General features: G+C 32.2%; 3 protein-coding genes, 1 long non-coding RNA gene and 1 pseudogene across 4 annotated transcripts; all 5 read right to left on the bottom strand.

Moving 5' to 3' along the window:
• Positions 1 to 12,558: 12,558 nt before the first annotated feature.
• On the bottom strand, positions 12,559 to 13,927 carry LOC129284449 (metalloendoproteinase 2-MMP-like). The gene has a single exon (XM_054919936.1). It carries the CDS (start codon positions 13,362 to 13,364, stop codon positions 12,822 to 12,824), a length of 543 nt encoding a protein of 180 aa, XP_054775911.1. The 5' UTR covers positions 13,365 to 13,927; the 3' UTR covers positions 12,559 to 12,821.
• Positions 13,928 to 16,351: 2,424 nt separating this feature from the next.
• LOC129284636 (uncharacterized) lies at positions 16,352 to 19,372 on the bottom strand. Its single transcript, XR_008586897.1, has 3 exons — positions 19,135 to 19,372; positions 18,853 to 19,034; positions 16,352 to 16,634 (listed from the first exon to the last, which is right to left on the bottom strand). It is a non-coding gene; the product is annotated as an uncharacterized LOC129284636 (long non-coding RNA).
• Positions 19,373 to 34,711: 15,339 nt separating this feature from the next.
• Positions 34,712 to 35,806, bottom strand: LOC129322430 (metalloendoproteinase 2-MMP-like). The gene has a single exon (XM_054968757.1). It carries the CDS (start codon positions 35,804 to 35,806, stop codon positions 34,712 to 34,714), a length of 1,095 nt encoding a protein of 364 aa, XP_054824732.1.
• Positions 35,807 to 45,640: 9,834 nt separating this feature from the next.
• LOC129322429 (metalloendoproteinase 2-MMP-like) lies at positions 45,641 to 46,737 on the bottom strand. Its single transcript, XM_054968756.1, has 2 exons — positions 46,042 to 46,737; positions 45,641 to 45,958 (listed from the first exon to the last, which is right to left on the bottom strand). The coding sequence occupies exons 1-2, from the start codon at positions 46,735 to 46,737 to the stop codon at positions 45,641 to 45,643; spliced, it is 1,014 nt and encodes a 337-aa protein (XP_054824731.1).
• Positions 46,738 to 47,630: 893 nt separating this feature from the next.
• On the bottom strand, positions 47,631 to 65,000 carry LOC129322428 (purine permease 1-like; annotated as a pseudogene).
• Between the last annotated feature and the right edge of the window lie 7,089 nt (positions 65,001 to 72,089).

Raw genomic sequence — 72,089 nt, 5'->3', positions numbered from 1 at the left:
CTATAGTTTTTTTAATATAATTGTGAGATCACAATCTTATTTTTATATTATTTTTTCCCCATCTCTCTCTCCCTCTCATGTTGCTCCATCCAAGGGTGTTATTTTCTTTTTCTTTAGGTATGTTCTAACTTTCCTTTTTAGATTAGCATTCAAAAAATTATTTAATTAAAAAATTAATTTTATAGTTATTTCCTAAATAATATCAGCTTTCTAATAATATGATTATTTTATAGAGTAGAGCAAATATTTTAATTAAGATTTTTCTATAGGATAGTTAATTTGATGATATGATGGATTAAAAATATATGTTGAAATTGTTGGGGATATAATAAATATTATAAAATATTTTCTTGAGGTTAAAACTCATATTTAAGAATTTTTAAGTTAGACTCTAGATCTATATAGTTGAATTTATGTTGAATCTGAGATGTAGGGATAAATTTCTAATTATTAAATATTTATTTAAGTATGAATAGATATTTTTAAGGCTATAGAATGGTGATTTGAGGCTTCAAGGTAATTCTTGAATTTTTAATTTATTTTTGGATGAATTTTTTAGAATATAGATTGATGAAATTGTGATAATAGAAGTGATTTAAGGCTTAAATATAGTTTATTAGGGTATGAAAATTTTAGAAAAGAATTTGAAAAGTTAAATGAGGCATAAACCTTAAATTAGTGTTAATATGGATCTTAAGCCTAAAACTTTCAAACTCTTTAAATTAGAGTTATTTATTAATTTTAATGTAAAATTAATATATAGTATTATGGAATAATTATGTAGATTGTATTGATAAAGAGAGTGGTAAAAGAGTTGTGAAGGGAAACTTGTTATTCAAGACACAAGGTAACCATTATCAATGTGTTGTGATGGGTGTGTATGTGATTGGTTATGTGTTGTTTTGTTGTTTAGAAAAATTATAAATTATAAATTATTAGAAATAAATGCTGTTATGTACTTGTTTGAAATTATTGCCAAGTGGGTTAAATTTTTTTTATTATTATGAGATATTATTATTCAATTATATTCTTATTTAGATATTTAAATGATGTATGACTTCTCAGGTATTTTAATATATGGTATTATTGAAAATTTTTGTTTGGTTAATTATTACCATATGGTAAACCCTCATTGGACCCAATGAGTGGCATGTAGCTTAGTTTAACTCACCTTTGACCGAGTGATTTGGCATCCAAGCATGGCAAAAGAAGGATATAAGGTATAGTCATATAATTAAATATTTATTTGGTTTTTTTGAAAATATCATTTGGTTAAATATTTTTGTGTGCCTACTTAGCAATTGCATGATCAGTTACATCTACATGCATCATTACATATTAATTTTTGGTTACTAAAACTTTTAAGTCTCATTCTTCGTGGTTAATATTTTTACAAGAGTGAGTCTGGCCGAGAAAACACCAGAGGTGTAACTTTGATGTATGAGATACCATTTTTTATGTTGCCTCTTATTTTGAATTATGTAATGTATCTAGTGACAACTTGGAACATACCTTATTTTGTAGAGCATAAAACCTCTAATCCTTTTTATTAAATGCATTTATATGATCAAGAGGATCATGTATGTCCCTCTTGGTCCTTGACCTAATTTAAATATTATGCCATGAGGATCTTGTTTGTTTCTCATGGTTCTAATTACTTTTTGTGATATTAATAACATAACAAAATTTATTTGGAAGCATTGAGTATTGAGTGAACAAGTATTTATAATATAAATAAGTGTACATTCTATAATTATATTTTGTGATGGATAAGTGTTAATTTATGGTGAATGTTATGTAGACCCATTTTGGATATTATTAAACTAGTATTCTTTAATAAGTGTTAGTACTCAGTACTTAAACAAGACTTATGGTATATTATTTTGGATGTACACTTGGGTCACATAATAATATAAAAAAATTATATTTAGGAATTGTTTGGGATTCTGCTACCTTGGGATAGGCTTTTGCATCAAATGCTGATTTAAAAAAATTGTTATTTTCTTTGATATGAAGTTTTTTTTACATTGTTTTTCACTAGGTAAAATTTTATTATAAATATATTTTTAATTATTATGGTAAGGCTTATTCATTATCTTAAATTCTTTCTTCTATGGTAAGCTATTTGTAAAATATTTTATTTATATGATAAACTCTTTTCTATCATAGTAGAGTTTTAAAAAAAAGTTTTGTTATTTATTCTACCATGATAAGGGTTCAATGGTGTAAAAATAATTTATTAAATTAATAATTTATAAAAAATTAGTTTGAAAATTTTAGTGCGTTATATCAATTATTTTCAAAAGAACATCGACTACCAATATAAAAGGTAAGGGGAGAGGGGATCCCCTTGATGTAAACCGCAATTAGAGGCAAGAGTATCAATCTTTCTTCCTTCAATCTTCAAGGTAATACAAACTGAAGTAACACATTTCATGATGTTATTCACCCAAGTAGCGTTAAAATTCATCTTTAACAAGATAGCTTTAAGAAAATCTCATTCAACTCTATCATATGCCTCATTCATATCCAATTTCATAGCAAACTCACTTTTTCCCCTGTCTACTTTTCAGAAAATGAAAGGCTTCATGAATACCAAAGATATTATCCTGAATTTGATGTTTAGAGATAAATGCCGTTTTGCTGCTCGGTGACTATTTTTTAAAAAAGATGCCTCAATCTATTGCTTAAAATCTTTGAGAAGACTTTATAGCTAAAATTACATAGGTTGATAGGTCTAAAATGCCCCATTGTTTTTAAGGAGTCAATTTTTGGGATAAGAATCATTAGTTTCATTTAGCACCTGAATATTAGAGTCAGCTTCAAACAAATGTTTGACTAACTGACATACCTGTGGGCCTACCATTTCCCATGAGTGATGATAGAAAATTCCTGGAAATCCATTAGGGCCGGTGTTTTTAAGTCCCCAAGTTCAAAAGCTTCTTTTTTAATCTCTTCATTAGTAAGTGGAGCAAGAAGATTTTAGTTGTCAAGATTAGTAATAATAGGATCCACGTAGGACACAACAGAAAAAAAAGTCCAGAGGGCCACAACTAGCAAAAAGAGAATTATAAAATTCAACAAAATTAGATTCAATAACATTATGATCCTCTGTCCATATATTTTCCCCAATTTTTAATCTCATTATTTTGTTTCTTCACCTTTGCTAATTAGTGATAATATGAAAGAATCTACAGTTTTCATCCCCCCAAGTCATCCAATTAATTCTAGAACATTGGTACGAATATTTTTCTTCTTTAATCCATATCTCTTCAAGGAAATCTATAGAATTAGCCTTCTCAGCATTCTCTTTATTCCATACACCCTCATAAGAAACTTTAAATTGAGAGAGAAGGCTTTCTAACAATTTCAAATTATTAAGAAATTCTTTTCTACGCTAAGCCTCTAAAATTTTTCGAACCTTATGAAGGTTGTTATTGAAGGACATAATAATCCTATTATCAAGAGCAACACTTTACGACCAATTTTGATTGATTAAATGATCATAGTCCTTGTGGTCGAAATGAAAATCTTTGCAACCATGAATACCTGAATAAATAGGGGTAATCAAGAGGGGAGAGTGGTTAGAGACTAAAGGTTCCAAATTACATACCTGAAACTTAGGAACAACTCCTACTATGTACCATTACTCATAGCCCTATCAAGTTGCTCCTTTACATGATCATCATCCAGTTTTCCCTTAGTCCACTTGAAGCCCAGACCCTTCACACCCAAGTTTACCATGTTGCAACAAAGCATAAAATTCTCAAAGTTAGCAAAATAGCCTAGATGCCTTATTCACCCCCTTCCTTTTCAGACTCATAAAGCAACTCGTTAAAATCACCAAAGCACAACCAGGGTGACTACGACCTAGATTCAAACCATACAATTTTGGCTACCACCTACCTCTATCTTGGACTTTTGGTAGGCTATAAACTAAAGTCATAAAACCTTTCAAAGGGTCTAGACCAGTGAGAATCTCTAAGTGAATAAAGTTTTTGTCAGCTACTAAAATTTTTATCTATACACCATCTTTCCACCAAACAACTAGGCCCCCACTCAAACTACTAGATTGACATAATGAAAGTTTTGGAATTGAAGTCACCTACGTGCCTGCTCAACCTTCATTCTCTTAAATCTAGTCTCTATAAGAAAAACTAAAAGGGGTTTATACTTATGACACAAGAATTTCAAATTCTTGCTTGTTAAGGGAGACCCCAATCCTTGACAGTTCTAGCTTAGAAGACTCATGGCGACTTGGTGGCCCTTTGAGGTTGGCCACCAAGCCTAATAGCAGCAAAAACACCATCCTACTCCTTCACTTCACTCTTTTGATCACACAACTTTTAGGACAGAACTTTTGCCCTATTTGTTAAAAACACCCTCCGTGTCTCTCAACATTGCACCAAGAGCCATATCTTTGTTAATCGTAACATCCCTCTCAGGTCCGCCCATGAATGAGTTTCATTCACACTCTATCGGGATGATAAGCCATCACGCATCGATGCCATTTGGATGGAGTCATACTCACCCTCTCTAATCATAATGACAGTCAAGATTGGCCTCAATGGATTCACCTATAGGTCCACCGTGTACATTAGTTGAGAAGAGTCAAATTCAACCATTATTCTCTTCGATGTACACTTTTTATAATCATGTATGTCCTACCCTTCTACAATGATAGCTAGAGTTTTGGAGTTTCTCATATCAAACAGGAGCCTAAATCTTTAGCATTTTTAGGCAGTTCACCCATATTCCTGGGACTAACGGCTTGCTCATATCTACTTTAACACAAACATGGATGAAGGTTTGAAAATTTAGATAATCCATTCTGGGATCTTTAAAGTAGACCACCTCCCCTACTATTTCCCCTATACACACGATATTCTTCTTAGTCATCACAGCTCTATGGAGTTCATGAATCTAAATCCAATACAGGCACCAATTCAAAATTACTTCCTCAACAGTCAACAAGGGAGCCCATGAACTGAGATTCAATAGAGCCCCCTCCACCGCCCATGAACTATCTCATAAAATTCACTCATACTCACTTTGAACCTCAAAGTGAAAAGAAAAGATGTTACCACTAGGGACACCAACTTCAAGTTTACCATTCACTTTCCAAATGTGTTCAATAGCCTTGTGAAGAAAGGTACAGTTCATTGGCTTCACTGTAACTAATTTCCCAATTAAAGAGAAGCCTCTGGATTTTTCCTCTTCATCTTCCCAGTCCAGTTCACACTCTATATTTTCTCACATTGCAATATCCATAACCCAAATCCCTAATAATGCCAAATTAAGTGACAAAGAAAGGAAAAACTAGCAAAGCGAAGTCACGAAAATGGTAAAGGGAGAATTGGTGGATGTATGGAGGGGAATTGTAAGATGGAAGGTTTTTGAACACCCATAGTCAGGGGTAGGGGTGAGCAGACAACCCGCAACCCGTGGGACCTGCTTGAACTCGTTAAAAACGGGCTGGTTTGAACTTATTTGTAAAGAAAAAAATGGGCAGGTTGAAAAAATGGGCTAGCCCTTTTTTTTTGTAAATGGGCGGGACAAGCTATGGGTTAGCCACCGGGCTACACGTCCCATCCCATTTTAAATTTAAAAAAATCGGTCTAGAGAGTCAGAGACAGAGGCACAGAGCAGATTAGCAGAGAGTGCACAGCAGACCTAACCTAAGGCTAAACCTGTGTGATTTTCCCTCTCAAATCAGAAGAAAAAAGGCAAAAAAGAAACCTTTATCCCTGTCGCCGTTGATCGCATCTCACTGTCTCAGGCTCTCAGCTTCTCTTTCTCCCTCACATTGCAATCTTCGAATCTCATCTTGCAGAGATGCAGACTCACTTACTCTGACTTGCACCTAAAGTCTCTGAACTCTAAAGCCTCCTTACCTCGGCTCTTTTCTTACTCACATCTGAAAATAGCCTCTACACCTGTTACTCGCTGCTACTGTTAGTCACTCGCAGCTTTCTCTTTGCTCGCTCCCTCGCAAGTTGCAATTTGAGATTCTTATTTCTCAGTGACAGTATGACAACTAGCAGTGCCTCACATAGTCACTGACTCACACTCAGTCATAGAGCCACAGGCTCCTGCTCAAGCAGTTCACACTGTTCATTCACACTCACACCGACAATGCTCACTCAGGCTCACGACTCATAGCTACTCATGCTCAGCTCTGACTCCTGCTCATACCCACTCCCACTTGAAGTTAATCCTATCTCTCCTAGCACCACCCTCGTCTCTGCTTCATCAGTTCATCGTGCTCGTCCATCTTTGCTTGACAAGCCGAGGAAGACCAGGTAAGTTAAGCATTAACTTTATAATTGTAGTGATAATTCTTTGATTCTGCCTCTAATCTGGATTTTGGTGACTGTATCAGTATTAGTATAGTTATTTTTGAGCCAAATTATCTCTAATTGCTGTGATTGTGACTCGTGTAATGTGCATGAAAGATAATTGAGTATGATAAATTGATAATATAAATTGATTTTTTGTTTTCTCTGATTAAATTATCTAATATTCTAATTAAATGATGCCCTAATTAAATTTTTGGTTTATACACATAAGTACATTGCCTGACCGATATTATGCCTAAATGAAATTATGTGATTTTTTTTGTATTATAACATTGAGGGATTTCCTGATTGATTGGAATAATTATGCCTTCCTAACTTTTTCTATTGATGTTATAATTGTTTTTAGAATTTAGAAAGATGAGCAACATCCAAACCCTTATTAAAGCAAATGTGGAAGAAGGTGATGTTGAAACCAAAGCTACTGCAACATCACCCAGTCCTACTACTCGAGTAAAGAATATCATAAATAATGAGGGACAAAAACAAGAATTGGTGAGGAAAAGGAAGAAGAAAAGATCTGAAGCTTGGAAGCATTTTACAAGGATGCCATTTGAGCAAACAAAAGGAAAGCATCGGGCTAAATGCAATTATTGTGGTATGGGTTATGCAAGTCATCCTTCTTACCATGGGACTAAAGCATTTTAACGACATTTTAAAAAGTTCCCAAAGAATCCAAACAAAGCCAACAAGACAACACAGTCTTTATTCTCTGTTACTTCTAGCCAAACAATGTCAACACAATTGTTTAATCAAGAGCGGTACAGGAAGGATCTTGCAAAATTTATCATAAAAGATGAGATGCTGTTTAGAGTTGTGGAAGGGGAGGGTTTTAAAGATCTATTGCATGGACTTGAGCCTAGATTTCAAATCCCTTCATGATGGACAGTTGCTAGGGATTGTTACAAGCTGTATCTTGAAGAAGCAAGACATTTGAAGAAATATTTTAAGAAATCTAAAGTCCGTGTGTCCCTTACCACAGACTGTTGGACTTCAATCCAAAATGCCAACTATGTGTGCTTGATTGCTCACTGGGTTGATGAGAATTGGACATTACAAAAATAAATTTTGAATTTTTCTGTGATTGAAAATCACAAAGAAGATACAATTAGGAAGGAAATTGAGGGATGCTTATTTAGTTGAGGTGTTGACAAAGTATTTACCATTACAGTTGACAATATTTCTTCCAACGATACTACAATTGCATATTTAAAAAAATGCTTAAGAGAATGGAATGGCCTTATGTGTGATGGAGAGTATATGCATATGTAGTATGCTGCTCACATTTTAAATTTAATTGTTTCTGAAGGATTGAAGGAAATGAATAAGTCTATTGAACTCATTCAGCATGTGATAAAGTTTGTTAGATCTTCTCCAGCAAGGCTGTGTAGATTCAAGGAGCTTATGGGAAAGCAAAGAATTGATTTAAAAAGTTTGCTTAGTATGAATTGTCCCACTAGGTAATTCTAATTATTGTTATGAATTGTTAATTAATGTTTATTTTTAAAATATTAATCAAGCTTTGTTTATGTTGTTAGGTAGAATTCAACATACATAATGTTGGAAAATGCTGTAAAGTTCATTAAGGTTTTTAATCAAATGGAGGAAGAGGATGAAGATTACAATGAATACTTCAAAAAGAAAGTTGAAGAAGAACCTCCTAGTCCATATGATTGGGGTGTTGCAAAGAAGTTTATAGTCTTCTTGAAGCTGTTTTACTCCATGACTTTGAAATTTTTTGCATCAAATTTTACGACATCCAACACATGTTTTCAGCAAATAGTTGCAATGCATACCAAGCTTAAGACAAGTACAACTAATTCTAATGCTTTATTGGGTGACATGGTGAGACAGATGCAAAGTAAGTTGGATAAGTATTGGGGTAAGGTGGATAACATGAATCCATTGTTGGTGATAGCAGTGATATTAGACCCTAGATACAAATTTAAGTATGTCCAAGTTGCTTTAGAAAATATGTATTCTGAGCCCATGCAACGTGAGTTAGTCACAAAAAATGTCATGGATGTCTTGCATAGCTTATATGAGGAATATTCAAAGGATTCCTCTGACGGTGAAGCTTCTCAAACTCAAGTAAGAGCAAAGCACAGAGATGACAATGTTGGGGGGAATCAAGAGTCAATTCCCGATGATAATGTCTTGGCAGTCATGGATGATGAAACAATGAGATAGTTCTATACAATTGCAAGCACTGAACGCCAAGAGGAAAAAAAATTCAAAGGTGGATGAATATCTTTGGGCTGAGTTAGTTGCTTCTCATGATCCAAAATTTGATGTTTTAGCTTAATGGAAAGTAAACGCTTTCAAGTATAAAATCTTGAGTTTGATTGCGCGTGATGTTTTGGCTTTACCTGTCTCTACTGTGTCCTCAGAATTTGCCTTTAGTACGGGAGGTCGAGTATTGGATACTTTTAAGAGCTCCTTATCTGCAAAGACGATTGAGGCACTCATTTGTGGTCAAAGTTGGATTTCTCAACCTACTTTTAAATTGAAAGAGCTTGATGTTGATAATTTTGATGAGTCTGACAATCTTGTTATTGGTAATTTCATTAACATTTTTACTTTATATTACTTTATATTGTTCAAATATTAACGAATATCATTTTCTTAACTTGTTTTGTAGAGGAAGAATCAGGGGCTCAACGTTCAACCATTTCTAGTGATTCTGAAGATGATGATGATGATGACGACCCAATACAAGATTAAACATGTGGTTGATTGTTTGAAGAACTTTTTTCCCTTGTTGTTTAGTTATGTTGTTGCCTTGTGACAAGGCGACTTGTTTTGGATTTTTGCTTGTGACTTGTGGTAAGACTATTTGTAAACTTGTGTGGTTGTTTTGATTTGATTAATGTTATGATTTGAAGATTAATGATGCTTGGATGACTGTAATATGTAATTACTAATATGGGAGCTTGTTTCCTTTGATGATGGTGATATTTAAGTTGTTTTTAGATAGAATTAAAAAAATTTGAAGTGTAGAATATATTTATATATATTTTTAGGCAAAAGGGGACTGCTTGTCCAAAACGGGCTGGTAAGCCCACCCAGCCCGTTTTCAAACAGGTTGAAACGGGCTGTAAACGGGTACGGGCTGGCCTAGCCCGTTTTGGATAAAACGGGACGGGCCACAGGCAATCCTACGAGTTAGCCCATGCCGCCTATTGCTCAGCCCTAGTCAAGGGTATTTGCCCTTTCACAGAGGAGATAATTTTATTGCTTACCGAGGAGAGAAGAGGATTGTATTATCTCTCCATCTTTGATAAATTCATTTGCTATGTCTTCTTCTCTGTACTCTCATTCTTTCTTTTCTCTTTGAAAAGTTAATTAAAGAGGTCTAGTAAGTTACCAACATGCTTGCTATTGAGATAATCAAGATCACCAATTAAACTCATCACATCTCTAGATGAATGAATTTCTCACATGTGCTTCTCAAACTCTACTTCCTTTATTTTGACTAATTACTTGAGATACTTTCAGCAATTCATGCTAAAAAAATGAGCGTACTCACGGTTTGCCATGACTATTTATTAACTCTAAGCATCAATGGTTATTATTAATTAATTAATTAATACTAAGCAAGACATGGACTCGGTCAAATTGATTTAAGTTAATTTTATTATTATTTAATTATATCACTTTTCTCACATTTCAATATTTAATTGAGATCTTTAATTGTCATTAATATTTTTATAAGGTTCTTAATTGTCACTTTCCCTTCTTTTTTTCTTTCTTGTAATCCTTGACATATACATTTTAAGGGAATAAACTCTAGCTTAAATGTCTTCTTTATTTTTTTTAATGCTAACCATGGTTTTCTTTAAAAATCATATTTTTGGGTTCATAATTGATTTTGATATATGTAGAGATGTTTGGATATTTTTAAGAAAATCATAGTTTAGATTCATAATTAATTTTAGCATGTATAATAAGTGTTAAAAAAATCATGATTTCTTTCGTTTTGATTTATCATGTTGTTAAGTATAAATCGATTTCATTAGAGCCAATGATTCCCATTAGGCTTAGATGTATAATGTTTTGACATAGTGATGTTGAGGGGGTTGAGTTTCCCTACTTATCCTAAGGAAGAGCACCACGTGCTCATCCTTAAGATAAAATCTGGATCATCCAAATTTTTTATTTGGATAGTCCAAATTTAAAATATTATTATATTATTATATATTATATTTATTAAAATAAAAATTTATAAAAATTATAAAATAATTTTAATAATTTTTTATATTTAATCTGATTTAGATTTAATTTAAAGTGTTTAATTTAATATTAAAATTTTTATAATTGATGTATATTGATTATCCAAATTTATTCTGCACAGTTTAGGACTATGTAGAGTGCATTTGAATAATCAATATACATCAATTATAAAAATTTTAATATAATTAGACCTACTAAATTAAATTAGACCAAACTAAAAATAAATTATTTTAATAAATATAACATATAATAATATATTAAATCTGAACCATCTAAATTGAAATCTAAACGGTCCATATCTCATTTTAAGAATGCCTTGAGATAAGCTTAGAGACCCGCCTTGATGTTGAGGTGACCACGTGGAGCTCTTGGCTGGTAGAAAAATGATTGAAATGGTTTGGCGCCAAGTGGCATTTTTTTTTTTGGAGCATATTACTTTTTTTTTTCACCTGAAGTTCAGAGATTTTTGGGGCATATTAGAACAGACTTTTCGTCATCGAGAGACCAGATGTGACTCTGTGGCCAAGGAATGGTTAACGTGGATAGGCTTTTTCTGGTCCCGTTTATTTCTTATTTTTCTCAATAATGTATCTCGCCAACGTTTGTTTATTTCCACATAAATTTCATAACATTCACTTCTATCTGTAGTGTGTTTCCACTTTGTGCCTTTCCTCCGACTAGCGCTGTGCCCTTATCTTAAAAGGAGAATACCAATAAAAAACTCTTAAAAAATTAATATCTAACAAAAATTATTTGAGATATGCTCCTCAAACTCTACTTCCCATATTTTGACAAATTATTTGAGATACTTTCAGCAATTTATGCTAAAAAAAGTGAGCGTTCGCACGGTTTGCCATTACTATTTAATAACACTAATCATCAATGGCTATTATTAATTACTTAATTGATTTATACTAAGTAAGACATGGACTCGGTCAAATTGATTTTTAAGTTAATTTTATTATTATTTAATTATATCTTTTTCTCACATTTCAATATTTAATTGAGATCTTTAATTGTAATTAATATCTTTACAAGATTCTTAATTGTCGCTTTCCCTTCTTCTTCTTCTTCTTTTTTTTTTTTATTTCTGTAATCCTTGACATATACATTTTAAGGGAATCGACTCTCTAGCTTAAATGTTTTCTTTATTTTTTTCAATGCTAACCATGGTTTTTTTTAAAAATCATGTTTTTGAGTTAATAATTGATTTTGACATATGTAAAGGTGTTTGGACATTTTTAAGAAAATCATGATTTTAAATTTATAAGTAATTTTGACATGTATGATAGGTGTTTAGATAATTTTAAAAAAACATGATTTTAAATTTATAATTGATTTTTATATGTAACAGGGGTGTTTGTATATATTTTCATAAAACCATAGTTTTGGCCTTTAGAATTGATTATGGATGAAATCCAAACAGGCACAAAGTATTTTGAAAAACACGAATAAATAAGTATATGTTGCCAATTGTGTTTCTACCCTTCCTTAATTAATTTGAGTCGATGAGATAAAATTGTAAAAAAGTAATCCATTCATCCCAAAAATAATAAGATGAGATATTTTATGGTCTCAAATTATAAGATAATTTAACTAAAGTAAGACTTTATTAATTCAATACTGCTTTTAAAATGGAGAAGAAATTAAAATGAGCATAAATTTAAAGTTATATTAAATGAAAGATATTCTTGAAAGTTTATACATTTGTGTTTAAAAAATAACCTTGTAAAATGTTATTATTAAGTTTTATTTAGTATGCATAATCTTATCTTAAATTATAAGTCTTATAATTTGGGATGGATGGAGTATTAATTAAGAATTATTTAGAAATTTAAAAAATAATAATTTCAATTTGTGACAAATTTTAAAAAATCAACTATTTTAAGCCGTTTTTTTTTTTATATGTAAAGGTGTATAGTCATTACATACAGTGTGCGTATTAAATCTCTGGTAAAATAACAAAATCTTTCGCCCTTCAAAATGTTGATTATTGATTGAACAGCGTCCATCGTAACAAGCAACACCAAATAGTTTTACAAACATTAAAATTCTCAATAACTGTATAAATATCACAGTGGAAACCCATAGTACCCCAAGCGAGAAGAAATTAAACCATGATACGTTTAAGAAAGAAAAAGATTCATGAAATGTAAAAGTAACAATTAACAACAGCACACTTTCGACTGCTCAGAGTTCTGGTGACTCGGGCTTCGAATTTAACCATGTCCATCACAACCAGAAAAGCAAGGTAACTCCGAGCCATAAAGTTGAAACCAGGCCCCATCTCAGCCCTACACCTCCGCCTCCTCCGCCGTCCGATGACTGAGTCTGAATTAAAGGGTTCATATTATCCTGCTTTATCGCTGAGTGATTCAGTCCAAGCACGTGCCCAATCTGATGGATGACTTCCGGCTCCAGGTAAAGATCGTCACTCTTCTTCATGTCCTCGGTCTGAACCACCCACTTCTCGTCGGAGTCCAAAACAACGTTCCACTTCTTTGTCTTATTATCGAACCAGGCGCCGCCTACCACTCCTAGATTCCCATCCAATGGCAAGAACATGATCTGAATGTCAGCTTCGTTGAACGACGTCATCTCTGTAAAGTTCAACGTCGTCTTGTTCGACCACCATTGGAAGGCGTCGGCGAACGCATCCTTAAACGACGTCGACGTTTTAACTTCAGGTGAAAACGCGTAACTAATCTTTCTTCCCGTCCTCCCACCACTGGGCAAACGACGTCGTGCGATTGTCCAGCACAGTGGAGGTGCCATTTATGAAGTCAGGCAGGCTGCATCGCGGCAGAAAGATGAGCGACAAAGTTGCGTTGTCGGGCTGGCCGGTGACGTTGAGGTTGAAAGTCTTCTGGAAGCGTTCGATGGCTGATTCAACGTCGGCGGAGAATACATCGGTGAAGTTTGAATTCAAAGTGGAATTAAGGTGACCGAACAACTCAAAATAGTCTTGAAGCTGGGATATGCCCTCGACGACGTCTCCTATTTGGAGACGGTCACGCTTGTCGCGCATGGGTTTTCTCAAATCATTCCGTGCTTGGGAATTGAACCTGGAATATTTAGGGCTTTCGACAGTTCTGAGTATTTTGCTCCATAACGATTTATTGAACAATGCAGTAGCTCCTCGGAGAAGAGGCAACAGGGAAGCTGATTCAACTGCAATTAGAAGGGATAAAAGCAAGACCAGAACAAAAGGTTTTCTGATCCTCATTTGTTATAGTAAGTTTATGTGCTTGCTCCTTGCGAGGAGAGAAACTTTGAGTTGCTATCTATACCCAGAAAATAAATAGACTCTACTCCCCCACCCCCGCCCCCCAAAGAAAACTCATTATTTAGTTGCTTTGCTTTTTATCATCGTTAAGACTGAAGCTTTCAACGATTCCAATTTAATCTTTGACAAAATTATTATTATTATTTTATAATTTAATATAAACATATATAAATAAATTTAAACTATTAAAGTTTGACGTAGACAATTTAAAACTACAATATTTTTTTTTGATAAATATAAGAATTAAGTTCTCCTAACAATAGAGAATACCTCCTTCAAAATAGTGAAAATATAGCAATAATTTGACGCACTTCTTTTAACACTATTCCAAGGGATTTAATTGTATGGGTATGTTAAACACAAGATTTTCAATCCAAGCAATAAAAGGAAGGAAATAAACTACTAAAAATTATAATAAAAATTAAAAAGAAAATATAAATTTAAATTCTTACACTTTATTCGAGTTTTGCTATAGATTTTTATATTTTTTTTTGTATTCTAAGTTTCTATAATACTGCTCATGAAGGGACTTAAAACATTGAATAACAAAAGTTTATAGATCTAGATGATAAAAAAAATATAAGAATCTATAATAAAACTCGAGCAAAATGCAATGATTAAAAATTATGTTTTTTGAAAATTAAATCAAAACCATTGAAAAGCATTGATCATACAGTAATTAAAACATAGGAACAAGGGAGAGGCAAGGCCCTAGTCGCGGATTTAGATTTAATGAATGACTTAAGTCCACTTATTTAATAAGTAACTCAATTACAGTCATTGAATTCTATTAATACTTAAAAATTATAAAATGCATTTCCTTCTAAAAGTTCAAGACAATTTTCATAATCAAAATACCATTCACATATGTTGTCTCTTCAAAAAATTTGAGATTTATACCTTCTTAGTATTATATAACAAAATTTCATATAACTGTTTGATTTATTGAGTGAAATTTATTGAATGAATAGACTTAAACTAATTACTTATAAAATTCAAATCCTTGTCACACTTTCTGAATCGCTTCCTCGTTATGTCTTGGATTGACATTCTGAAGCCTGTGCATAAAATGAATTCCTTAGGTAATACTATACTGTTAGTGTCATGTTTATTTGCTGCACTAGAAGGTAATAATTGTCCTTTTAATAGTATCTGTCATCGTGTTATATCAGCCTTATTTAATTAATAACGAATGGGAAATGTCCTATATAACTGACAATAAGTACTTTTCCATGCTAAGTTGTCAACATAAAATAGGTAAGTTTCCGAGGCTATGCATAATTTTTCTTATTTATTTATGTTATTATAATATTATCATATATATAAATGCAGTGTGTGTATGTTTATATATGGTATTAGAAAGCCTAGCCATTCAAGTCAATGATAAAATCATAAAGATGCTAAGCTTGGCTTGTAAAACTAATTTAAGGAGCATAGTGGATAAACATTGATCAGATTTATTCATTTAATAGGTAACTAACTACTCCACCAGTTGAGTACTATAAAATATTTTTAACTAATTTAGACCTATTAGTTAAAAGCCTTTAAAATTATACATTCATTTCATGTTTACACTTATTTAGTGTTTTAGTTTAAAAAATTTATCAATTGTATTTTGACAAATCTCAAAATATAACTGAACGGACGGAGTAAATAAATTGATTTGAACTAGTAAAACTTTTTATTAGGGGAATTAATTAAACCAAGATGGTTGACAATATTAAGTTCACAGTTGATTTACCCAAAAAAAAAATTTGTTTTTCCACTTTTGTATAATAATAATAATGATAATGATAATGTCATTTTAATCATATCTATAATTTTATTATCAATTAGTCTTATATTGACATGCTATTCCATGGGCACCCATATTACATTTGCATGCCAAGTTGCCAACAGGAAAAATGGGAAGTTTCCGAGGCATTGCAATGGTGAATCGTGACAGCGATATGCATAAATTTTATTTATTCATAAATATTATCATATATTTCTTCCTGTCTTTAATTTAAGATAAATTTTTAAAATTTTTTATCCTTAATATAACACAAAACTAGAGTAATTAATAGGTTAAATGATAATTTCACCGTTAAAGTATAAGCTTGAAACATTTGGATTAACTCATTTTTTATGTAATGTTTTCCTTTAACTTTAAAAAATGATACAATATTATTTGTTTATTTATAATTTAAATTTTTAGATAATAATTTATTACAGCTATTTTTTAAAACAATTTTTAGGATATTATTATAATTTCTTAATAGACACAAAGTTAATTAGCTGTCACGCCCCAAAAATAAGGGTTGACCGGCAAGGTGTGAACTACATCGCACATTCTCATAAACCTTAAAATAAAAATTTATTTTAATTTTTTTAAAAAAATTTAATCAAATTATATGAAAATTTTAAAACTTTTGTTATTAATTGTCATAACAAAGTTTCAAACATTTTTGTAGAAATTTCGACAAAACTCCTTTATAATTAGGATCTCCCAAAAATTTTACAAAACAAAAATTTTCCTAAACATTGTATCAATTAAGAGCTCAGCTCCTTCCAGCCAACAGACAACATATATATATATATATATATTAAAATAAAACTCTAACTATAGCTTATGTGGAGCAACTAATTTTACTTCTAAGCTAAAATACATGAATCTTAAATATTTACATTAAGAGGTAACAATACCAAATAAAATTTCCATCCAATATAGCCATATGCCCTCCAAAGGTCGGCAGGAGATTCAGCATCAACTAATGAATCTGAGGCCAAAATAATTTTCTAGTGAATAACGTCCCAATAATAAATAATTAAACATGAATAAAAATAAAATAAAGTTGAAATAATTTTTTTTAAAGAGGCAACAATCTTCATAACAATTTAATAAACTTTTGAAATAAAAGAATTCGATAAAATTTTAAGTAAAAATCTCAAACCATTAAAATATCATATCAAATAATATTATCACTTGATTGCAAGGAAGCAAATGAAAAATTAAATAACTATAAATAATTTATTACTTAAAACCAATGGGATGTGAAATTTCCAAACAATCAAATACATATCATAGGGACTTATCAGAACAATAAACAAACGTGGACACACAATTCACGAGGATAAATAACCAAACGCGGCTTATGCCACGAAAACAAACGTGACACACAATCCACCAGGATAAGTAACCAAACGCGGCTGAAACCACGAAACAAATGTGGACACACAATTCACAAGGGTAATGATAACCAAACGTGGCTCAAAGTCACGAAATCAAACGTGAGTACGATGCTCATGAGTAACCATCCCTCCGTTCCACATGCGTTGGCCATCGCATGGGACTAGCACCTCCTATAAACACCCTGCTAGCTAGGTGTACCATGGCGCGCCAAGGGCTAACGGAACTGCCATTAGCAACCAGTGTTCCGTATAAAGTCCCTTCTTTTTTTAAAAAAATCATTTTCAAACATGCGAGAAAATCATCACTTTCAAGATACAGTTCTCCTTCTCAATTCAAACTCACATGAATACTTTTAAGTATTAAAATTTTCCAGAATAACATTTCATATCCAATGCTTATGCTTACATTTATCAAATAATCAAAAATTTTTAAAGTCGAACTCACAAGAACTATTCTCTGTATCAATCCAATATTTGATAGAACAAAAATTTCATAATCAAAGTCCAAACTTGATTTAATTGATCAAATAACCTTTCAAACTTGATAAAGCTAATTTCTCAAAATAAAGCAATATTAATCAACAAATATCTAATAATCACATTAATGCTATTAAAATGATTTCCAAAAAACGTAATAGTTTAATAAAGAAAATTTTAATAAAAAAATTAGTTGGGACGCTATCCACTTACCTGCAGTACCTTCAAAGTTCGAAACTCATTTATTACCACTCCAATCGAGCTACCCTTCTCACAATCACCCTATACTAAATAATAAGATCTTAATGAACTTTACTTTTGAACCAACAAGTCTCTCTTTAGGAGAATTCACTCAACCAGAATTAGTAATAAACTTTAAGTTTTAGTAACAAAATCTACATATAGAGGTTTCTTCTTAGACTTTCTAATCTTCCAACCTTTACTCAACAATTCATCAATAACCATACTATCCTAGGAATATAACTAGTTACATATGGATTCATAATCAATATATAAAATTTAAGTTTTCCCGAACACCATCATTTATATTGCAAATTTCCTCTAAATTACTTTAGTCATAGTAAAACATTTGACTGAAGTATGATCCTCTCTCAGACCTTTCAACAAACACCTATTGTGCATCAATTCCTAATTTAATCAATTGAGATTCCTAACCCTTGCCCAAAAATTTTCAATATCAACATTTAAATTTATCATATTTTCTCATCAAGAATTAATTTAAAATCATAAAATCCAAACCCACAACCATCCTCCTCAAACAATAGCCAACACAATAATGGAATTATTTTTCAAAAATTATCCTCTTTAATCTTGAATTTCATTTTGCCCGAATCCGATTTGCTCTCCCATTTACACGTCAAGTAAGAACAATGAGAGTACATCAGTTTTCTTTCCCCCCTTATCTAGGTAACCAATTCATCACACTTAGTTGTTACCATTAACCAACATCCATTCATCACATTTCATTAAACACTTAGTTAAATTTTCTATGCTTCCAAAGTTCATGTCTTTATCCAAACTAAATTTAGATCTATAATATTAGTCCTTAGTATACTGAATATGGTTAATAACTCCACTCCAACTCTTTTAAATATTTTATCAAACATTTGGAGTGCATTAAAAATTCAATGCATATCATCAAGCTTCCTACTCTAAAAATTTCAAACCACTTACAGCTTCCAAGCAACTTCATAAATTTAAATCCACTAAGATCAATACCCAAATCCTTCTTTCATCACAATAGATCATGGTTGAGTAGTCAAACGTGCTACAAAACACAGCAGAAAAGGAAGGTTTCTTTGAGCTTACCCCACACGCAAACAGCAAAAAGAAGGAAGAAGCAAAACAGAGACAGCACAGAACAGCACGAACATGGAAATACATGGAAGAATCTGGCAACCTCTGCTAGTAAAAGGTCTTTCGCTTCACACACACAGACGACGTACGGATGAAGAGCCCAGAATCCAGCAATACTGACACCCACAGCAAGACTGAACAAAAGAGGAATATTATTATTATTTTTTTAACGCAAAACAGAGAGAGAAGAGGAATCCGGTGACCTCTGATGACGCTGGCCAGAAGATCACTTACCCACTTGCTCTTGTCAGCGATGAAGGGGAGGAGAACAAAAATGAAGGTCTGGATGATTGAAGTTCTCCTCTCTCCCTCTCGGTTGTCACTCACACACACCACCGACGTTGAAGACGACGAAGGAATCAAAGAATCGGTGACTCCCAATTGAAGGAGGCCAGCAATGGTGACTGCCGATACAGCTGCTCTCTGACTCTCTCTCCCTCTCTCTGTCGGTCTCCAGAAGAATCGAAGGAGGGGAAAAATTTTTATCAGATTGAAGAAGGGTAATTTGGTAATTTTTGAAGGCCAAAAAGAACAAAATAAAATCTTATTTTCCTTCAGCCAGACTCGAACTTCAGACCTATTGGGAGAATACTTATTTAACTGCCACTACAACCACTTTCCTTCTGATTATAATAATTTCAAAAACTCTTATAATTACTATTAAAACATAAACTTATACACTTAATTATTTTATTTTATTATTATTATTTTTGAGTTATTACATTAACTTTATCTTATGTTAAAAATAATAGAAATATGTAAATACAGAGAGGGGGAAAGGGAGAGAAAGGGGGGTAGTACTAAAGTATCAGAAAACCTAACCAATCCAAGTAAATGATAATTAAAAATGCTAACCTTGGCTGGCAAAACTAATTTAAGGAACAAAGTGGTAACGTTGATCAAGTTTATTTATTTAATAGGTAATTAAACACATATAAACTGAATTGAATTCAAACATTTGGTTAGTCGAATTAATTAGACTAGATGGTTGAAATATTAAATTCATGGTACAATGTTACTTTACTCTACTACAAAATGATTATTTTTGCTAATATTAAACAGTATGAACTGTTGAATAATGTGGTACTGAATATTTCATGAGCCTCAATTCAACAATTATTAACCATTTAATATCCTTCATTTATTAAATAGTTTTTATCCCAATACCGTTTAATATTTGTTTGAGGTTTAGAGAGATGTAATTGGGAATCCATTTATTAAATAGTTCTACGTCCAAAACCATTTAATGTTTGGACAATAGTAAAAAGTTTTCTACTCAGAACCATTTAATATTTTGAAATATAAAACGGTTATGATGAGACAACCATTTTATATTATTGTACTGTTGTTTTGGTCATAAATTTAAATGATTTTTCCTCATAACCATTTAATATCATGACCAATTATTTTAAAACAAGGGGCTACAAGTATAGTTGCTAATTTCGGCCAACCTTGACGGCTATCCTAAATCCACCCAAAAAATGTTATGACCGAGTTTGATTATATAGGCTTTTTTTTTAAGGTAAGATACTTTAAGCCCAATCCACATAAGCCAGCCCGAATTGAGCCATGCCCAAATAAGCCTGATTGCTGAACCAACTCTATATGTATGTAGAGTGTGTAATTCAAGCCAAACCTAACGGGCCAGCCCAAACCCACTAAAAAAAGTTAGGGCTAGGCTAGCTTGGCTATATAGATTTTTTTAAAAGGCATGATACTTTAAGCCCGATCCGAATAAGCATGGCCTACCCAAATAACTGACTTTAGTTGCTGGATATTGTACATTACAAATCAAATTCTAGTACCCAAAAATAGAATTTCAGAAGCCAGTAATACTCATATAGATGAAATATATATTATGAATTCCTACATAAAAGTTATACACATTAATTTGAAGTTACTCAAGTTAAACTAATTCATGGCAAAAATAAGGCACCAAATCCCAAAAATTGGCCAAGTATACCTATATTATCTATATAAGTCAACTTTAAATATATACATATATAATCTACTTTCTCACTATTACTATTGCTAGTTGTTATATCTAAACCACGCTAGGAAAATACTATGTGTAAGCTTTTCAAGGACTTCTTTCATTTAGACATTAGTAAATGTGTCATGGTAAGCGTCCTCATAGTACCATATGCAAAAAGAAAAACAAAAAATTAAAGTCTTGTTAATTAGTAAAAATAATATAATAACGAGAAGGTTGACAACATAATTACATTGTCAGGAAGAGTCCTAATAGGAGTATGTTGGATTATGACCTTCATGTATTTCATGATAGCATATCTACAATTCCTGCCTTTGTCCAGTTGCTCTGGGAACTATGAGCATACAATGGATAAAAATTAAATCTGATCAATTAATTAATGATATAAAATCACATATTGTAACATCCTAAAATTTTAATTAGGAGTATTAAACAAAGAAGGAATTAGTCAGGAGTAATGTGGAGCAAGACTTGAGGTTTAAGATTGAGTTTGAAGGAGAAATGGGTCTTATGTCCAAGCCTATTTACGACTAGGGTGATCACTAGTCGTGATTGAGCATTCCTGGAAGTAGGATGTGCTCTTTAATCACAACCATTCATAGTTGTGTTTTTCACTGGAGATAATCGATTGCAGTCATAGATAGAGGGGTTATATCAAGATAAGTGGTCTCGATCACGAACAAATATGTTTCTATTATGTTTAATTGTGGATGGACAATGCATCATAACATCATTTTAAATAGCTAAAAAACACAAAGAACAAAGGAGAAATTGGGAGTTTGAGAGAGACACAATTTTCTCTGCTAGGATTTCAATTCCTCAATCATTTAAGAGCATTTTAGAGCTTCAAATCACATCTAGTAAGTTTCCTAAGTTTTATCATTCCTTCCTCTTCCTCTCTACTTAGTTTTTGAGTTAGGGTTTGTTATAAGGAGTTGACTTTTAGACCTATAGGGTTATGGTCCAAACCCATTAGTTCAAATAGAATTAATGAAAGTTATTTAAGTTATTTACACCTGTGTTTGATGATTTATGGGATCCATTTACTTGAGAGTTTGTTGGAAGTTATTAATAATGATAGATAGGTTTAATAAAGTTAGTTGGAGCTAATAGAAGTTAATACACCTAATGGTAGTGAGCAAACACAAGAGGTTGTATTTATGGCGATCAAGTGTCAAAATTGAAATTTGGAAGTGTGTTAATGATGGTCAGTGTTGTTAATTGTAAATTAACCACATTGTCTACAAATTGAGCTCAGATATATCTTGTGGAAGCAAGTTTTGATTGAGGGGTAACTTTGACCTCTCAAAAGTTTGAAGTAACTAAGAGAAACTTAATTTTTGTGCATTGCTTGTTTGATTAATTATAGAGTTTTGTGAAACACATTTTGAATATGCAAACTTATTTGCTATGTTGTGATTTACATTTTAGAAATTTCCAATGTAAGTGTAGCCTTTGATGATGGTTGTTAAAGATAATTTGACCTATATGGAAATTGAATGAGATACTTGTGATGCGATGTGATTATGAGTATGAAGAGTAATAAATGAAGTATGCTACATATGATAAGTATGAGGATATTTGGAAATGACATGCTAAATGTGTTAAACATATATTTATTACATGATCATGATTGGCAAGAGTTTGCCTTAGGAGAGAAGTAAAAAGACAAATCCATATGGTACGGTTGCCATTTGAAAATTGATGGCTAGTCACTTGTCTCTTTACTTGTTGAGGGACTATTTCATTATTTGTCAAGGGACAATAACCTAGGTTGTTCTCTACTTGTTTCCTAAGGAGATTACCTTAAGGATAGCAACACCCCAAAGATTCATAAATGGGGAAAATCATGGTTTGAGAGTGAGTGTAATAACCTTTAGCTGGGTAACACCTCACGATTGATGAGCTTGAGTTGTTCCATTCACACATATATATCCTTGTTTTATTTAATAGCTGATAATTTCAATTAGAGGTATTAGAAGGTTATGACAGAGTTATTGATCATGTATTTTATTAATAAACTGTCACATGGTCGTTAAGTTTGTAATGGGATTATATTGTTGTGCATTATGGAAAAGTAAGCATATGAACGGATATGGATTTGTGATTTTGAAAGGTGAATATGTTTGCATAAATTCCACTTTGCATTACTATAGTTAATTGACTTGCATATGCATAGATTAGACTACATTGGTTATTAAGTGGTTATATTGATCCCTCTATTTAACATTTTACAAGCACTAGTTTTGGGGCAAGGCAAAGGAAAAGCAATGAGAATTGGGAATTTTATTCCTACTATAATCCTATTATATTTTGAGCTTAAATATTTGTAATCTAATTTGATATTGCCAACTAGTATCATATTTTAATATGTACTTGCACCATTTGCATAATTAGTTGAAAGTTGTATTTTGAACCTTAGGTTATGTGTTATGTGTTTTGAGCTATATGTGTAAGGTCAAAATACTGGTGCAAAACATGATTATGATTATTTGGTTTATTGTAAGTGAATATAATGAGATTTAATATTGAAAACCTCCCCCTATTATTTTTGGAAACCATGGGGTTGGGAGTTGGAATTGAGTTATATGAGGTATTTGATTGCTGTAGTATATTGCACAAGTTGTCTTGAGTCTATTGAGTGTAATCTAGATGTTTGGTTTGGTTGATCTTTTATCACTCGAGTAGAGTTTTAAACACCATAAGTCGAGATTAAGTTTGAAAATATGATTAGTTTGTATTTGGGTGTCCAATTCTTTAATATTAAATAATCTAGAAATAAAACCAGCGCTATTAGTTAGTTTACTCGATGAGTTTTCTATGGATACCTATATCACCTCAATTGAACATCAAGGGTGTGTTGTTTAGTGAATTTGTCATTTGACATCAATGTGTTGTCATGTTTTGTGCAATGCACCATGGTGCAAGGCACAAAGAGACATTAGCTGTGATGCATCACTCTGTGGCCACAAAAGATGACTTGGTTTTTGGATCTTTGACATTTTTTACCTTATTTTCAAATGCTTTCAAGTATATTTGGTTTCCCATACTTTTGTATGTTTTATAACTCTGATTTAGAACTTTTTTTTCGCTTGATTTAAAGTGTTTAATTTATTAAAACTTAGGATCCCATCTTTGTTGCTTTTATAATTTAAATTAAGTTTAATTACTTGGGTTTTCAATGAGTTTAAATTACTTGATGTTGGAAATTCTACCATAGTAGTGTGTATTAATTAAAGTTATAAATTGTTAGTTTCAAATATTTAACCATAGAAGATCTTTGAATTGGTCTTTTCCTTTCTAGTATGGCTAGTTTACTTACACCTATAATTAAAGCTTTTCAACTATAGTTTGGTAATTACTGTGGGTTAATCCTATATTACCATGAGGTCTTGGTTAATTGTTGGGGTAATAAGGATGATATTACACCTATAGTTACATTACTAACATAATTAATGATAAATACATATATGTTGATAACTATCTATGATATCGTTGTATCAAAGCAATCACTACCCATTAGTTATTGAAATTGTTGATCGACCTTAATACAGTACATGACAATGGCACTAAATGCAATTGAAAACTTGATATGAGAAATATTTATACAAAGAAAATGAATTTATATATATATATGCACAAAACTTAGTCAACTTACTAATTAATCATCACCATTATACCCTGCCTATTATTAGGATTGCCATCAAGAATTGGGTCAAGGTAAAAATTCAAGCAAAATTTAGTCAACTTACTGATTAATCATCTCCATCCAACCAAAATTCAAGCACATTGTTTGTGAAACCAAAGAAAAACCTACTTACTAATTTAAATAATCAAAAAGCCATTCAATTGAAACTCAAATAAACATCTCATATTCTTTTACATATAATTTTTTTTAAAAACACTAACCTTTTTTGTGCCCTGGCTCATTGTATGTTGAAGATCGAGGAAACTTAGAGAACTAAAATCCATAGGAAAATCACAAACCTATGATATAATGGACAAATGGAAGTTGAAGATGTAGCTAAGAAGAGGAAGAGAAGAGGCCGAGCAAAATCACAAACCCACGAATACGAAACACAGCGGTAAGATGAAAACGTATAGCAGTGACTAAATCCACAATGTTTCAATGACAGCAAAAAGTTGGGTTTAGTCGGAAATAGCTCCTCAAAGCTTGGAATAGGTGTTCGGTGGCTAGGTATTTGGGTTTTTAGAGAGAAGAAGAGTTTCGAGTTAAAAAATGTAATGCTCAGGAATAACAAAGGGTCACTTTTAAATGATTGTTTTGAAACAATTTTTTAATATACACTATTAAACAATTTTTTTAAGGAAACCGTTGAGTATTTAAAGACATTACACAATGGTTCTTTAAAAACAACCATTTGATATTCTTTGAATTTTAAGAATATTAAAATAGAAAGAATACTAAAGAATATTAAAATAGAAAGAATGCTAAACGATTTTAGGGACTAACTATTTAGTATTTTGTTAAACTATTAAATGGTTCTTTAAAAATCGTTTAGTATTTGATTTTCAAAATCTCGCCTAAATATATAAAATCATTTTTCTTATAATTGTTTAATAAATGACTTTATATATTGCTATTTTTGTAGTAGTTAATAAGGATTATGTTGTTTCTTAAAACTTTATATACATAGAATTTAATTACTATGCTCTTTTTTTATATAACAAAAAGGTGGTCAAAACTACCTAGGTACGACCCATGGTGGCCATAGAAGGCCAATCCCTCTCCAAAATGTTTCGAAGCTCAAGCAAATGTTGAAGAATAGCATGAAACCCAGTTGTTGCTGTGAGCCTATTCTTTACTAACCAATCAGTAGCCATATTGGATTCGCAGCTAGCATGTATGAGTTTAGCCACCCATTCTCTTCCTAATATTTATTTGACTTCCAAGACAAATATGCTCATTTTTAACTACTAATACTCATGATGTGATATGAAATAATTATCAAACCTTTGATGAAATCCCAATTATTTGAAGGTGGAGGATGTTGAAAGGAGTCTCTCTCGTTTATTATTGATTAGTTTGTAATGTTTTTTATTAACAAACCTATTTTTCATTAAAAAAAGTTGGCATATAAAAACTTAATATGGTAATGGAGCTAGAACCTCAAGTTATAAGTATGTGAAGTTTAAATTTTAACATTAATAATTCAAAAGTAATGATTAAAAATTAAAAATTTTAATTACATATGTTTAAATTATTATCTTAATAACCCAAGCAAAACTCTCCCAAAAGGAGATTGGTTAGGGAGAGGATGAGTGAGAAAGTTAGTAAGAGAAAGAGTGAGCATGAGTACTCGAAAACCTCTGTCAGAGAGGAGGATCAAGGTTTATCAAAGGAAGATGAAGATGCTATGCTATAGCTAGAAATCTTAAAAAGATGCAGGAGAAGGGAAAGGAAGAAAGTCAAGAAACTCTTCCTGATGATATACCCTAATGAAAGAGGCAAATGAGGGAGCGGTGCTAGAGATGAAGATAGATACTAAACAAAGCAATCATGTAGCTGGTAAAACTCTTATGTTGTGCAAAGAAAAGCTGATGGCGGAAGAAGTTATGAAATACAAGAAGGATTTTAAGGCTCTCATGAAGGAATGATTGCAAGAGGAGAAGGATAGCTCCTATATTGTCGGATGAGTAAAAGAAAATCATGGAAGCTCTGCCTAAGATCAATATGCTTGATGATAGCTTGAAGAGCTTATGCTTGCCATGGAATGATGTGTAGGTCGTGACGTTAATAGGTAAAAGTGTTCTTCCTAAGGTCATGCATGATAGGTTGAAGTTGTTGTTAAAAATTGATAAATTTGAACTAATTGACCTACCAAATAATTATTTTACTTTCCCAACTAAGGATTTGAAGGTCCTTGGGTTATCCTAGCACATTACTTGGCTGTTTAGAGGTGAAATTTGAATTCTAATTTGTATTGTAATAGTGTTAACAAACTTGCCATATCGATGAGAGTTCCTACACTCCCTAAGCATTGTTACATAAAAGATTTCATGCTTGAGTTAGGAAATATGGCGAGAAAAGCTCTAAATGTTGATATGAGTACCTTGATCAAAAAATGCCTTTTACATTAACCATTTTAAAGCGGTTATGGGAGGAACAATGTAAAAAAATGACTAGTGGCATTTTTGTAATTATTTTATTATTTGATTAGAATTTTTAAATTGGTTCTTAATTTACCTAATGTAGAAAAAATGTTTTACACATCTTCTTTAATCAACTAATGTGGATAGCATAGCCTTGAGCAAAAATTGATCAAATCCCTCCTTATTTTTCTCCTCACGTTCGCTTCTTTCCATCATCACTTGCAACTCTCAGGCCATGTTTGGTATGATGGAAGAGTTTTTAATAGAATCAGAATCGGAATCGGAATCGGAATTGGAATAGAATTGGATTTTAAAGTGTGTTTGGTATAATGATGGAATCCTGATATAATTTTAATAAAATATAAGCACTTAAAATAAGAAAAGACTAAAGTGTCCTTTTTAAAATTAAAAAAAATTATATTGGAGGAGAGAGAAGGGGCAAATTGGAGAAAAGAAACCATGGAATTGGATTCCATGATGCATATGATGGAATTGGATTCCATCAAATTTCCTTGAATCCTGATTCCAAAGAATCATAATTATTGCATACCAAACACACATGTTAACAGATTCCATGTCCAATTCCATTTCTTTCTCCATGATTCCAAACTACCAAACGGGGCCTCAAGGTATTTCTCTTGAACCCAGATTATCACTGCCCAAATTGCCAACCCCTCTTATCCGCTCCAGCCTCCAAAGCAATCACCTTGTCCTCCTTGATGCCTTCTCCTCCTCTCTAGTGCACTATATCAAATTTCATGGCATTGCTTTACACTTATTGATCATTGCCAGTCGAGCTTCAACCTCCGTAGTTTAATTCTTTTAGTCTTCTGACTCTTTTTTTTTTTGTCATTTGAACTCTTTCTTAAATTCCACTTTCAGGTTCCTTTTCCTTTATTGATTTTCTTAAATGTTTGTTAATTTGAATAATAGTAGTAGAATTATTAAGCATTAGAGGTGCTAGCGATAAACTAGGCCCCGAAGAATGAAATTCCAGTACAATTAAAACAGAGGTAGGGCAATGGATCCACACAACGTCACAGAGAGGGTACTGTAACTAAAGGTGTGAGTCTTATATATATTGATGGAAATTTGTTGTGTGTTCATATTTTAGGATTCTTATGATCGTTATTGTTTGTAAGGGTGAAATGAACAAGTTCTAATCATGAGCAGATTAGGTGGTGCTACTAATATCTCCTCTGAGGTACCCATCATCTTGTTTGTACTCTACTGGTATATCCCTATAATGTTAGGACTAGAAAACTAAAGAAAAATCCCTAGGATAATGTATTTAAAAGATTGCATGCAAAAGTTGTGTCCTCTCCTTCTCTAGTTACATTCGAAGGGTTTAAAACCCTTTATCTGCTCCATTTTTGTCTTCAACATTGTTATTACTCATCATATACAATTAGAATTGAGATATAAGGGCATTAATTGAAGTGGTGAATCCACCTTGGCCTTCTCCAAAATCTCATAATATATTTATCTTTTGTTTAGTGGGAACCTCCCAACCATATAATAGTGGCCAGCAATTTGTTGTGCGTTACTCTGCTGATATATTCAAGTGCGTCAAGAATTGATCCTGTAATAGCTTGTTTATTACTATAGCATTTGTATGAATATATAATTGCCATTATACTTGACATTTTATAGTTCTCATGTTTTACTAGTGGTAGCTTGTAGAGATGCGAATTTATCAGAAAGAATTAGGGATGCAATAGTACTTGAAGCTATCTTGTTAACATGAGCCAAGAAAACCATAAAGTATTTGATAATTTTATTTAACATGAGCCACCTTGTTAGTTATCCAAACAAACTAGATCACTCTCCTCGCTTTCCCTATGAACTGGCAGTCTCTTTCCCACTCTTATAAATATATCATCTATGTTTTATATATCAAAGTCAAACACTAAGAAGAATTAAAAGAGCACAAATATAATAAAGATCTCTATAGTTTTTCTTCTCTTACTTTATATTTTGCTTTTTGTTCCTGTGACTTGATTTATATTGTTGTTGATGATTCTTATTTCACAAACACAAAATTCCTTAATCCCTAGACTTATCTATTATAATTTTTGTAACTTTTATAGGAAGAAGTGGATCAAAATCTGTTCAGTTCTTCGCATTTATGTTTGTGGCAGTTATTGCTGAAGCTTTGTTAGCTGGTTACATATTGTCATATTCTACAAGTATAGGTTTTGGGTAAGTAAAAAATTCATTTAGTTTAACATGTTTGTTAACTAAAAGTATAATACCCTGTTTCTAAAATTAGTTAATTATATTATATAGTAAGTTACAATTCCTCACTTGATTGGTGATATCAAAGTGGAGAAGCAAAATGTTATCTTAATGCTTTTGAGCCAAGAACTTAGAAAGCTAGAGTGGAGTTGGTATAACTACTTATAGCAATCTATTAATGAGAGTCAATTATATCATCACTAGCAGTTGAGGTGCAGATTTATTATATTATGGACATATGAAAACTTTGTTATAAAAACAGTATTTTCAAGAGCCCTTTTGTTTCACTTACAAACAATGCAACTCTTTTTGAGGCGGTGGTGGTCTTCTTTAGAATCTTGCTACTTAATACTTAATTAAGTAGTAGGATTCTAATGAAAATTTAATAAGATAGTCATAGTTGCTTGTTCAGGGGGATTGAAAGATTTGAACTTCTACAATTTTGGTATAAAAAATAGAAATAAAATAATCAAATTTTTAATAAAAAATTTCACATTTGGAAAGGAAAATATTTTCCTTTTCTCTTGTTATCTATCACATATCCATGTGAATAACGAGTTTGGGGAAAAAAAACTTCTTTGTATTTTTGGTCTTTGAGGAAAATGGAGAACGTAAAGGATATATAGGGATTGTCTTGGAAGATTGAATGCTTTTGATACCTTGGAGTTGTCTTGTCAGTTTCAGACCAGCTAAATAAATTCTTGTTTGTGAATCTTGATTGAAGGAATTTCACTAGGTTATTGTTATCAATTAGGTATGCTATTCTTACTTAACTTGTGTATGTGCTTTTTACCTTGAAACTTTGTTTTGATGATTGACTAATGAATTATAAACTTGGTTTATGCAGTACATGGTATTGGGGATAGAACTGAGAGACAACACAAATATTGGTGATTATGTGCTTTGTAGTGGTGCAAAGAGCAACTCAAATATGGAAGAACATCAACTCTATTTTTATGAGGAATTTTATGACAAATTTTGTTTAGTTGTTTAATTATAATTCCAATTATTTTGTTATGATTTTAATAAATGAAAGTTAACACGAATTGTTCTATATTTAAATAAATTAAATATTTTTTTTATTTTATGGCCATTGAATTTTATTTATTCTAATTTTTTCTATTTATTTTATGAGTGTTTTTTTGGGTTGTAAATTCTACAACACATAAAAACACCCCTATTTTTTTCTTTAAAAAAATACTATTTTTTACATGTGTTTTAGCTAAAATTGATGTAGAAAGTTCGCTTTCTACAACGGTTCTAGTTACAACAATTGTAGAAAGTTCACTTTCTGCATCAATTTTAGCTAAAATTGATATAGAAAGTAGGCTTTCTACAATTATTCTATTTAGAATCAATGTAGAAAGTCTACATTAGTTTTAGCTATAATACATGTAAAAACTAGACTTTTTACAATAGTTTTATCTATAACCAATGTGGAAAACAACTAATGTAAAAATTCAAGGATTTTTTGCAATCCCTGAAATAACACTGCCTCTTGAACTAATATAAAATGTGATTTTTAATTAATGTAAAAAGCTTTTTTTGTACTAGTGTCACTCGATGTAATAATAGAGGAATCACAGCAAAATTGGGTAGGTACGACGGAGTTAGTGTTGAAGTTGATCTAAGTAAAAGGCTTCAATCGAGGTTTGTTGTAAGGATTCGAGTGTATATTGTGGAGGATGAAGGTTTGGAGATTATTTGTTTTAGTTTTGGGAACTATGGTCATAGAAGGGATGACTGCCTGTTCTTAAAAAACAAAAAATGGTGCAGCTCCGGCACCAACTTTGGAGGAGAAAACCCAACGGTCGGAGGAAGAAATGAATGTAGCTCAGTCGATGATGAGTAAGCTAGGAGTGTCATTGGAAGAAAAGCTTGGTGAGTGGATGCTAGCCAAATATACATTCAGGCAAAAATCGGTACTTGTGACCAAAGGTTTAACCAACAGTCCACGCCTTCTATGTCAGGGAAGTCAAATGGTAAGAATTAGAACATGTCCCATAAATCAAGGTTTGATATTTTCGTCAGAAGAAAAAGGGGCTAAAGAACAGGGAGAAAAGAAGAGTTCATTCACCATGAAGGGACCTGTTAAAAAAAGAAAAAAAAAACGTTAGAGGATGGCAGGTGGAAGAAGACAAAGGGGAAGCTGAGAATAAGAACGATATACCTGTCATGTTAGAGGATGCTAGCAAAAGAACCAGTTATGAAAAACGTGAAACAAGTGGAGTCAAACTGGGAAAGAGGAGAGACAGAAAAATGTGGAAAAGCAAGAAGAGGTAATGGCCCAAATGGAAAAGGTCCAGACGGAGATGGACCAGGAGACTGCTATTATTGCGGAAGAGGATTTAAACCCAATGGAAGAAACAAATCGAAAAGATAGCCCAAAAAAGAGAGGGGAAAAAAAAACCAAAATACAAGGCCCAAGTAAGTATCTCCCTTGCTGACAGTAAGACTCAAAGTAGCACCCACACCTCGGTTATGGGGGGTGTCTCGAATATGGACCAAGATAAGCCCCACCTGATGAGAAACCGTAATGAGAATGGAGGAGTTAATGAAGAAAAGAAAGGGTGCGAGGAAGGGATGGCAGTATAGAGTAAAATTGAATTTGGATCTTCGTGATGACTGTAGAATCATCGAAGAAACCACCAGACCCGTCAAAAATAATCACCTATGGTTCAAGACTTAGGATGAGGTGCACATGGGAGAGATGGAAGACGAGAGGAAACTCCTTTGTGAGTGTGTATCTTTGGTTCTCTTGTATGATATTTATCTTTATGATTTTTTTTATCTTGGAATTGTAGAGGAACCGCCTCAAAAAAGTTCTTGGATGGGTGATGTGATTTCAGTGAGAGAGGCTGATTTTGTTTAGTGGGAGGAAGGGTGATAAAATAATTTCAAAATTGGGGTTTAATAGTTGGATTAGAGTTGAGACTACAGGTTATGCTATAGGGATCTGGCTATTGTGGAATCAAGACATTTTCCACGTTCAATAAGATTTTTCTACAACCCAGCTTCTACATGTGCGTGTGATGAATAATAAAAATCATTATGTTTTTTGGGTTTTTTGTATTTATGTGGAGACGAATATCTCTAGTTGTAAGAATCTTTGAGATGATCTGATCAAATATTAGTAAAAGAACTCATGAAGCTGGGAGGATCTTGGGTGATTGTAATGCTTATATTTATGTGGAGGATAAAACTGGAAGCACCAACCAAATTTTACTTCTATGAAGCATTTTGTAGATCGTATATTTAGATCCCAAATGCAAAAAGTCAGGTATGTGGGTGAAAAATTTACTTGGGAATATAATTGTTTGAAAGAAAAAATTGATTGGGCTTTAGAAGTAGGTATATATAATTTTGTTTATTAGGTAGTGAAGTCCTGTATAAATGATTTTGTAATAATTTTTAAGGAGACTAACGCTTAAAGACCCAAGTGAGGACCCAATATATCAAAATAAAACTGAATTATGAATAGATGAACGTTTAATTGTATTGGGCCTTCGTTACTCCCCCCCCCCCCTTCCGGGGCACGGGAGGCCCCAGGTGTCATTCTTGTTTGTTTTAGTTTGCAAACTAGCAAAAAAAATGTATGATTTCAAGTTTAGGATATAGTAATTTTAATATAAAAAATAATTCATTTATCTTTTGTTATTGGCTAACTAATACATATAGTTGTTTTTTTTTTTTTTTGGTATTTGTTCAGGCAACCCCAAGTAGCCCTCACTTTATCCAAAAATATATATATATCATAAATACTTAACGGTTACTTAAAAATAACTATTATATATTATCATAATAATCGTTAAGTATTTTTAATCATTTTTTTTAGATCTAAACATTTGTTTATCATAAATACTTGACTATCAAATATAAGCTTTCAGAACTAGTCAAAAAGCTAAACTCGTGGTAGCAAATGATAGTTTGGGCAGCTTTCATGGGGAAAAAGTCTGAACATAAAAAGTTCAGGTAACTAGTACCCTTTAGCTTTACATAATAAAAGGGTCGGATTATTTATGGTGAAAAAAAATCGGTTTAAGTATATAAATTATGAGGTCCAGTATTAATTATCGTTGTAGTTGAAATTTAATTTTAAAAACGAACATCATCATGTCCACCTAATTGCCTTAAAAAAGTACGACGTTTTAACCGCAGATTGTAGTGTTTTCATTAGCAACGGTGATGTTGAAGGGCGTTTTTGTTTTTGTTGGGCCAACGAAATGTTGGGCTTAATTGTTAAAGTGATGAAGAATTAAGAACGCACTTGCCAAGGAAAGTTGACACTCAGGACAAAAATGATTAACTTCGATATCCCAAAAAAAAAAAAGATTAATATCCTAACAAAGAATGTAGGAGACTACATTATTGAAAAAAAAAAAAATAAGAAGAAGAAAGTAGGAGACTTGGAGTTTCTTTTCTTTTTTTTTTTTTAGCTAGAGAAGAACCAATTTTATTGATGACCAAAAAAATTACAAACATTAATAGCCGTAGCTAAAAAACTCTAAAAAAAATCTTAGAAAAAACTCTAAAAAAAATCTTAGATACAACATAACACAGCTCACACACAGAAAAGAGAAAAAAACAAACAACCCAAAAAAAAGAAACCAAACAACAATCTAAAACGAAAAAAAAAAAGCAATATCAAGCAAATTCCTTTTTTAATCCTATGAGAACAATAATTAAAAACAACAAGAATATTATTATCTGCCAACAAATCAATAGGTAACAAAAACATAAAATAAAGAGGATGTAGTTTTAAAAATCATCCAGAAAGGCACATCTTCTTACGCCCACAAGGCCCAGACTCGCTCGTTTCTCTCTGTTTATCTCACAGTTTCACTTCTTTGCAGCAACCAACATATTACAGTCAAACAACTGTCTGGACTTGAACAAGTGTCCCTGTTCTTGTGAAGCTCGCTCCCTTGATCACAAACTTGAAAATTATGGTTTTTTTCCCGACATTTCAACATTTTAAGATTTTTAATTGTTATTAATATCTTTGCAAGGTTACAAATTGTTTTTTTTTCCCTTCTTTCTTGTAATGCTGACATATGATTTTTAAGGGAATCAACTCCAGCTTAAATGTTTTCTTTATTTTTTTATGCTAATTAACTGTGGTTTCCTTTAATTCTACTTTTACATTTTTTCACTAGAGACTGCCGTATTGAATATAGATGATAATAATAAAGGCATTATATAACGATGACACACCCACACACCCAAGAGGCTTTATATTGCCAAGTTTGGCCATAAAGGCTCACAGTCCCAGGACACACCCATCAATATCAGAAAATTTTCCTCTAATCATAGTAATATGTTTAGAACGAAAAACAAAACAAAAAGAGCAGCCATAATACATTAATGCTGTTGATAGATAATAATGACAGTTGTGAATGTCGAACACGTGCACTTTATTGATAGGTCCAGCAGCTCAGAACTATGGTACTCAAGGTTACTCGTGTTTCAGAACCAGAAAAGCGAATTAATTCCGAGAAATAAAGTGGAAATCAGACTCCAACACGGCCCAACGCCACCGACTCCTCCGCCGCCCGGCTGCGGAGATTGCGTCTGCGATAACTTTGGGGAATCGGATTTTGTACCGTAGAGTTGCTGAATCCTCTCCAAATCATCTTGTGCAAAATCTACCTTCCTTTTCTTCGATGGCAGAACGAAAGGGTACATAACCGCCTCCTCTATCGCCGAGTGGCTCAGTCCAAGCACGTGACCGATCTGGTGCATCACCGCCGACTCCAGGTCCAGTTCGTCGCTCTCCGTTGTGTCCTCGCTCAGCAACACCCACTTCTCATCGGAGTCCAAAACGACGTCCCAGCTCTTCGCCGTATCATCCAACCACGAACCGCCAACCACTCCTAGCTCTTCATCCAACGACGCGAACATGATTTTAATGTCAGCTTCGTTGAAAGACGTCGTCTGCGTAAAGTTCATCTTTGCCACGTTTGACCAACGGCGGAAGGCATCCGAGAAGACATCCTTCAACGATGTCGTCGTTTCATTTTCTGGTGAAAAAGAATAAGTGAGCTCTTTCTTTCCCTCCGGCAACCACTTTTTAAACGACGTCGTGCGATTCCCCAACAAAGTGGAGGAGCCATTTATAACATCAGGAATGCCGCATCGCGGGAGAGTGATCAGCGACACGGTGGGGTCGTCGGGCTGGCCGGTGACGTTGAGGTGGAAAGTCTTCTGAAAGTATTCAATGGCTGATTCGAGCTCTGCGGAGAATTTACCGGTGTTGTCTGAATTCAAAGTGGAATTAATGTAACCGAACAACTTGAAATAGTCATAAAGCTTGGATATGCCGTCGACGACGTCTCCTATTCGAAGGCGACCATTGTGGGCGCGCCTGAATGATCTCAATTTATCAAGTGCTTTGGAAATGAAGCTAAAATTTAGGTTTTTGAGCGTTCTGAATATTCTGAACCACAATGGTATATTGAACAAGGCATTAGCTGAAGCTGGTCGGAGAAGAAACGGGGAAGATTCATCCACAACTAGAATGGATAAAATCAATACCAGAATGTAAGCTTTTCTCACTCTCATTTCTCTCGATCCCGAAGAAGAAAAAAACAGTTTATGATGCGGTTATTGTTTGGTGGGAGAGAAAATTTGAGTCACTATTAAATAGACCTTGAAAATGGTAGTTTCTGTGATACTTCGTCCTTTCGTGCGGGCTTGGCCTCTCCACTTTTTTTTCCTCCCCTGTCCCCATAATTTATTAATTTTATCATTTAAAAAAATTATTTAATAAAATAATTTGAATGATGGGGATGGAGGGAGTGGAGGAAAAACAAATAGAGAGACTTCTCTCCTGAGCCTATAATACCATCAATTGAATTTCTTAGACACACTCTACTGACACATTACATTAGGGGTGTTCATAGGACGGGATGGTATCGGGACACTCCCGTCCCGTGTCCCGTCCCGAAAAAAAAATTGGGACTGAATTTTAATCCTATGTCCCGTTCCGTCCTGATCCAGGACAAGATCAGAACATCTCGCCATCCCAATAAATAGAATAATATTAAAAAAAATTTGAATAATAATGTTTATTAAAATTTTAAATCATATAATTTATTAAGTTTAAAATTAAAACAACACAAGTACATAAATAACAATAATTTAAAATTAATTATTGAATTATATTAATCACAATTACATATTATAATAATAAATACAAGTAATCTTTATGCTATAAGATTAGCAACAATAGGCAAGTCAAATATAACATCAAATCATTATTCTTTTACTTTAGTGAACATGTACTAAGTTAATTACTCTTCTAAAAATAAAGCAAGAAATATGTTATAAATAAAAGTTATTAAATAGATATATATAAGAATAAATTATATTAATATAATTAATATATTATAAAGAAAGATATCGTCATGTTTACTCTATGCCATTAAAATTATCAATATAAAAAAACTTTAGCTTTAAATAACAATTGCAAGTATTAAATTATAATTAATATAATTAATATAAGTATAAATTATATTAATATAATTAATATATTTAAAATAAAAAATAATATATATAATATTCGGGACAGGATGGGACGTCCGATGATAATCCCGTGTCTCGTCCCGTCCCAAACCCCTTTCTTATCCCGTCCTGTAAAGTCCCGTCTCGATTATTTTCGAGCAGAGACAAGACTCATCCCGATATAATCGGGATGATACCGGGCCAATCGAGACAGGTCCAGACTCAACACCCCTACATTGCATGGTGAAAAGGAAGGCAATAATTTTCTTTTTCAACTTACATATATAATATATGATAGTATGCATTACTCTAACCGATCTATATTATTGTTATAAACGTCACCTTAAATTTAATTTGGACAACGAAATGACCAATATATGATTGACAATGTCAATAAATTGAAAGTCTTATTTAGATATCTGATACGTACCATTTCGATGGGCAGCAATTTGCATAATGGTGGTGAACGACGATGTGTGTAGAGAAATTGGCCCATGTATAAATCTGAAGATCAAAGATATAATTTTTTTAGAAATCAAAGTCAAAATTTGATTGACAATTTTTTTTTTTTTTGGTAGAGTCCATCCATTCACGGGTGCATATCTGTACGAAGGAAGCAGGAATCCACCAACAGAATTAGTGGCGTTGACATGCAAGCCAACCGAAAAAAACGGAAGTTTCATATATAGGCCATACTTGGTATTTTTGCATTTATATAAAATATTTAGGGAAATACATAATCTTTGATCCCTATAATTTCATTGAATTTTGCTTTTAATCTCAATGGCTTTTTTTCCAGTGTTTCCAAAAAAAAAAAGAAAAGAAAACTATAGGGCCTAATTTTTTAGGAGCTAAAAATAAAGGTCACCTAATTTTTTTAAAAATATAGAGATTGACAATATTGAAAAAAAAATTATAGGAGCTAAAAACAAAAATCAATGAAACTATAAGAATCAAAGATTTTGTTTTCCCTAATATTTAATTGTGTATATAATCATATATAAATACAGTGTGTATGTGAGAGTGAGAGTAAGAATTTTATTAGTGCGTTCAAGCAGTCAAATTGAATGATAAAAATCTTAAGCTAAGTATAAGGCTTTAGCATTATAACTGTTCTGATGATGATGAGGTAACTTGGCTGAGTGTTTGATGAAAGAATTACAGATGCTAGTTAGTCAGTATTGTGTTACTTTTCAGCAAATCATATATATTGCATTATTAATTCTAGTTCAAAACATGTTGAATTATATTCATATTTTGGTAGGGAAATTAAAACGGACAGCAAAAGGATTGTATATCCTGAATTCTGTTGATTATGCTCTTCGTCCATGCTTATATTATAATTATAGATAATAAAACTTTTTGGTCTCTTAATTTAATTAAGTTTTAAAAAACAGTTGATTTTAAAATTAATCTAATATGTAAAATATGTTGATGACTTAACATGTATATGTTGTTAAATGAAATCAAAATAGCCCTTAATTCAATTTAATTTTTATCAATTTAGACCATTATGTTACGTTTAGTTCTTTTATTTTTTTAAAAAAATTATGAGTCTATTTTTTTTTTTTACCAAAGTGGTTGCACTTGTTTTCATTAATTACATAATACCATAAATATTTTGTTATTTATATCAGCATATTTTAACAGTGTTACTACCGCACTCTTTAGAATTGAATAAATATTCTTGTACTCCTATAGGACAACGGTTGTGCTTATTTTTTCCCTCTATAATTGACAGAAGTATTACATGAAAAAAAATTAAGAAAATTAATAATTGACTTAACTTATTGTAAATAATATGAGTTTCTATACATTTTATTTTATATATACATGTTTTTATATTTCACGGAATTTTTTTTCATACTGTTGAAATTGTTATTTTATTTTCATCAAAAGTTATTAGTTTAATTTGTCTTCTTTTATATATGGAGTCCCGCCTGTGCACATGAGAAATAAATTAATACTAACCGCGTGTAATAAGTGAAAACATAAAACGAATTGGTAAAAAAAAAAAGCATAAAAAGAATGTTGATTAATAATTGAACGATTTACATATATATAAAGCAAAAACTAACACTAAATTTTTACCAATTATCTTCTGCGCTTAAAGTGGTTGGATTCTGGATGGTTGCAAGCAGAACTATGTGGTTAACTCTGTTCTGGAAGCAGGATTTTATAGCTGTGGATGGAATATGCTATAAATAATCATCGTGATGAGGTTTGTTTTGAATCTGACAATAAAACTCTAGTTGATTGTTTGAACAATTCATCACCAGGTGAGTAAGTGGAGGTATTTGACCTTTTTTAAAAATAATTTCGTTTATTTTGTTTCCTTTTTATAACTGTTAATATTTTTTTTTTTCATTTTATTTGCTTGATTGTATTACAGACTGATTTTATGTTAATGGAATCTCCTCTTTGACACATTTTTTTAAATTAAAAAGCAGACACTAACTACTTGAGTTACAAACGTGATCAAACCTAGAATCTCTCACTTATGAGTTATAAGGACATTGGCGACCAAACTGAGGTTCATTCATTGCTAGTTGAAAAAGATTTATCTTTATCATTTGAATATTACAGAGGAATTTCTTTCTAAATTTATGAACCTCTAATTGCCTAACTCATAAATTAAGATTTAAAAACATTATAGTAGTTATTATTTGCAATTAATGAGTAAAATATTTGTAATATTTTCCTAACGGGGTTAGGAAAATATAACAGTAGGTCACTATATTTTAATTATGTTTTGTTCTAATTCCCTATAATTTTATTTCGTTGCTTCTAGTCCCTGTAATTTGATTAATATGCAACATTAGTCTCCATAATTTTAAAACTACATGTAAAGACCATGACACTGATAGAAGTAATTTCATTGTAACTCTGCTAACGTTTTTGCTAACATGATAAAAATGTGCTGATGACATGAAAATAAATTGAATAGGTGTGATAAAAAAATAAAAGGTAAATAAGAAAAAATCTTTCTTTCATATTTGGCTTAAGAAGAATCTGGGAGACAAAGGTAAGATTAAGTACTTAGCAAACAACTTAACAAAGTTAAATACATGTTAGCAAAGTTATCTTTGACAGTGTCAGATCATGGTTCTTATGCGCATTATTAAAATTATAGGAACTAAAATTGAAGAAGGATCAAATTAAAGGGACTAAGAATAAAGAAATAAAATTATAGAGAATAGAAACAAGGCACAATCAAACTATATGGATCTATTGTTAGATTTTTCCATGCCCCTAAAATTAATTTACTAAATTCCCTCCTTGTCATTGACCAGAAAAATGGAATATTAATTAGGGATATTTTGAGAAAAAATATTTAATCCAGTAAACAAATCTGGATAGAGTATTATATAGGGAAAATCACTCTAAGGTCCCATGAAAATATTTAAAATATGTTAAAGTTTTATAAATTCATCAAATAGCTGCCAAATCCTTAAGGATTTAAGGGTAAATAAGTCTAAAAATAAAATTACCGATTTGCCCTCTACCATTAAAAATGAAATTTTGCTTGAACGCACATCTCATGAAACTTATGATCAGTGATACTGAAGATTGATGCATATTCATGATTGTTGATCACGGTAGAATAATTTTCACTTCCTTATATCTATGATTACTGCCCTTGTCTTTATCTAAGCAAGGTGGGAGTGTTTCATTCCCAATTGCAAGATTTCATCGACAAAAAACAATACAATGATTATTGAGCGGTAAATGATTTTTTGTATGTTAATTATTTCATTATTATTTAATGGTAGGATAATGCTTTCTGGGTATGCCTGCGATCATTCAGTTTGCATAGCTAATGGGTATGGAATAATCTAGTGCAATATTAATACGTTGGAAAATATCTAATATGAATAACTATACATGTTGTCAATAGTATATTCTTGTATTGTCAATATACTATAAATAGTTATTGATATACTGTATTATGCAGGCTGACTTGTGAGAATGCAATTACTATTGGAAAACATGTATTATGTTATGTTTTTTCATACAGGGGAATATTTTATATATTATTCTCAAGCATATGATGCAAGTTTGTTTTGTTGAAAAATCCCTGTCGTACCTTATAAGACTGACTTATGGTACAGGATGACCTCTATAGGAAGAAGATAAAATTCTTGTGGTGGTTACTGAGTCATTGTAACAACGTGAAGGAGCACAAAGCCATGTCCTTCTTAGAAAAATCCCAAGGAAGAAGAGGAAATAGAAGATTATTGATAGAACTTTAGGATATAACTTTATTGATAATCATGTCTTTTTGTATAGTTAGCTCATTTTGTGTAGTTAACTTAGACAATGCTGTTATGAATGTTGATTACAAGTTTATAAATGTGGCAAATAGTTTGTTTTATTAATTAAATGTTGACAAGTGGCTAGCTAAGATTGAAAAGTGGTTTTCAATTTATTGATAAGCTACGCATTACCATTGGCTAGTGCCGATACATTAGGTGCTATTATTCCCTTTAAAAATCAACAAGTTACAAGATCCTATTGATTACTTGCCGTTGGTAATTGACAAGTTGGTTATCATTATATTGACAAGCTATGCATTCACTATTGACAAGTGTTGATATATTAGATGCTATTATTTTCTTTAAAAATTAACAAGTTATAAGAATCTATTGATTATTTACTGTTGGCAATTGAGAAGTGGTTATCACTATGTTGACAAGCTATGCATTCGCCATTAACAAATGCTGATATATTAAGTACTGTTATTCCTTTTAAAAATCAACCAGTAATAAGAACCTGTTGACTACTTGCTAATGGCCATTGACTATAAGTTATAACTATATTGACAAACTATACATTCACCATTGACAAGTGCTAATACATTAGGTGCTATTATTCCCTTTAAAAATAAACCAATTACAAGAATCTATTGACTACTTACCATTAGCCATTGACTACAAGTTATAACTATATTGACAAACTATATATTTACCATTGATAAGTGCTGATACATTAGGTGCTGTTATTCCATTTAAAAATCAACCAATTACAAGAACCTATTGACTACTTGCCGTTAGCCATTGACTACAAGTTATCACTATATTGACAAGCTATGCATTTTTTATTGACAAGTGCTGATACATTAGGTACAATAATTCCCTTTAAAAATCAAACACTTATAAGAACCTGTTGACTACTTGCCATTGGCCATTGACTACAAGTTATCACTTCATTGACAAGTGTTGATACATTAAGTGCAATAAACAAAAAAAATTGTAAGTCTTGAAAGTATGACCAATCTCATGACATCTTGCATAGTGACAAACCCTTTTGTTTTGAAATTGAGATTTTCTTCTTTTACTCTTTGGCCCACTTGAAGGCCTTATAGTCATTAGTGGCTTCAAGCATGTTTGAGTTAATAAATTTATCACTGTCAATGCTTCTAGACATGAATAGTCATGTGTGGCTACCGGCCTCATAGTGCTGGTATATATCTTCTGTTGAGCAGTAACATTCATCCACAAAATTGTATACATTGCCATAAACTAGCTTAATTGTTGCATATGCATGTACATAAGGTATTCTACTCATTTGCCATGTTAAACAAGAGCATGTATGTGGTACTCATTTGATGATATCATTCTTATCAACTTTTCATACGTACCCTTCCTTTATTGTTCTTGTTCTAATACTCTCCTAACATATTACATACTTTCTTAGTCATCATTTTGAAAATGTTCCCTATATGAAAAAAACGTAATATATGTTCTTCAGAAGAACTTGCCATCTTACAGGTCAATTACGCCACACATAGTATATTGATAACTATACATAGCATAATGACAACACATTTATCTACTATTGACAAGATATAGTATTGTTTCATAACAGAGATTTTTCAATAAAATAAGCGTGCATCATATGCTTGGGAATAATATATAAAATGTCCCCCTATATAAAAAACCATAACATAATACATATTTTTTAGTAGTATTTGCATTCTTACAAGTCAACCTGCACAATACAGTATATCAACAACTATCCATAACATATTGACAACACAAGAATACATTATTAACAACATGTAAAGTTATTCGTATCATATATTTTTCAATGTATCAATATTGCATTAGATTATTCCATACCTATTAGCTATGCAAACCGAATGATCGCAGGTATACCCAAAAAGCATTATCCTACCCTTAAACAATAATGAAATAATTAACACACAAGAAATCATTTACCCGTTCAACAATCACTATATTGTTTTTTGTCGATGAAATCCTGCAGTTGCAAATGAAACACTCCCACCCCGCTTAGATGAAGACAACGGTAATAATCATGGATATGAGAAAGTGAAATTTACACTACCGTGATCAACAATAATGGATATGCAACAATTTTCAGTATCGCTAATTATGAGTTTCGTGAGATATGCATTTAAGCAAAATTTTCTTTTTAATGATAAAAGGTAAATTGGTAATTTTATTTTCAAACTTATTCATCCTTAAACTCTTGGAGATCTAGCAGCTATTTGATAAATTTATAAAACTTTAACATATTTTAATTGTTTTTATGAAATCTTAAAGTGATGTTACCTATTATATATTAAAGATGAAACTAAAGTCATTATTTTTTTTTTTAAGTAGAATGGGAAAATGCGAAAGCACCACGCACTCATTTGCCTGCTATACAGCTGGCAAAAAATGATTTTGCCAAAAGGAAAAAAAAAGAAAAAAAAAAAGAAAAAAGACTGCTATTACCATATATTTTGTTAAAAGCAACGAGATTCCTAGCCGTACATAAAGTTGTCTCCCGACGACAGACATCATCTCGGCCACGTGCCACCTGCTACTCCGCGGTCCTACCATATTCAATTAGGCGTAACTTCTTACACACAATTCCAAATTCTTTCTCGTGGCAACTTCATCCTCATAACTTTTTATAACGTGAACATAATATAGTTATTAGTTTCAGTCTGATACAAAAATTCTTTCTCATGACATCTTTATCCACTCAAACCCATCTTGGGTCACCAAATAATATTTTTCAAACACCCCCCCCCCAACTCACAAACCAAGGCTAATAATACTAATATGTATATCACTTGACCACGTACAAAAGCATAAAACCACTTGCACAAATTAGAGTCGTTTAATCTTATAAGTTGGGTTACAACCATTTAATACAAGTATGAGAAAAAACTTGAAATAATTTATCATAATTAAGAATCACTTCTGTAAAAGACCATTTTTTTTAATAATGATATTTAATTTAAAGCAAAGAAAAAAAAAGGCTTTGTTTTTCCCATTGGAAGAAGCCCTGTTCCCCCCTTCCCCCAAATTGTAACTTGTAAGTTCCATTTAAACCAATCTCGTTTAGCTATCAGGAAGAAATGAACAAAACAAAACATCAAAGCATCATCAAGCCATTTATTCTCCTAAAACAAAACATTATCACCATATCTTATATCCCATATAATATGAGACACAACTTTGGGAAATTTTTAACAATAGCACCCTGGGCTAGATCTGCTTTCCGGATCATACACTTGTCGCTCGATATTTGAGCACACAAGCTGTGTCTTGATTAATAATCACATTCCAAATGGCTCAGCTAAGAAGTGCTTCGTTCATTTTAATAATCTGATGAAGCCCAGATCCGCCTTTCTCTTTGGTCTCACAAAGCGTATCCCAGCTTATGGCATGAATTTCCTGATGTTTGGAGGTAGAGTCTCCAAATAAACTCTCCTTGAATTTTTTTCAAGTTCTTTAATTGCACACCGAAACAGGAACCTTGCTGGTTGTATGTGGTAAATTGAGAGTTTGTGAAGTCATTGACTGGACAAGAGTCATCAACCTTCCTGCAAAGTGAAAGAGTATTTGCATCTTATCAATCAGAAATTTGAAATTTTGCGAGCCTACCATGAGAGGCTTTCCACAAACTCACTTAGATCTAACAGAGGCATAAACACAAACATTGAGTGTCCTTTTGAGCGTGAGAGTGAGGATACGATTCTTTGTATTCTCCGTGACTGTGGATGTGCTAGATAAGTCTTGAATTTTTTACTTAACCATACTTTTGTGCACAATTTCTTTCTCTGTGCCAATTTACAGGTTTGGATACATTGGAACATGCAACATAACCCTGGAGGCAGATTCTCTAGCGAAAAATGCTCACTTGCTGGATCAACATATTGAATTACTTCAGGCTTCACCTGATACTATCTTGGCGGCATTCTACCTCGAAGATCAACTTAGACCTGTTTAATTAGTCATTTTTCTGTTTTTTTTTTTTGCTTTTGTCTTGGCTTCTTTTCTCGAGTCTTTGTAATTGCTTTTATATTTTTTCTTTTAAAAAGTATTTGCTTTTTATTACAGACTGATTTTATGTTGATGGAATCTCCTCTTTTGATGGCGAACGGAAAAAGAGGTTCTACTAAAGTCCTTAAACAAAATCCTATAAGATCGAAGTAGTATATTTTCTCCATGAGAAAATCCAAAATATGTTCTAAAAAAATAAAAATGCAACAATAAGATTATTTTTGGTATAAAGGAAAAATTCAAAATTATCTCACCCATGATTGACTGGGGAGAGGGATCTCTCCACCCTTTTTCCTCATTTTTTTTCCTATTTTTCAATTATGATATTAATTTTATTTTTTAAATGAATTTAATAGATGATTTTTTTTTTTGAGCAAAGAATTTAATAGATGATTATGATGAAAAAATATAGAGAAAAAAAGAGAAAAGAAGTGCACAACTCCTCTCCCCGTTGGATTGCTAATTTGCCATACAGCTGGCAAGAAAATGATAAAAGAAAAAAGAAAAAAAAAAAACAGAGAGAGAGAGAGAGAGAGAGATACTGCCACAGATACTGAATACGTTTACTTGCATCAACTCAGAATTTTGGTTTTCAAGACCAGAAAAGCAACATGATTCCGAGCCATAAAGTTGTATCCCGACCCCATCTTGGCCCTGCGCCGCCTACTACACCGGCTTCCGGCGACGGCGACTGCGCTGGTGATAACTCACTTGAATCGGATTTTGCACCGTAGAACTGCTGAATCCTCTCCAACTCATCTTTCGCAAAATCCACCTTCCTTTTCTTCGATGCCAAATTGAAAGGGTACATAACTGCCTCCTCTATCGCCGAGTGGCTCAGTCCCAGCACGTGACCGATCTGGTGCATCACCACCGTCTCCAGATCCAGTTCGTCGCTCTCCGTCGAGTTCTGGCTCGGTAACACCCACTTCTCATCAACGTCCAAACGACACCCCAGCTGATCGTCGTTTTATCCAACCAGCCGCCTCCTACCAGTCCTAACTGCCCATCCAGCGACAGGAACGTGATTCGAATATCAGATTCATTAAACGACGTCGTCTCTGTAAAATTCAACCTCGTCACCACAGACCACCGACTGAAGGCGTCCGAGAACACAACCTTTAACGACGTCGTCATCGTCTCATTTTCAGGTGAAAAAGCATAAGTAAACTCTATCTTCCCCTCCGGCCACCACTTGGTAAACGGCGTCGTACTATTCTCCATCACAGTGATGGATCCATTTATAACGTCAGGAAAGCCGCATCGTGGTAGCGTGATCAACGACGCAGTGGCGTTGTCGGGCTGGCCGGTCGCGTTGAGGTGGAAAGTCTTCTGAAAGTATTTAATGGCTGATTCGAGCTCGACGGAGAATTCATCGGTGAAATTTGAATTCAAAGTGGAATTAAGGTAACCGAACAACTGAAAATAGTCTTGAAGCTTAGATATGCCGTCGACGACGTCTCCTATTCGAAGACGACCACCATGGCCACGCAAGAATGATCTCAATTGATCCCATACTTTGGAAATCTTGCTAAAATTTAGGGTTCTGAGGGTTCTGAATATTCTGAGCCACAAAGGTATACTGAACAATATATTAGCTGAAGCTGGTCGGAGAAGAAACGGGGAAGATTCATCAACAACTAGAAGGGATAAAATCAAGACCAGAATGTAAGCTCTTCTCACCCTCATGTTTATGTGCTTTCTGCTTGGCAGAAGAGAAAATTTGAGTGGCTATTAATAGCACTGGAAAATTATAGTTTATTTCTGTATGAGTTACTTCCACTTTTGTATAATAATATCATTTTAATCTTATCTATAATATATTAATATTGTTATTAGCCTTATTTAATGACGTCAGCGAAATGACCTATACTCGACTGCTTTAATTTCCATGGGCATCAATATCAATATGACATTACATCTACATGCCAAGTTCCCGACAGAAAAACAGGGAACTTTATGAGGCTCTGTACAAGGAAAAGCGATGCATGAATTGTGTGCGTGCGTGTGTGTGTGTATTATTTAAGAAAACATTTTTGTAGAAAAAATTGAGATTCATGAATTTCTATGAAATTTTTTCTTATATTTTTTATTTTATTATTTTTATAAAAAATAAAATATTGTTTTTTTTCGTGAAAAAAACTTCATAAAATTCACATGTTCTTAAATTTAAAAGATACATTTCCATTATTTAATGCAGTGTGTGTATACTTCTTGGTAAACAAAAACATAGTGTGTGTTTGGTTTTCAGTTTGTCAAAAGTCAGTTTGATGAAAGTTCATTTGATAAAAGTCAGTTTAATGAAAGTCAGTTGTTGTAATAAAATTTATGTTTGGATATATTTTTTCAAAAGTCAGTTTGACAAACTGAAAGTTGTTTGGATTAATAAAAATTTATTCTTTTGAAATGTACTTTTTAATATAAAATGACCAAAAAGAATATTAATTTATGATAACTTATAATTTTATTATATAAATATAATATATTAGCAATGTTTAAAAATGTGAAACAAATTTAAAATAACATAAAATTTAAAATGTTAAACAATAAGAAAAAATTATAAAATTTAATTTTGAAAAAAATTATGTTATGAAATTTAATATATTAGCAATAGTCACTCTTTGCTTGCTCTTGCCGTACATAAGCTCTATCAAAGGCAACAAAAAACCATACAAGGCCACCGTCGCTGGCATTAACATGAACCCCAGCACGTATTGCTTGGTGGACTCGCCTCAGGGGCGATCTCCAGATGAATGGAGAGCCAGCATACCAGCTCCAATAGTGAGCAAGACGATGACATTTATGGAGAAAGGGGTGAACTTTTTCCTGACGAGAAGGAAGGCAAAGGCGGCAGTGAAAGCTAGCTGGGTGGCGATGATCAGAGCAGACATGGAGATGGGGAGGCGAGCTGAGCTACAAGCATAGAGGTAATCGTCGAGGCTAGTGAGAACACTGATGACCAAGGCTGAAAGGAACAAGTGCGCGTCGATGAAGATGAAGGGCTTGGCTTGTCGGGAGAGGTGGCTGCGAATGAAAGAGATGAATAGGGGAAGGAGGCAGACAAGGAATCCGCTGGTTTCGAGCCAGCTGGAGAGCCAAACACGTTTGCCACTGTGGAGGAAGTAGAGGCAACTTATGAGAGGGCCGCCGCTGGTGCCTAGACGCTGGAGATAAGGAGCTCGGGATTTATGACTAGACGGCGGAGGAGAGACGGAGGAGAGAAGGAGGAGCAGCAACAGAGCGACGGACGAGAGACTAGTGAGAACGGGACGGACGAGCGAGCGAGCGAGAGAATACGCAGAATGAAAGAGAGGCCACTGTCGGTGCACGTGAAGAAGGAGAAGATGAGGGCATCATGGTCTTTTGCAATATTAGGTACCAATCATTAATGCTCAATGTTTCTCATCTGCGTTTGAAAAGCTCTCAAAAGTTGCTTTCTATTTTTTCAATTTCATGCTCATTTAAAAGCCCTTTTGAAAAGCACATTTTATCTCAAAAATATATTTCAAACAACATTTCACATTTCAAAAGTTAAAATTCACATTTGGAATGTGAAAAATAAGTTTACCAAACGCACCCATAGTGTGTACTTGTTTATATATACTACAGTATCAGAAAGCCTGGCTAGTCAAGTTAGTGTTAAAATTTTAAGCTTGACTTGTAAAACTAATTTAAGGAACATTAAATCTAGATCACTCATAAATTATAAGACGTGTTCACATTAAATCATTGACGGCACCTCCAATAGTTTTACCTGTAGGAGGACACGTGTGTGTAATAAATTATTTAAATATTTTTCATTAAGTATATCTTCATTTATTTTCATGGTATTAACCAATTAAATAAAATATCTGTTTTTGGAATTTTAAGATTTAAAATAATTAATTTAATTTTTAATTATTTATAAATAATTTTATCTATTAACAATTATAATCAAAAGAAATTATTTTATCACATGTTATTGTTATAAATTAAATAATTATTAAAACAATGTTTCAAAGCAAAGATAAAAAGAACGATCGACAAACATGAGAGGTGGTGTATTTTAATAATATTATATTCCTATTTTGATCTTTTCTATCTTTTACATAGGCCAAGCAATTTTTCTCTCATCAACATCCTTCCTTTCTTTCCTTTCTTTGGATGTCAAACGTCACTTTTTTAACCAAATCTTTCCATTCCTTTCCTTTCATTTTGCTTCCCTTTAAAAAAAAACCAGCCCTTAATATTATTAGGAAAAATAAATCTCTCGTCCTGATAATGTAGCTCAATTATTTGTAATCAGGTTCTGACAATTTAAATGTTTTCCATGAAGTCCTTATAAGTTTATCTGTTAGAGGCATTAGTCCTTGACCTTTAATATTGTTTAATTTTTTTCTGATGTGGCTAACTGTTGTCAGACGTGGCTACCAGGTAGATAAAGCATTTGAACGCTCATTATTTTAAAACTTTTTTCAAGTTTGAGGGTGTCTCACTGGATAACTAGCTTGAGGCCTAGATCTACCAGCTTTAATTTAATTGAAATATTTAGATGTGATCGTGACACAATCCTTTGAGCTGCTATTTGATCCCGCCACCATAGCTTCAAGCTTTAATTTCCTTCGAGCTAAGAAGATTGCATGTAAAGAAGATCTCATGTCTTTATGTGACCAATGGTTTCCTCTTTGTTGGATCCAGATTTAGCAAAGAGATCGAACAACTTTTCTCCCTGTCCCTGAATAATTTTCTCTTTGCCAAGGTCAACTATATTCTTATCATGAGTCTCACATCAAGAAATTTTATAAGATAAGTGGGGTTTATAAATCTTTTGAGACGAGCTTTTTCTTTAAATTTGGTATTTAAAATTAAATCAAGTATCATGAAATGAAGTTGATCTTTTAAAATGAGTTCTCTCATTAAACTTATGCTCATAAGTTTCAAATGAAAGCCAATTTAGGGACATCAAATGTGTTAATTTTTCCACTTTCACTTTTCCAGGCTTAGCTCAATCCTACCAAACGAGCTCCTAATCTTCATAATTTTTGCAAATAATAGGTCATAACAACGCTCTCTTTGTAGCCAAAAGTGCATAATAGTTCTAATAGGAAGACGAGCACGTGAGTTTTATTCAAATAGCAACTAATTATATAGAGTCATTTTGGAAGGCTAATAATGGTTAGGAAATGGCGGGGCTCAATAATGAACAAACGTCTAATAATAAAACCACTGAAGCTTCCAATGATAGTTGCAGTGGAATGCAATAATTATGTAATACACTATTGTGCTGCTGATACATTCCGTTGTCTTTATGTGTGTTTGGATAAGGGAAATAATCTATCTTTTATCCCAAAATTAATTTTTTGAGCCAATTTATCCAAACAATAAAAAAAAAAGTCAAAAATCAATTAGGGGCTAAGATGCATGTTTTTCTATAAGCTCTCTCAATTAGCTTTTTACGAAAAGTTGATCAAAAGTGTTGGAAAAAATTATAAAGAAAGATCCAAGAAAAAATTATAAAAAAGGCACAACATTAAATAAAAAATAAAAGCACACTCTCTTCTCTTAACTTTTTTTCTTAATAAAATTCAAATTTTGTATTCTTAAAAAACTGATGTTTAGTATTTAAGAATTAAATTATATAGTAATTTATATGGTTAAAATTGATTCTGATTAAATTATTCAAGATCTGTTAAAATTAATTTCAAAAAAACAGTATCCAAATAGATTACCTTATAACGTAATCAATTATGATTAAAATTTATCACTTAATCAATTATTTTCATAATCTATTACACCAATTAAAATTCAAACGGCCAATTTGTAATTAATAAGATATATTTAAATTTCAACTAAAGTGTGTGATTAAAATACATTACAGCGCCATTTTTTGCGTGAGTTACTTTTTCACAAATTTTATATTTTGGAGATATATAATTTATAATGTGCATTCATTTTTCAAACTTCATGATTAAAAATATTGCACCAAGAAATTTAAGAGAAATAAACTTTACTGCATACATGTATATCGTATAAAGTGTTAAAAAAAAAAAAGATGTAATACACTTCATTAGCATCCAAATTATGTGTTGAGCAGCGAAGTTTGAAAAATGAGTATTAGGCCTAACCCATTAAAAAGGTCAAACTAAGACCTATCTAAGGTGCGCAGCCCGGTGCCTACCTAGCCCATATGTTGATAAGCTTTTTAAATTGTTAAACATGATTCTGATAATAAAAAGAGCTTTTTTCTGTTATTAAAAAAAAAAAAGGCTTTTGTTTTATATTTACTTTTAAGTACATCCTTTTGTTGAAAACTTGGTTCTTTATTCGATTTTTATTTTTTAATTGACATGCCATTTAGTATTGGTAGAAAAATTAAATAAAATAGTTTGCAGATTTGTAAACACAAGTTATGAGATTAAGGGTTAAATAACAAAAATTGCCATTATCTTTTTTTTCCCATATGCACGGCGTTGGTTGGTGACACCTAGCTCTTGTTAGAGTTCAAACGGACATCCTAGTTTCTTGTGGCGCTTCGACTAGTCGCCGCCTGCCACCGCTATCTTCTGGCGATGCCATGACAAGAGCACAATTCAAATGTCAGATTCGTTCCATGCTGGCGACTCTGTGAAGGACAATCTCATCACCTTCAACCACCAGTCAAAGGCATTTGTGACCGTTATCAATCATTTTAAGAATAATACCCTGATCTGACATCAATGCACATAAAAAGTTATGGTAATATTCATTCATAATGTTATTATGGTTTTAGTCATATAATAGTTGTGTTTTTAAATTTTAAATTAAAGATGTAAATTTATAAAATTAAATTCTTTTAAGGGTTATTACAAACAGATAATATCATAACAAATGAACTCATTCTCATTAATCAAAGAGATGGTGTATAGCCAGAGAAAGGTCCGTAAATGAGAAATAAACTAACAGACGAAACAAACTTACTAACTAGCACAACTAGCTTTTAAGTCACAAACTGTTAAACTGTTGAAAAGGAATTACTCATTAGAAGATTTTACATCATGGAAGGGTCTTGCAATGATAATCTCTCTTTTTTTATTCTAGGGAAAATCATAGTGAAGGACCTTTGGAGCGTTTTATTAAGAAATTATTCTAGGGAAAACCGCAATAAATGGCAAGTCACAAGGCAATTTAGTGAGGGTCCTATTATGTTGCAAAGGAGTAGCCGCTCGAGAATGGTCAGGTGGGAGATGAGAGAGAGGGGAATGACGTTCAGTATGAATAGGGTAGTTATATTAGGAATGCACTATCCTCAAAAAGGGTCATGTTGATTGTGAATTGACTCCTTTCTTTCTATTATCCTCTATGAACTTTCTTTCTATTTTTCCTTTCGGATGCTTTTCTCTATAATTGGTTATTACTGGTGACCTTTTCCTCAGCTAATAAAAGAATTATCTCGAGCTGGTTTATCCTCATCTTGAAGTAATCACTAATTGTTTTCTTGAGTATGTGACAAAGGTGCTTTGATTAAGATAAACCATGGCAAAGAACACTGGATTGAAGGAACTGACAAACCATGCGAAGAGCTTACAAGACAATATGCAAATTCTAAGAGATATTATGGAAAGATGTAAAGTTTAAGGTGATTCTCGAATGAGCATATTAGAAAAAGCATTTGAGGACTTAGTCAAGGGACCCAATCAAAGAATGGACAACTTGGAGGATGCCATTGTAGCATTGATTAGAGCATCAGGTTTAGATTCCAAGCTGAACAAACAAGAGATGCAGGTGGATGTAGTGGTTCGTATGTTGGAGAATCTAGGCCAAAATTATTGTAGTTTAGGAGGGGGGAACAATTTTAACAACACACCACAGAGGCAGGTAAAAATCAACTTCCCTCATTTTGATGGAACTAACCCACATGGTTAGATATTCCGTGTAGAGTAGTACTTTGCATTTTATCAACTATCCAACCCACAATGCGTCATCTTTGCTTCAGTTCATATGGATAGGGTAGCTGTACCTTGGATTCAGATGATGCTAAAATCTAATCTGATCAATTCTTAGGGTAGTATAATACAGGCTGTTGAAGCATATTTTGGTCATAACCAATTCGAGCTTAAAAATGTTTTGATTACTAACTTTATAAAGTTTTCAAAGTTGTTCTATTTACTCAAAATGAAATTAAGTTGAAAAAGTCATGAACACTTGAATTCTAAACTTTGAAAAGGTAATTGTGTAGAAAATTAGTTTTGACTTTTGGTTGGTCATGTTTCTTCTCATATCTCTCACGGCAAAGAACCATTTTAATGTAACACATATCTCATTTGAAAATAGATTCTAACAAATTTTCAATGATAATTTATTTATTTAAAATGAAGTTCTATTGAGAAAGATATGAGCTTTAGAAGTTGAGTGTTGAGATATTAATTTTGCACAATATTAAGTGTTAACCTTTGTCCACTCTTTTGATCATATCTCAAAATATACAATGAATTTGAGTGTTAAATTTATTTCATTAAAAACTATACTTTAAGAGCTTTCTAAATGTATATAATTTATTAAATTTGAAGTTATATTGAGTGAGTTAGGACATTATGAAATTATATACAGTGAAGCTGCAAAATCACGCATGAGAGCAGTAGTCACGTACGCATGATGTAGTACTAATGCTCAATCTTGCATGAGAGCATCTTGCATTCACATGTGAAATAGCACCTAGAAGCCTATTTCACACTGAATAGTCTCTGTATGCTCAATCACACTTGAAACTACCTATACACACACGAGAAATAACCTCTAGATAGAGTCGGTAATTTTGGTCGAGCCCGACGGGCTAGCCCGAACCTGCCCGAAAAAAGTTAGGACCGGGCTTAGAAAAAATATAACTTTTTTATGTTTGGACCCATTCAGGCTATAACTTTTTTATGTTCGAGCCTAATCGGGCTAGCCCGAATAAGCCGAATAAAATTTAGGCCAAGCTTGATCGGGTTCGAGCTTGGCCCGAATACCCGAATAAAAATATTTTTATTTTTACAAAATATATTATATATGATAAATATTAATTAATTAATTAAGTTTTAGGTTATTTTATACTAAAATACCATATATTTAAGTCCTATACATCATTTAAGTATCAAAAAATATATTTTATATTTTTTATAAAATAAAATAATTAATTTTAAAGTGAAAAAATTAATTAAAAATGATTTTAAAGATATAAATTCGGGTATTCAGGCCGCTCGAAACCTGAAGAAATTTGGGCCAAGTTTAGCTATTCGGTCTTCTCAAGGAGTTGGGCCTGTTCGGGTTCAGGCCTATTTGGGTCGAGCTTTTCGAGTTAAGCCCGAATAAGCTCGGCCCACTTGAATTCCTAGCTCTACTCCAGAGCCTTGCTTCTCATACTATGACTTGCATGGTCCAAATCACGTATGAAGACACCTTGCTCCCTTGCGTGATTTGTCTTCTGGACTTTACAACATGTTTTTTCTTACGTGATTTAGCAGGTCACTCTCAAGATATTGCATCTATACATAAGAAACCTCCAAAACATGCATTTTCTTACAAGATTCAGCACTGGTCACGCACAATAAAATACACCAACGGCTATATTCACTATGTAACATCTCTAAATGATCATTTGATGTCTCTAATACTTATTTCACTCCATGAGCTATAAATTTAACACTTCAAACTAATCTAAATGAGAGATTAACCTTAGAAATCATTTAGCCATGAAATTCATGATCATATTACTCTTATTATATGAAAATCATTATTCTTAAGCTAATATCATCTATATCTTTATTATTTGAGTATTAAAGCTTCATTGTACTCATAATTACTCTTAAAGAGAGTTTCAATTGAGTAACTCACATACTCAACCTTTGTAAAGGTGAGGGAGAGATTTTTTCTGGAATCAAGAGAGGTTGTTCTCTTGGGAAAAGAAGCTCACTGATAAAGTGAGTTGTTGTAAAGGCTCATAAATTCCTAAACTGAACTTGTGAATGTACAGAGGTGACAAGAACCAACTCAAGCTTATATTATAGTGAAGAAATTTCAAGTAGTTGCATGGGGACTGGATGTAGGCTCAAGAGGAGGAGCTAAACTAGGATAAACTATTGTTTGCAATCTTTCTTACCTTAATTTTTTACATTTCCAGCAACCTTAGCTTATATTATGTTTTAGTGTTCAAAATATAATTTGATATATTTACTTGCTCTTACTTGAACTTGCACTTAGAAATTGCTTCTAAACATTTACACACATATTGAGCTTGTGAAAACAACTTTGGCATTCTTACACACATAGTTTAGAACTCAATTTTGCCAAAACCTTCTTTTAAACATAGTTTTGCTAAAAAGTTTTAAAAGAATTAAAATTTCCTCAAACATCCAATTCACCCCCTTCTTAGGTGTTTTTCCATATCTAACACCGGCTATTTTTGAAGCTCTAACGAACTCTACCTTTAAACAACTTATGTGTAAATTTGTATTAATTTTTCTAATGACATTTTAATTTATAATGCTACTTGGTCCTAACATCTTGAGCATGTGGAGTGTGTTTTGAAACAATTGTAAGATCACCAATTATTTATCAAGCGTTCTAAATGCTCTTTCGGCTAAATGCAAGTGGATTATCTCGAGCATATCATATTAGCTCAAGGTGTGTCTAGGACCCCTCAAAGGTGCAAGAAATGCTTCATTGGCTGATTCTGACTACTGTGTCTCAATTAAAAGGCTTTCTTAGACTTATAGGGTACTATAGGTGATTCATACATAAGTATGCTCAAATAGCTACTCTTCTCACAAGGCTTCTACAATAGGAAATATTTATATAGATTGACGATATGACTCAAGTCATTGCTCAACTCAAAATAACTCTTAATGAGATCCCTGTTTTAGCCTTACTAGATTTTACTCATTCATTTATAGTTGAAACATATGAATCAAGTTGTGCAATTATTGTTGTCATTAGTCAAAACAATCACCTAATTATTTTTTTTCTGAACAACTCTCTCCAAGGATGCAATTATAGCCAGCTTATGTTTGAGAATTATATGCAATTACCTAGGCCATTGTCAAGTTCCATCATTATCTGTTTGGCACGATTCTTTAAAATCTTGTGATGGCAGGCACCCTTAAAGCCCAATAACAGCTGGCACGATTCTTTAAAGCCCTGTGATGGCAGCACACTTAAAGCCTAGTAACGACTAGCACAATTCTTTAAAGCCTTGTAATGGAAGGCACCCTCAAAGCACAGTAACGGTTGGTACGATTCTTTAAAGCCCTATAACGGTAGGCACCCTTAAAGTCCAGTAACAGCTGGCACCATCAAAGCCCTATAATGGCTGGCACACTCAAAACCCGGTAATGGCTGGCATGATTCTTTAAAGTTCTGTAACAACAGCCCAATAGCAGTTGGCATAATTCTTTAAAGCCTTATAACGGCAGGCACCCTTAAAGCCCAGTAACGACTGACACGATTCTTTAAAGCCCTGTAACGACAGGTAGCCTCAAAGCCCAATAATGGTTGGCATGATTCTTTAAAACCCTATAATGGCATAAACCCTGAATGCCTAGTAACAGTAGGCACCTTCAAAGCCTAGTAACGGCTGGCACGATTCTTTAAAGCCCTATAATGGCAAGCACCTTTAAAGCCTAGTAATGGTTGGCACCCTCAAAGCTTTGTAATAGCAGGAACTTTTAAAGCCCTGTAATAGCTGGCACGATTTTTTAAAGCCCTATAATGGTGAGCATCCTTAAAGCCTAGTAACGGCTGGCACTATCAAAGCCCTGTAATGGCAGGCACACTCAAAGCCCAGTAACGGCTAGCACGATTCTTTAAAGCCTTGTAACAGGGGGTACCCTCAAAGCCCAGTAACGGCTAGCACGATTCTTTAAAGCCTTGGTAGGAACCCTTAAAGCCCAGTAACTGCTGGCATGATTCTTTAAAGCTCTGTAACAGTAGGCACCCTCTAAGTCCAATAATAGCTAGCACGATTCTTTAAAGCCTTGCAATGGTAGGAACCCTGAATGCCCAGTAACGATAGGCACCCTCAAAGCTTAGTAACGACTGGCACGATTCTTTAAAGCTCTATAATGACAGGCACCCTTAAAGCCCAGTAATGGTTGGCACCCTCAAAGCTCTGTAATAGCAGGTACCCTCAAAGCCCAGTAACAGTTTGCACGATTCTTTAAAACTCTGTAACTGCAGGCACCCTTAAAGCCTAGTAACGGCTGGCATGATTCTTTAAAGCCTTGTAATGGCAAGCACCCTCAAAGCCTAGTAACTATTGACACCTTCAAAGCCCTGTACCGATAGGCACCTTCAAAGTCAAGTAATGGCAAGAATCCTTAAAGCTTAGTAATGGCTGGCACGATTCTTAAAGCTCTGTAATGGCTAGCATCTTTAATGCCTAGTAACCGTTGGCACCCTCAAAGCCCTGTAATAGTAGACACCCTTAAAGTTTAGTAATGGCTGGCATGATTATTTAAAGCCCTATAATGATAGTCACCCTCAATGGCCAGTAACAGTTGGTATGATTCTTTAAAGCTCATTGACGGTAGGCACCCTCAAAGCCCAGTAACGGCTAGCACAATTCTTTAAAACCTTGTAACAGCAGGCACCCTCAAAGCCCAATAATGGCTGGAACAATTCTTTAAAGCCTTGTAACGGCTAGTACCCTCAAAGCCCAGTAATCACTGTCACCCTTAAAGCCCTGTAACAGTAGGCACCCTTAAAGCCCAATAATGGCTAGTATGATTTTTTAAAGCCCTATACGACAAGCACTCTCAATTGCCAGTAACGACTGGCATGATTCTTTAAAGCCCATTGACGATAGGCCCCCTTAAAGCCCAGTAATGGCTGGCATGATTCGTTAAAGCCCTCTAATTCAAGCACCCTTAAAGCCCAATAATAGCTGGATGAATCTTTAAAGCCTTGTGACGGCAGGCACCGTCAAAGCCTAGTAATGGCTAGCATGATTCTTAAAAGCTTTGTGATGGCGGGCACCCCTCAAAGCTCAGTAATGTCTAGCATGATTCTTTAAAGCCTTATGACAGCAAGCACCCTTAAAGCCCAATAACGACTAGCACCTTCAAAGCTCTATAACTCTGACCCCTCTAGTGTTAGCCTAATTGGCTCTGGCCCTTGTAACTTCGGCCCCTCTAGTGCTGGCCTGAATGGCTTTGGCCCTTGTGGCTCTGACCTTTTTGGCACTAGCCCCAGTGACTTTAACCCTTGTGGCTTTGGCCACTTTAATTCTAGCCCCACTAACATTGGCTCTTGTGGCCAAATAGGCCTGCTGTTAAATTAGACTAGCCTTTTATCCTTTGAGGAATGTTATAGTGATCCTCGTTATTGATCTTTTAGTCGAAAGGCACATTAGGAGATTGTCCCTTGAGTCCATTTATTCTTTGAAGGTGTGAGCCAATTGGAGTTTGCTCCTGCAATAGTCCAGACAGCATAGCAGAGATGTTCTTTAGCTCATCCTTCAAAGTTTACAGCAGAGCTATTTGCCTCTTGTTAGATTATATTTCACATTCTGCGTGTGCAGCCACATTTTCTAAGTTGTAAGACTCAAGTTTATTCTTTCCAACAACATATTGATCCTTACGTGTCTTAGTCATTTTATTCACACGGGTCTTATCAGGCGTGCCAAAAATTGTTTGACAAAAATAAAAGGGGGGTGTCATGAGGCATGCTAGAGACGTGGGATTTTAAAACGATGGAAGAACATGACTTTTAATCAAACATGAGTAATTCATGTTCCCTTACCATACATAGTTCACCTGAATGTGAGAATGTGAAATAAAGAAAATTAATGTAGATGCAGGGAAGCAAAGATACATTAATTAAAGAAAGAGGTAGTGGGCTATGCCAGCCATGCAACAGAAAATAAAGACTAAAACTACATGATAAAAGAAAAAATAAAATAAAGTAGTAGATGTAGAGTCTGAGATTGATAATTTGTTGATACTGATGATGGTTCTTGAGAGAGAGCTCCTCTATTTATAGATGATCCTGACTTAATGTCCAAACCCTATGATCGCCGGTTACCTTGAATTTAGGAACCACTTCCTTCATCGTGGTTACTCATCATAAATGGAGTGTGGATGATCTTGACTTAGTGGCTAAGGCTTCATAAATATTGTTTAATTATTTTAAAGCCAATTAAATTGAGTTGAGGGTAGGCTTCCAAAGTTATAATTTGGGTGCAAATACTATCCAAAACTTCAGGTAGGCCAATAGGGTTACCTCATATATTTGAACCTATTCACTTGGTACACTAACTTCCTTTACAATAGTTTTCATTAAAGTTTTGGCTAAAATCATCCTTTAAACAATTTTATAATATCAAAATTTTCCTTTTTATTTTATAAATTCGCATATAAAAATAGCCAAAAATTGCAACTTGGTCTTAAGGCTAGAATCATCATTTTATAGCCTTAATAATATGTTTGTACTCCCAAATAACCCTCTAGTCATTAATAAATCAACTTATAATTTCATATTTATCAAAGACCTAGCCACAGGAGTTCAGAGTTTAACTAAAAAGCCTCAAATTTAATTTCATTAATAAAATAATACTCTAATATATTTATTATACTACCAATAACCTTAACAATCATATTTATTCATCATAAATTTATCTCCTTTCAAACCCTCAATTTTTCATAACCACAAAATTAAAAACACAAGAGAAAAGATGACTAAAAAAAATATTTAAGATACATATAATTTTAGAATACTTGAATTTTGATTCAAAATATCGTGTTAAGAAGTTTTACCTTCTAAATCAACTCCCTGTCTCCTACAAACTCGTATCTCTTTTCGCGCACGGAGAATAAATGAAAAAAAGGGAAGTGAAGGGAAGGGAATGTAAGGGAAAATTGGGGGGGGGGGGGGGGGTGTTGATTTAATTAATTGTGGGTCCCACAATTTTACTCCCCCTTTTCGTTTTTTAATGTGGCTATACACTTTCACACAAACACTGACGAATATAATTCACGCCCGATCCCCTATTTCTTTTTCTTTTTTTATATTTATATCCCCTTTCTTCTTTTCTTTTTTAATAATAATAATAATAATAATTATTGTATATTATTATTTTCTAAAAAAATCATAACTTTAGATTTTAATTTAAATTAAATTCAGTAATAATTTTCTAATTAAAATTATTTATCTCTAAATATACCTTTAAAATTACTTATTTATTCTGAATTAGCTTAATTAATCTTCAGTTATATTTTGGAATATTACACACACAGACTCAAATCTAAGATTTTTTTGATAAATTTGAACGCTTGTTGATAAATTTAAAAGCACTGTCAGGTCATAACAACTTTTATTAGGACTAACACTTATTGATAAATTTAAACACTTTTATATTTTTATTAGTTAATTGTATAAACTTTAAAAGTAATTATATATTTTTTCTAATTCAAAATTAATTTACATAAATTTTTAAAATAGAGTTTCTTTTTTAAAAAATCTAAAATCATATTCTTTTCAAAAAATTACATAAAAATACTAAAAATGAAAATGTAAAAATTAAACGAATATAATGCCATATTCTTTAATTATGTTAGGGTCAAAATAAAACAAATCATTTAGGTTATATTTTCTAAATAATTCTTATACATATATATATATATATATATAATTTTTATAAAAATAATAAAAATATAAACATTTTATTAAATCATTTTTTGTAAAAAATTATTAAATCAAATTTTCTATAAAGTTCAATAGCATTTTTGTTTTGGGTAGATTAATGATTCATTAATTTTAATTTTCAAGGATTAACATATCTAATAAATAAAACTTTATTTAAAATAAAATGAACTATAGGAATCAAATTTAAATTTGAGAAAAATTAAAATAATATACGGATTAATTTTCTCCTATAATTTTGTATACGATTTTTCTCACTCGAGAAAATTTTAACATATACAGAGAGGGAAATTTGAAAACATTCGTTTTGTCCATCGGAGTCCTGTGATTAACACTACTCTTGAACCTATAACCTATAATTAATTAATTGAATCTAATTTCTGAGAAATACTCAGACATCTCGACATGGGGAAAAGTAATGGTAATATTTATTTATAATATTATTATTGTTTTAGTCATATATACTTTTTTTTTAAGTTTTTAAAATGAAGATAGTACGGATTTATAAACTTATATTTTTCATTCTATCTTCAAATGAATATTTGTATACAATAAAAAAAAAAACTGCCAACAACTGCGCACTTGTTTTTATATGAATCCTAAGCAAGATTCTGCACATCCAAAGCCATTTTAGTTTTCATATTAAAATATGCCTAATTGTTCTTAGCCCTTGTATGCTTTAACAAGGAAGAAAACGAAATGGCTAATTAAAATATGCCTAATTGTTCTTAGCCCTTGTAATTAAATGGCAAGAGTCTTAGAATATTCTATGTAACCGTAATTCAATTTAATTGATCAAGATTTGAAGAGATTAAATTAATAATTGAGACAACTTTAAATAATTAAAAGTTTCATATTATATATCCCTAAAACATTTATCAAGTGTTGGAGGTTGGTTGATTTAGGATTTAGCCCACCTCACCTAGCCAGTACCCTGTCCTGGGCAACTCAATTATTAGTATTATGAAAATGAGTACACAACATCGAATTATTGCACTATCTCCAGTTTATCAGTGATATATATGAGCAGTAAATAGCTAGTGTGATTTTTGTTAAGAAATTATTATGTATACACGTGTTGCAATATTGCAGGAAATTATTAAAATAAACTTTGTGATACTATTATTGAATAGTATCAAAATTAATAAAAATTAAATTTTACAGTAAAGCGCAACTACAGTCGTCTTTCTAAGAGTCAATAGAATAACTATTTGAATTATGATTATGAAAAGGTAAATAATGGGAGGTTTTTTATGATAAAATTAAAACTAAATTAGAATTAAATTAATAGAGAAAATTCAATTAAGAAAATTATCAAGAATAAGCAGCACAATCAATCACAATCTAATCACCTAAATTTAATCTTCCTCGTCCACAAAATAAATTAATTTTATTCAACTTTATTATTCTGGTTTTATTATATATTTCTCAAATTATCATTCAAGAATTAAACAAGAAGTTAAGTTATAGATTAATTGAAATCTCACTTAACCCACAACCTAACAATTGTTTTGTAGCCACACCAAAAACAAGCATGAGTAATCACTCTAACCAGGCCAAATTACTCTTAAGTTACTATATCAATCGATTATAGCAAGTAAAACTTTAGATAAATTTTATAATTCAAAAATTATACAGTAAAGCTACTCTAACCAGCAATAGCAATTAAAGAATCAAATTTAGAGATAGAGAGAAGAAGAGTAAATTGAAATAAAGCTTGAATAAAATCTTCCCTAAATATCAAGGACTCTAATTAAAATTTATGATCATAGTTTATGATTGATCATACTAAAAAAAAAATAGCTATCCATAAAATTAAAAATTAAGTAATATGAGATGAAAAATTGACAACCCATTGCTAGAAGAATTGAAGAAAAAGATGAACTACGATCGCTGCTGCTAGAGGAAGTCTCTATTTTTTTTTTTTTTCATTATGCCTCTGTCGTTCACTCCTTTGTATATATAAGGTGATGCGTGCCTCCCTTCTTCAATTCAGCTCTATATCATTTTGTGCGTGCCATCAAAGTCGCCTCGTCATTAAAATAAAAACTAATATTTTAATAAAAAAACTAAACTATTCTAAATAACCCTAATTAAAAACTACCCTAAATAACTCAAAATAAATTTAAACAAAATTTTAAAGATTTAATTCTTAATGTGATCTTCAAGCATGTCTATATTCTTCTTATCCAAAATATACTCTATCAATATCTTTCAAATTGAATCTAAAAAATCTGTACAAATAAAATAAAATTAAATAGCACCTGTACAAAAATATTAAAGATATTATTTATATTTTAAAATTAAATTTTTAGTTAGTTAAAATTCCAAAACTAAATATTGGCTAATAAAATCAAATAATATCTAATTAAACTCAATTAGCCTCAAATAAATATTTAAAAGTCTAAATTAAAAGGATAAAAATATATAAAATTGTTATTTATCAATTCCCCCACACTTAGACTTTTGCACTCCTGGACAAAACTTAAATCTCAAAATTCAAGAAAAGAAATGTGGAAGCAACAAAGAATAAAAAGCAATCATAGCTCTTTAACAGTTTAACACACTAATCAATCTCTCTTATATTTAAGAATAACAAGTATCATGGTAATTTCATTTGGTAAGAATAAATCAAGCAATAGCCTCTCACAAAGATCAAGTGCTTAGCTCTCAATTCTCAAATGTATATAGGTAAGTGTTTCACTCATGTTCCCTTATCAAAACCCCACTACTATAGGCTTGTTTATCATCTAGGTCTCCACTATCTATGTCATATGCAATGCAAGAATCAATAGGACTTTATTTTAGGTTATAATAAGGCTTAGGTAAGGGTATGGTATAAAAATAGAAAAATGAAGGCTAATAAACTTTAAGATAATAAAAAGCATATTTGAAACAAACATATAGAATGAAAGTAATAAAATAAATTGATTTGGGTATTTTTTTTCCTCTTTGTTTTATTTTCATCTCCTCATGCACCTTTTTTTTTTTTTTTTTTTTTCCCTGCCATTTTGGCGCTTTCTTTTCTTTTCCTTTTTTCTTTCTTTACCTTTTGGCTCCCTCTTTGTTTTTTTTCAAAATAACCCAAATCTCCCTTCAAGCATATTCTTTCATTCTAGCAAATATTATGACATACTTTCATTGCCTAAAGTAGGATGAGAAAAATGAAGGGAAAAGATTTCATTGGTTATATTTTCAGCTGGCTAAAATTTTAAAGAAAAGGTCTAGGCTCAAAGGGGCTAACAAGGAATAAATTGTATCATTTTCAGGTGAAAAAGCATAGGTGAACTCTTTCTTCCATGTTGGCAACAATGAGTTATCAAACATCATTCTGCTATTCTCTAGTATAATATCACAAAGGTTGCATCGCGATGCTAAGATCAGCAAACTTGTTTCATAGTCAGGCTGCTCAATGGGAGAGAGATGGAAAGTTTTCTAAAAGAGTTCTAAGCCTGATTGGAGCTCGTGCGTGTAGAGATTGGGGATATCAAAGCCATTATGGTAATTGTAATGATGAAGATAGAGTTTATAATTGGATAAGCCAGAGACATTTTCTCCTATTTTATAACCAAGCAGGGGTGTTGGTCTCATGTAGGATATGGGGTTCAAATAAAAATTCTTCTTCCACAATTGCAGCCTTGAGGACGAGAAACACTACTACAAAAAATAGAATTAACGACGGTAATTAACATCGGTTATATAAAAAATCGATGATAAAAAAAGGCGGTGGCAAGGAAGTAAACAAAGGGAAAACATTATACGTTGGTTATGTAACTAACCAATGTGAAAACCACCTACCACATCAGTTGGTCTATAACCGACGTGGTATGTTTTATAAAAAAAATAAAAAATTTTAAATAACTTTTCATGTCAGTTTTAAGTTCAACCGAAGTGAAACAATACAATTAAAATAAAAAAAATTATCCATGCTTTTTCACGTTGGTTCTACAAAAAACCGACGTGAATAAGTTTTTTAACGTCGGCTTTTATTAGACCCGACGTTAAAAGCTTCATTCAAAGCTGTTATCTGACAGCTTTTCCTTTAGCCTTTCCTTTTTGCGTTTCTGCCTCTTGTAATCATCAGCTTCAACATTTTTTCTCTCTAAAATTCAAACGTTGCGCTCTAGAACCGAAAGATGCTCCAATCCCACCATTTGCCGCAACCGTCCGCCCTCGATCGTCTGTCTGCTGTCCTTCTCATTAGCATCGCTGCTTTCTTCTCCCCCTACCATCTTCTTCCGTGATTTTCTTTGGATACTAGTTGAGATTTTTCCTCTTCTCCATTTTTTCTTCTTCTTTCTTTTTCCCTCTTCCTCATTCATTGTTTCTTGATGTATTTTTGTAACCTCTTTTTCCTTGCAACAATGCAGGTTTAGATTTCTTCTTCGCTCTTCCTATTTCATTGTTGGTGCGTTTGGGGTTTCTTGATCCAAGTAAGTTCATTATTTTTTTAATTTTTCATTTATTTCTAAAATTTATAATAAATTAAATGTAGTTTTACATTTAAATTTGTTATCTTTAATTTGTTGTTGGATAATTTGTTTCTTTATAGTTGTTGCATTATTTCTAAAATTTGTTGTTGTTGCTGCATAAGTAAATGGTTAAGCAAGGTAGAAAAATCATTACATCTCCAATGCTATGATTTTTGCTACCTTAAATTTTCATTTTGATAATTTTTATGGTTGTTAATATTTTGTAATGTCATAATTTTAAGCAAGACTTTGCCCAAAAATTTTTAAAATTTTTATGAATAGAAAATATAAATATGATAATTGTTGAGTATTGAATTTGTTTTGTGATTGTTGAAATTTTGGGATTTTGATTAATATACTTTTATAAAGATAATGAATGAGATTTTGATATTTTTATTTTTATTTCTTTTGAAGGTTTATAAATTGCTTAGAATTACTTAAAATACACTTAAACCATAAGTTGAAATTCGTTATTGTTAAAAATTGTTGAATTATAAATATGACAAATTTTATGTTAATTAATTAGGTAGTTAAATAATGAATTGTATTTGGATGAATGCTAGAAAAACAAGTAAAGAATATGAGAATGGGATGAAATATTTTCTTAAATTTGCTAAAAGAAATGCTCCTAGTAAAAATAAATTATATTTTTGTCCATGCATGAAATGTCTAAATGAAAGTCGACTGGGTATTAATGAAATAAGAGAACATTTGTTATGTGATGGGATAAATTTGAGGTATAAAAAATGGATATGTCATGGTGAAATTGAAGGAATGAGTTCAATGTCTCAAGAGAAAGAAATAGATGCCGATGCTTGGGATGATAGAATAGAGAATATGATTCATTGTTGCACTCGAAAAATGCGACGCGGACGGCACACGAGCAAAGGTTCTGGTCTTCAAAAAGAAGATCGAAGAAATGAGAGTTGCCACTAAAAATTTGAGAAAAATCTCGGGAAACCATTTAAAGGTGGATAAGAGTGGTTTACGAAAATAGAAAATAGGTTCGGGAGTCGATTGAGTGTGGGGAAGGTATTAGCCACCCCACAACACCCGTTCGTGAGAACGGTTACTTGAAGTTTGTTGTGCTATATTAATATGGTTTTAAAATTATTTTAATTATTCCTTTTATATTCATGTGTTTGATACAAAATAATAAGAATTAAGTAAGAAATATTTATTTATTTATTTACGAGGGAGGACTTGACTCAAAATTTGACTCTAAGGCTTACGTACCCTGTGATGGGGATTAAAATCCACGTAGTTCGGGCTTATAAGTTATTTGGTGAAAATATTTTTTTGAAGAGAAATTAATCAAAAATAATTCACCATTTTGCAAATAAAATAATTTTTTAAAATTTTGATATGTGTGTTTTAAATTGTAAAAAGTGATTTAATTTCAATTATTTTCTCAATTTTTTAAATTTTTGGAATAAAAAAAGGTAAAGGGTTTAAACTATTATTTTTCATTGTTTATTTTTTAAAAAAATTTAACTATTATACCTGCAGAGCCTTATTAGCTCTTATAATAATACAGTTATTTTAAATATCTGCGGAGATTCCAAAATCTCTCACGATAAAAGAGTGATTTAATTTCAATTATTTTTTCAAATTTTGAATTTTGAAATAAGGAATAGAGTTTTAAAATTATTTTTCATGTTTTATTATTTTTTTAAAAAATTTAACTGCTATACCTGCAGAGCCTTATTAGCTTATATGATAATACAGTTATTCTAAATATCTACGAAGATTTCAAAAATCTCTCACGATAAAAGAGTGAAATAGTGTAAATATTTTAAGTATATTTTAATGTGTAATTATATAACTTATATTAATGTGTAATTATATAACTTATATTTTTAAATATAGAAACCTTAATTGCTATACTGTGAAGTCTTATTGACTTTCATGGTATGATGATTATTCTAGAGGTCTATAGATATTTAAAAATCTCATATGATCAAAAGATTTAATACATTAATTTAATTAATTAATTTTATTAAAAAACATTTATAATTCTATTTACAAAAATTATTTATTTATTTACTGTATATAAAGTGATAATCACATTATTTGCGAGGATTTATTATCCCACACGATGATATATTTAATTTAAATCTCAATGAAGATTCTTGAAATCTCTTATTAGACTTAAATATTTTATTGATTTAAATTGTATATAAAAAAGAGTTAATTTTAATGATGGGCCTTTGGAAACCCATATTATTATATACAAAATTAATCCTCATACCTGTGAAATCTTATTGATTTTCACGATATAGGATCATTTTAAATGCTCATGGAGATTCTTAAAATCTCACAACAAATAAATAATCAAGATATTTGCATTTGCAATTGGTGCATAATATCATGGTTTGCTAAATAATCCATGCAATAAAGGCAACGAAAAGAATAAATTAATTTGATGATTCACTATTCTTTTGACTTGAGGATATATATTCTAAACAAAAATTAGATTTGGCATAAACTTTTAGCAAAATCATAATCACGATAGACAGGGCTCCAAACCACAATCAACCTCACAAATTATCAACAATACTTTCATAGGCTCTTTTTTTTTGTCAAATATATCTCGGGTAAGTTCTAAATTCTATATAAAAATATTTGATCTCTAAATCTTTAATGTATATCCAAATCAATCCACACTCTCAATATCTATCAAGATACAGACACACACACACACACACACACACATATTTTCATCAGCAAATCTTGATAAAGGGAGATGACATGATTTAAATATTACCTAATTTAACTACCAATGACTACATCCTCAAGTTGCAGCAACATATGATTCTAGTATGGCCCTTATCATTGCTCCTGTGATTAGCACCAAATATTTTTGCTTTCTCTAGCTTTTCATCCTCTTTCGCATGGGCCATTACTCCATATGCAGTCAAGACAGCACATCCCAGTATTGCAAACTTTGTATATGGCAATGAGTCTGGTAATACTGTTAATGTATTTGCTGGCACAATGCAGTATTCAGTAAGCCTTCTCCATGTTCATGCTCTCTTTCATTCAGCTTCTCTTCTCTCACTCTCCCTCTCTGTCTTTCTCGAACTTCTCCTCCCTCTATACTCTCTCTTTTGCTCACTCTATCTCTCTTCTTCCTTTTATTTGTGCTCTATTTTTGCTCGATCTTTTGGATTCATCCCCTTTTCTCATCTATGCTTGCATTTTTTAAAGGGCAGCCCCATGCATGCATACACGTGTGTCTCTTTTCTGCTCTTTTGCTCGCTTGTCTACCTTCATTTCCGTCTGCCATCTCCTTTGTGATCACAGCTTGCTTTCAGGGCCTTCTCTGCATTCTCCTTTCTTGCCTTCTGCTGTGCGTGTGTTTCTGGTTCTCTTTTCTACCTTTTTCTGCATTTTTGGCTCTCTTTTCTGCCTATTTCATGTGTGCTGTTTCTGCTCCTTTTTCTTTGCGTGTGTCTGGCAGTTTGCTTCTTTTCTCATTTCCTCTCTCCAGCTTATGCAACATGCACGTTTTGCTCTTTCTTCTTTTTTTTTTGAGTTAAACTAGAATATTTCTCTATCTTTTTTTTGAAAAACAACAAGATTTAAGGAAAAAAGATAAAAAAATTAATTAACTCTCAAAAGTTGACTCTCCAATATTTTTAAATAATTGGGATAATTTAGAGAGAGATTTTAAAAAATTTAAAAAAAATTTTATTTTGTTAAAATTTAATCCTAAAAATGATTAAATTTCATTTTTTTATTTTTATATTTTTTTGATTATTTTAATGAACTAAAAGAAATAAAATCCTAGCCAAAAAAGATTACCTAGGCTAAAATAAAATTAAACCCTATTAATTATTTTTTAAAAAATATAAAAATGATTAAATTTCATTTTTTATTTTTATATATATTTTTGTTATTTATTATTAATTTTATTAAATTAAAAAAATGTTCGGACAAAATACAGTGTTCACATTCGTGATATTGGAATAGAGTCCTTTGTATAAGTACATGTGTATGAGAGCCTACAGAGTAATGCAGAGAAACCTTTATATCCAGGTTGTAAAAAATATACATGTTTGATGGGTGTGTTGAGATTAGTCAATTTGAAAGCGAGATGTAGATGGACTGATACGAGTTTTACCTGGTTGGTTGAATGTTTGATAGATATGTTTCCTGATGGTAATACGCTTCCCGACCGTCACTATGAGACCAAAAAAATCTTATGCCCAATGGGCATGCAGTATAAAAAAATACATGCTTGCCCTAATGATTGTGCGTTTTACAAAAAGAAATATAAAGGGCTACATAAATGTTTGATATGTGGGCGTCATGATATAAAGTAAAGAAAGACGTTAGTAATGATTGTAATGAGATCATTAAAGGCTCACCTTCGAAGGTATTATAGTATCTTCCAATAATACCATAGTTTGAGCATTTGTTTCTTAATGCCGTAGAAGCAAAGCATTTAAGATGGCATTTTGATGAGAGAATATTTGATGGTAAATTTTGACACCCAGTTGATTCTCTTCAATGAAAGATGATAGATTAAAAGTTTCCTGATTTTGGTAGTAAGCCAAGAAAACTTCGACTTGTCTTTGTATAGATGGAATTAATCCTTTCAATAATCTCAATAGCACACATAGCGCGTGGCTAATTTTCCTAGTAATTTACAATCTACCTCCTTGGTTATTTATGAAATGCAAATATATTATGCTGACCATGATTATCTCGGGACCAAAACAACCAGAAAATGATATTGATGTCTACTTGACACTATTAATTAAGGATTTGAAGATGATGTGGGAAGAGGGTGTTGATATATTCGATGCTTACCAGAAATAGTTCTTTAGGCTACGTGCCATGATTTTTTGCACGATAAATAACTTTCCTGCATATGAAAACTTATCTGGGTATAGTGTTAATGGGGCGTAAAGCATGTCCTATTTGTGAAGAAGGCACATACTCTCAACATTTGAAACATGAAAAGAAGAAAGTCTATCTTAATCATAGGAGATTTTTTAGTTGCTACCATCCTTATCGTAGATTGAAAAAGGCTTTTAATGGCTCATAAGAGTATGAATTTGCTCCAAAGCAATAACTGGGAGCAAGTTTACCAACAAGTGGAGAGGATTAATGTAACCTTTACTAAGAATAAAAGGATTGCAAGTGAGAAGAATTTGTGAAAGAAGAGGTCTATCTTCTTTGATCTTCTATATTAGAGGTGTCTTGATGTAAGGCATTGTCTTAATGTGATGCATATGAAGAAAAATGTTTATGATAGTCTTGTAGGCATACTTCTACATATTAATGGAAAGACTAAAGATAGGATAAATGCTAGACTAGATTTGGCTAAGATGAGAATAAGAGAATGATTATTTGCTCGACGAGAAGAGCGAAAAAGGACTTATCTGCCTCCTGCAGCCTACACACTTTTAAAAAAGGAAAAAGCAAGCTTCTGTGAGTGTTTACATGGCATTAAAGTGTCACAAGGATATTCTTCTAATGTTAGAAATCTTGTGTCGATGGAAAATTTGAAGCTAATATGCTTGAAGTCTCATGATTGTCATGTATTGATGCAACAACTATTACAGTAGCTATTCGAGGCATATTGAAAGATGATGTAAGGCATATGATTACAAGGTATTTGTAGTAAAGTCATTAATCTTGATCAATTAGATGAATTGAAAAATGAAGGTTATATCATTTGGAGCCAACTAAAAATGTACTTTCTTCTAGCTTTTTTTTAATATTATGGTACATTTAATTGTTCACTTGGTAAGGGAAATAAGACTTTACGATCCTACCTATCTTAGGTGGATGCACCCATTTGAGCACTACATGAAAATATTAAAGGGATATTTAAAGAACCCATATCGTCCTGAAGCCTCTATTGTAGAAAAATTCATTGCAGAAGAGGCCATAGAGTTTTGTACAGAATACCTAAATAGGGTAAAGGCTATTGGAGTTTCAAAATCTTGCTATAAGGGAAGTAGTCTAGCAGAAACATAAGGGGTCAGAGTGAAGAGTATGTTCTGCAAAGAGGTATTGCAAGCTCATCTTTACATCTTCAATAATAAAAAGGAAGTCTAATGTTACTTAGATACTCATAAGAAAATACTAAAGGATAAAAACCCAAAAAAGAATGATATGTAGCTAGCTAATAAGTATAGCAAGGCATTCTGCAAGTGGTTCAAGGAAAAGGTTTGCAATGAGCCCAATATGTCAAATACAATGAAATGGTTAGCTGAGGGGCCTTATTTTGAGGTTGTATGTTAGGGCAGGTTTGACATAAATGGGTATTTATTTTATATAAAAACCCAAGATGAAAAAGTACTGTTTAAAATAGTGGAGTGATAGTGGTGGCTAAAACTCTACATTTTTCCTGTTCAAAAGATAAAAACTCAAAATGGGCACCTATGCCCTATTATGGCCTTATTGAAGATACTTGGGAGATTAATTACACCAAATTCAAAATTGTAGTATTCAAATGTAAGTGGGCTCATAAGAGTGGCATCCAAATAGACAAGATTGATGGGTTTACTTAGTCGATCTTAATAGGTTGGGTCACATTGACGAGCCCTTCGTTTTAGCAAATTAAGTAAAACAAGTATTTTATGTGACCAATCCAACAAATAAGCAATTGTCTATTGTTCTTCAAGGAAAAAGACAGACTATTAAATTAGATAGTGATGATGACTCTAGTTTTGATATTAATGAGACTCTACCTTTCACAATAGATCCACTTCAATCAATTGGAGTGGATGAGATAGATAATGAATATGCTTTTAGAGATAATTACTACAAAGGAATTTGGGAGAATGAATAAAATAATAGTTTTTGTTTTGTTTATTATTTTAATTCATTTGCTTTGATCTTGCTTTTTTTTTTTACTTATATTTTATATTTATGATTTATCTATCTTATCTTGTTTCTAACAGGCATATGGAGGGTTTA

Source organism: Prosopis cineraria, unplaced genomic scaffold, assembly GCF_029017545.1.
Source record: "Prosopis cineraria cultivar Desert tree isolate PC_DT_omini unplaced genomic scaffold, ASM2901754v1 PC10, whole genome shotgun sequence".
Lineage (NCBI taxonomy): Eukaryota > Viridiplantae > Streptophyta > Magnoliopsida > Fabales > Fabaceae > Prosopis > Prosopis cineraria.
This window is presented reverse-complemented; position numbering and strand designations above follow the sequence as displayed.

Excerpts from the sequence above, each read along its gene's own strand:
- LOC129284449 (XM_054919936.1), bottom strand. The coding sequence starts at position 13,364 with ATGGCACCTCCACTGTGCTGGACAATCGCACGACGTCGTTTGCCCAGT.
- LOC129322430 (XM_054968757.1), bottom strand. The coding sequence starts at position 35,806 with ATGAGAGTGAGAAAAGCTTACATTCTGGTATTGATTTTATCCATTCTA.
- LOC129322429 (XM_054968756.1), bottom strand. The coding sequence starts at position 46,737 with ATGAGGGTGAGAAGAGCTTACATTCTGGTCTTGATTTTATCCCTTCTA. Across the intron at positions 45,959-46,041 it reads TGGATGGGCAGTTAGGACTG|AACTCGACGGAGAGCGACGA; the intron begins GTAGGAGGCGGC and ends TTACCGAGCCAG.